This window comes from Cebidichthys violaceus, unplaced genomic scaffold (assembly GCF_023349555.1).
Source record: "Cebidichthys violaceus isolate CVI_PGR_0920_01 unplaced genomic scaffold, fCebVio1.0.p SCAF_12, whole genome shotgun sequence".
NCBI classification, from domain to species: domain Eukaryota; kingdom Metazoa; phylum Chordata; class Actinopteri; order Perciformes; family Stichaeidae; genus Cebidichthys; species Cebidichthys violaceus.
The window spans coordinates 6301524-6373612 of record NW_027176285.1 but is presented as its reverse complement, the minus strand read 5'-3'; the positions used below and the strand labels follow the sequence as shown (position 1 = coordinate 6373612).

At 41.0% G+C, this 72089-nt stretch overlaps 2 protein-coding genes across 6 annotated transcripts in view; both read right to left on the bottom strand.

Annotated features, from left to right (window-relative positions):
* Window positions 1-22464, bottom strand: part of nrg1 (neuregulin 1) — a 44313-nt gene extending 21849 nt beyond the window's left edge. For 2 of the 5 annotated variants that reach the window (XM_068706017.1, XM_068706018.1), the window contains exons 1-2: window positions 21065-22460; window positions 6628-6766 (exon numbers count right to left, since the gene is read on the bottom strand). In XM_068706017.1, coding sequence (XP_068562118.1) covers window positions 6628-6766; window positions 21065-21755 — 830 coding nt within the window. In that variant the 5' untranslated portion in view covers window positions 21756-22460. Of the gene's footprint in view, window positions 1-6627; window positions 6767-21064 lie in introns of all 5 variants that reach the window. The other 3 variants (XM_068706015.1, XM_068706019.1, XM_068706020.1) reach the window with 3 other exon arrangements.
* Window positions 22465-44860: 22396 nt separating this feature from the next.
* Window positions 44861-66687, bottom strand: slc38a9 (solute carrier family 38 member 9). The gene is made up of 16 exons (XM_068706014.1): window positions 66615-66687; window positions 66321-66408; window positions 65121-65264; window positions 61654-61783; window positions 59499-59617; window positions 59307-59370; window positions 59047-59140; window positions 54441-54611; window positions 53414-53473; window positions 52289-52495; window positions 51082-51189; window positions 50673-50779; window positions 50260-50373; window positions 49197-49345; window positions 48842-48931; window positions 44861-45957 (listed from the first exon to the last, which is right to left on the bottom strand). Exons 3-16 carry the CDS (start codon window positions 65216-65218, stop codon window positions 45792-45794), a joined length of 1677 nt encoding a protein of 558 aa, XP_068562115.1. The 5' UTR covers window positions 65219-65264; window positions 66321-66408; window positions 66615-66687; the 3' UTR covers window positions 44861-45791.
* Window positions 66688-72089: the final 5402 nt, after the last annotated feature.

The following is a 72089-nucleotide window of genomic DNA, read 5'->3' as shown; positions in this document are numbered from 1 at the left end:
GAGTGTGCTTGAGACTTTAGACCCATTTAGAGGGCTTCCCTTGAGCTCACAGAAACAGAATTACAGCAGGTATAATGCCTAGCTTATCATCAGATTTGTATCCCTGAATATAAGGGAAACATGGATTTCTCCACCAATTTTTGGAGAAAACATGACGGGTGAAACACCAGCAATGACATGTGGGATTGATTACAGCTGTGATCACATACGTTTTGGGTCTGAGACTTTCTTAAGCACAGCTTGTTCACATCGGTGCCCAGTGAATCCAGCCAAGCACCTGGTTGATGGGTAGAAAGGAAAGAGATAAACAGTACTGACATATAAGACATGAGAACACGTGCACAAACACAAAGACATCCAGTGTACATTCACAAAACATGGTTGGATCCACGATACAACCCTATTGCCAAACAACAATGCTGTTTTGCAGTTTTTTAATGTCCAATTCCAATGGTTTTAAAATGATTACCTTTTACAATATGTGTGCATGATTTGTTTAAGGAAAGTATTAATGTGACTAGTATAGCTTCCTGATTTTTAGCTCCCTCTGTTGGGTCAGAAAGGGTTTGCTATTTGGGCTTCCTTTTTTCCCTTGCAGATGGTGCAAGTGTAAAAGTGGAAGGTAAAGGAAAAATGTTGGTAATGCCAAATAAACAATTTTTATTTGGTTAAGGTTAGGCAACTAACGTGCTTAAGGTTAGAAAAATATTGTTGCTACATTGACTAAAATGCCAAATGTCAATTGCAGTTCTGTGACAAGTCAAAAACTCCTGGCTTACTGCTGAAGTCAGATGTGCTATACAGATGTGCTACACACTGATCAACCACCTGGTCGCCATAGCCTTACTGTACTTTCCACCTTTGCTAAAGGGTATACTACTTCCTGCATTGGCACTGAATTATATTTTAATTACTATTGGAGCTAAATCATGAGGTACAGTATTATAAATACCAATACAAATGTAATTTCGGGTTGACTGAGATAGCTACCCTATTTGTTTTACTCAATGTAATTTTATGAATCTCAATTGAAAAAAACATGAAATGGTTATTCTATCATTCAAGATTAAGTTTGTTGTCTTTTCAACACAACGCCATTCCATTCCCACTTTTGCTTTGACTTCCTCCTTATCCAGTGAGGCTTTTCAAACGGATAGAGGAGGTGTGCTGACCACCCCACACATTATAGAATTTGAGGGAGAGTCCTGTAAGATTCTCTGGTCCAGATTCAGAAGGCTAGGATAGGGTCAGATCAGTCTCAGTATTAACAAATGGATATAGAAGGATTAACAAATGTATTTTGTGATTCGTATATAAATGACTCTCCACAAAAAGATTTCTAATGCACACAAAACTAGTTATTATTATAAATAAATGTAAACAAATACAAAAAGAATATTCACAAATATATTCCTGATGCACACACAAATATTTCTTGTTTTAAATTAATGTAAATAAAATTCACATGTATTTAAAAGTATTTGAAAATGTCATCAAAAACATATTTAGATGTTGGACTGTTGAACCTGCATTTACCAACTGCTTGTCATTTGCATGTTTTCACTGCATTTATGTGTGGGTTTTTTGAGACTCCCATGATGTCGCACGATTCACAAATGCACTTTTTTCAACAGGGAATTATCTGTAGCCAGTCAGATGTGTCATGCGTGCCCCCATGAGGGGGCAATTATATCTTGCGTCATACTCAGGTAAGGAAACAACCAAGCATGGGCAGATAAGTCTGTAAGGATCCCCAAAACAAATATCAGATTGAAGGTTACATCCAGAATTTTGAAGGAAAGACCATCATCTGGCAAACAAAATCTTTTTTAAATCTTTTTTTATTGAACAAATGTACAATTTCACAAACTGACAATATGAAACAGCAAAATATATACATTCAAACTAACGTGCCAGGGGGGCAACTGCAAAATATAAGAAAAGGAAAAAGAAAAATAGAAAAATGTAAATTAATAAAATATAATAATAATAAAAAGAAAAGGAAAAGGGGATATGTAAGACACAAATTCTCATTTTCATACACAATGCATGCCGTTACAGTTTTTATGGCCTTTTTGTTGGCACAGCATTTAATAGTTTTTATGTACAGTTTAAACTATTTGTAACAAAGACTAAAAATAGGAATTTGGCTTGTAAACTTAAATTGTTATATTTAGAATTTTGCAAGAATTATCAATAGATTCATGATTTATGCCTTTTCCGTTAGCAAAGGTACTCCAATTCATAAAGACATAAGGCTTTAAGACAACTTCATTCTGAAAAAGAGAGCGAATAGCTCGGTTATCATTCTTACAGGATGGTGAAAAACTATTTTTTTCCACAAGGAGTGCCGACAGTCAGCTTGACATAAAAAAAAACCTTACACAAAGTTGAAATGTAAAATGAAATCATCCTCATCAGATTGTTCACCAAAGAGATGTTTTTTTTGTTTTTAAATAATTCAAAAATTTAAATTTTTTAATACCATCATTATTTTGGATTTAATATCGTCATGGTGACAAATTGTGCTTGTATATCCATTTCCAAAACCTTTTTGTAAATTGATAACTACAGATTCTCTTATAAAGTGTATACAATGTTTCCTCAAAAAAGGAAACAGCAATTGGTCAATATTTTTGGCAGTTTTGTTCTCAAGAATAGAGAGGATGAATGTAACAAATGTAACCAAAGATTACATTTATTTTCATTTTTTTTGTCATTGGACTAAAACTAACAAGACATTTGTCTTTTTCTTTGATTACAAGGATATCTAAATACTTTACTTATTTCTTGCCAGGTGTATCATTAATATAGTTTATTTCTCTACTTTTTAAGGCAAAAAACACATTTGTACTAATTTGTACTAAGAGTCCTGTAGCTTTTGAGAAATTTGCAAGTCTATCTTCCAAATAATCAAGTAAGTGGTTAAGTGGCTTAGAATTGAATCCATAAATATTGAGTACAATCAAAATTATGTTGGGAACCAAACTAACAAAGTGATCATGAATGTCACAGTGGGAATGTCAAATGGCTGAACAGGTTCTGTTCCATGGGACAGCCAAATGTCACAAATGACACATTGTTTCAACACAGGGTGCATAGGTCAAATCAAAGCAAACAATGTTTTCTGCTTCCGCTTTCCTACCTGAGTATGATGTAAAAGTATAGCCTCGTGGAGGCGCTCTTGTAATTGGTTGAAAATGGAGGAGACATCTGATTGGCTAGAGATGATACCAATCATCTCTGTTGAAAAAATGCATTTGTGAATCGAGCAACATCAGGGGAGTCTCAAAAAACCCACGCACAGATGCAGAGAAGTTCACACACTACCAGCAGTTTATAAATGCAGGTTCACTGGTTTGTACAAATGAAACAGCATCCCAAAATGCTAAATAAACTATTTGTTGATTTCTATTACATTTATTTGAAAAATACATATGTGTGTGTGCATCAGAAATATGTTTGAGCATCTTATTATTATATATGTGGATTTTGTTTGTATTTATTTATAATGATAATTTTTTGTGTGCATTCAAATATTTTGTGGAGAGAGTTATTTATATATGAACCACAAAATACATTTTAGAATCCTTCTGTGTGCATTAATTTATACTGAGACCGATTTGACCCCATAGGACAGAGTTGGATCTTTTTAGGAGAAGGGAAGGTGTGTGCTATTATTCTCCATTATCACAGAGTATTATTACACTGGGAATCATGACCCCAAGACCCTCTCCATGTTTTGCATGCTTACTAATTTAGCTTTCTAATTATGGCTCTCACCTATATGTCAGTGGGCTTCTCAACAGGTTTGTCTTCATCTACACCTCAGCAGTCCTCAAAGATTGCAGTGGCAGACACTCGCAATACCCATGCTCCTTTGGTATTTGGTATTACCTTTTTGAATTAGTTTAATTTAGGAAATTTCGTCAAAGACTTGTGTTACAGACCACAGTGCAGATAGATGCTGTCCCACAAATGTATTTTTTCAGGAGAGCTGAGGAGTAAAGGAAGACAATCCTCTTGAGAATGCCCACCAGCACTTTTGAGAGCCATGCAAAACAGAAGCTTGTATCAAGCATAGAGATGGGCTCTCGACCATACAATGGCACCCATTCCCTGTGTAGGACTGCCGTCTATGGTAATGGAGAACCGCATCACCACAACCTCCATTCTCTTAAGAAGATCCACCGCTGTCCTATGAACCCAATGAAACTTTCCCTCAAATTCATTGAGATTTTTTTGACTCACTGGAGTCAATGGGCCTGATGCAAGAACCACTTGTACAAGCACATGTGTTCTTAAGTGTCATGTATGAGGGAATTTGTGACTTTCAGCAATTTTTTCGAGGTACAAGCCAAAATATTAAAATCACACTCAGCCTTTCTCCACAGGGTACAAAAACACTTGTTTGAAAATTCTCTCAATGAATTTGGAGTTTAAATATGATACAGTAATCAACTAAAATAAAATACATAACTAGGACAAACTGAATATACAATTTGTATTCTATTTACCATATCATATGGCTTGCCAATTTACTGAAAGTTTATAGATTTTTAATTTTTTTTTATTTTATGGGCATAAATCTGCACATAAACTTCTGCAATCGGGTATATGTTAGGAAAGTTCTCTCACTTCAACAGCTAATTCAGGACTTTCATGCGGGTCACTGTCTAATATCAGGGATTCCAACTTTTCAGTTGTTCAGAATGAGATTCAGTATTGGTGAAGTCAGTTCTATCACAATGCCTCCGCAAGGGTCATGTAATCACTCCTTAACCTGATCCCCCAAGGAATAAAAACGCTCAGCAGTCAATATTATAATTTTAAAGCATTTGTAGGTGAAAAGCCAAGTCACTAATCATGGTCAATTATACATAAGTGTAGTTGATCAGCATACTTGTCAACTTTCAGACATCATGGCCTGAATGATGCTGATTAATTGGAGTTCACTCTCTCCAAGAATCGTCACCTGAATGTGGTGGAGGGGTTTGTGTGTCCCTGTCACCCTGAGAACTGTATTGTTTGGGTCAATAGCTGCTGGTAGAGTCTCCCTAGTCAAAGTGGTCCCAGGGGAGGGGCCAGACTAAGAGCAATTCACAGACCCCATATAAATCGGCAAAAAAGTAGCTGCAGCACCTAGCACAGAAAAGTGAAACACCGGCACCTTGGAAAGGGGCTCGCCAGCGAGCATCTGGTGGCCAGGCCCTGAACCATGGAGCTATACCAGGCACAGCCCAAAAAGACAACATGGAGCAACCGCCCTTTGGGCCCAACGCTTCTTGGGTTGGGTGTAATGGGTGGCAGGCAACAGTGGAGCACTAAGCGTGTCACCTCTCTGGTGGGAAAGGAATTGGAGCTGGTGTGGGAGTTGGAGATATAGATGTAGTTGGGCTCACCTCTATGCATAGCATTGGTTCTGGAACCAAACTCCTGTAAAGGGGCTGGAGTTGCATTTTCTGGAGTTGCCGAGGTTGAAAGTTCCGGGTAAGGTGTGGGGATACTTGTGAGCCCCAAGCTGAGCGCCACACCCCAGGGAATGCAAGTCACTGAGAGACAGTCTCTGACTGTTGTTTGTGCTCATGCACCAAAAGCAGCTTAGTTTCCTTCGCAGCTTAGTCTTCCTGGAGTCTCTAGGTGGTGTCTGGAAAAGGATACTCACCGTCTGGGCACTTGAGCGCCCATGTGGAGAATGAAGGAGAAACCTTCAGGAGAGTGATTGGGAAGAACGGCCTGAAACCACCCACCCACCCATCCATTCATCCATCCATCTATCCACCCACCCATCCATCCACCCATCCATCAATCTTCTTCCACTTATGCGGTGCTGGGTTGCAAGGGCAGCAGGCTTAGGAGGGTATTCCAGATGTCCCTCTAAACAGCGAGGCTTTCCAACTCTTCCTGGGGAACCCCAAGGGCTTGCCAGGCAGAAGGAGGTATGTAATCCCTCCATATCTGGGTTCTGGGTTTACCCCGGGCCTCTTACCAGTTGGATGTTCCAGAAACACTCTAAAGGGATGTGTCGAAGAGGCATCTTGATCAGATGCCTAAACCACATAATCTGGCCCCTTTCGACACAAAAGAGCAGCGGCTCGACTCCAAGTACCCTCCAGAGGTCTCAGCTCCTCAACCTTCTCTAAGGCTGAGCCCTGCCACCCAACGAGGGAAGCTCGTTTGTGAGTTTGTGAGAATAAAATGTATTCTACAAAGGCTTAGAGCCCATTGGTGTAAAGACGTAGAGATAGCCAATTGTGTGTTGTATGCATTCAATCACACAATACAGCAGTGGTCGATGCAGACACAGCTAGTGGAGATCTGCACACTGAGTGCACCTTTCTATTTAGTGTCTATCTTACGATTTTAACAATATATGTTTGGACTGTTTGGATAATGTCTGTGTGCTAGCCACTGATTAAAGTCTTATCTGATGACATATAACAATCACAAAATCCCTGATCACTACTCAGAAGTTATAGACCTATAATTAATTCATTGGTTTTATGCATGGAATAAAGATTATGTTGGCATTACTGAGCATGTAGTGGATATCATAAATCACAGTAACTGCTTAATAGCATATTCAGTCGGATGAATGAAAGTCAGTATTGTAACCTACTGTCATACCTGCAAAGAAACTTTGTGCTGCCTGGCAAGATTTCAAGGGTGAAGCACTCCCCTCCATTAACACAGTAGTTCCTCTGTCTGTCACTGCAGCGTGTCACATGACTGGAGGTCTTGGCTGTAGTGGTGGTACTGGTGGCAGCTGCAGAAGATACCCGCAATTAGTGCAGCAAGAAAACGAGACTCAGTATGACTCCAAATGAAAAAAAACAAAATGCCCAAAGAAACATTGCAAAACACTACGTCACTACACTCTACATTCATATGTTCAGTATGTTCCAAACACTCACATTTGTCATCAGCATGGGCTTTGTTTATTTCTCTTTCAAGATTATATCCAAGAACACATGTGAAATGAAAGCCATTCAGCAATACTTTGGTGAAAATAATATTTGGTGCATGAGCAGTAGTATTGCATTATGCTGCAGAAGTAGGTAAACATTTTTAAACTTTTTACTGTTATGGGAGTCCAACTCAAACTGTTAAATCCAACCTGACTACAGCTGCCATCCTCCACGAAGAAGCAGGCTATGTGATGAATAAGTGATGATGATGATGATGATGAGTGAAGTCAGAATATATACAGTATATATATATATATATATATATATATATATATATATATATAAAAATATATATTATGATATAAAATATAACACACACATATATATATATATATATGTACATGTGTTATATATATATATATATATATATATATATATATATATATATATATATATATATATATATATATATATATATATATATATATATATATATATACACACACAATATAACACACACACTGTATGTGTGTTGGTGTGTTCTATGTATATATTCATATTTGCTAAAATTGGATCATTTATAGATACCTAATACTTTCTGACGTTATAAATGACTTTACTATAAACGGCACTATGCTCTACTGTCCCATCATTGACCAATAGCTTTTTGGGAAAATATTACACCAAAATTGCAGTTGGGAGTAGTACTTTTTCCAGCCCTTAGTAGGGTTTGCAGGTTTTATTATTAAGTAGCCTGAGAGGTGATACTAGTAGGAAAGTCTGCAAAGCGCTGGACACATCACTTGTTGCTGTTCATTAAGAGCATTTCTTTGAGCACACAGTAATGGCTGAGGGCAACTCAGATGAGTGTATCAATGTTTTTTAGAGAAATTATTCAACATTCACACCTACAGGCAATTTAGAGTTTCCAGTTCACCTAACCTGCAGTAGACTGGGGAATAGACAGTCAGCGCACTGAGATCTGTCATGTAGGTGATATCAGCAACATCTGACACTCATGTCATGAGGTGAGGCAACAGAGTTTTATATATTTCCCTTGAATTGAACCTATTTCCTGATAAATAATTATCACAGATCAAGGGCAATATTACAGGCGGCAACCTCCTGTTCTGACGAGTGAAGCCAATGTGGAAGTGTCTTAAAACTTGCAATCTCTCTATTGGTCATCAGGTGGTGACTGCTCTGGTAGCAAAAATAAGTCAGATTGCATATAGAAGTCTATGAGAAAATGATTCTACTTCTCACTTGATTTATTACCTCAGTAAACATGGTCAACACTAGTTTATGGTCTCAATCGCTAGTTTCAAGTCTTCTTCAATACAGCATGATGTTCGTAAATTCTGGTCCATTTAGAGTCAAATAGACCATAAAGCAGGGTATGCTTTAGAGCGGGCTTACTGTGATTAACAGGTTGCTGCCGCTACCAGAGCTGTATACGGCATCTCTACATCACTCCTCTGCATTCCAAATATGTTAACTTCTGTTCACTGGTTGCAAAAAACCCAAGAAGGCGACGGCCGTAATCCAAGATGGCGACAGCCAAATCGAGGAACTCGAGGCTTCAAAACGGCAGTCCACAAACCAATGGGTAACATAACAATGACTACATCTGCTTCTTATAAACAGTCCATGCTTGTGCCCCTCTTTTGAAATGCAATGAAATGCACTCACTTTCATGAGTGCATTTCAGATAAACCACGTGATTAGTGAAAATCTATCTATAAAATCTCAAAGAAAAAGGGAAGTAAGCCTCAAGGAGGTGACTGGGTACAGTGAGTATGATATTAAGATATTATATTAGCGTTACACAGCACATTTTAGCATTGTAACCAGCAGGTAACTAATAATACAATGAATGATATAAGAAAAAAAGGTTGGCAGCTGAGTAGAGATGCACATTGATCAGGATCTAAGACATATGCAGCACAAAGAAGGTTAAATTAGAACCTGCATTCCATTCCACACTTTATTGAACATGAACTCTTTATGACAGCATTTCAATATATGCTGGAGCTTCAATGAATAAATAAAGATGTGAATAGAGTTTGGTGTGTCAGCTTTACTTAAAAAATGTAATGCATTTATTTGTCTTTATATAATTTTTGACACTTCAGAATAAATAGTTTAGAAAGGGAAATTGGCATATATCTGCTAACCGTTATCATAGGCCATTCTCAGAATAGCTGGTTTTAATTCATTCTTCCTGACCGTCAGATGGCAGTACTTTAGCTCCCAATATCTCCATCTTGCATATGTGCAGTTTGAGTCATTATACCAGTCCCCTGTGACATTGCGATGACGTAGGGAGCACGACCCAGTACAAAACACTCACGTCATCACATAATCTGTTCCTTCTATCTCCTCACAATTGATACTGATAGCAGGTTAATTTGGCTCATCTCTTGTAGCTTCGTAACCTGAGGGTTGGTGCTTGGTTTTTTCCCCCACCAGAGGCTGCGACAATCTGTTATATTTTTAAAGTTTACTTATCTGTTGTTTTTTTGGGATGGACAGCGGTGATTTCGGTTCATGCTGAACTACTGCTAGACAGGCGAGTAGCCCGGCACCTCTTGGGATTGACCCACTTCATGACATGTCATGAGCAGTGACCTGCCTGTCTGGGAAATTAACACCTCAGGGCAGGCATATCCGGCCCTTGTATGAACTGTAGTTTTATGCCACTGTCAATAAGAATGGCTAGACTTGCTATAGGTGGCAATACTGGGCTGTCGCCTGCTAGTGTGGCTGCAGACCCAACCACATCAAAGAAGCTCAGGTCAGTCTCACCTCATCCACCAAAAAAAGTAGGGAAGGTTGACGCTTTGGTTCTCAAGGTTGGCAGTCTTAGATTAAAGAGCTCCTGCTCCATCTCCAGCCTTATAATAAGGAACCAGCTCCCCGCAGCCACAGCCCTCTGACTTTTCAGTCCCTCTTTCTAAGCCCTATATTAAATTGTTCTCCCATCACACTATTGTATCTGTAATTATTTTTCTCACCATATCCTGGCTTTGTCTCAATCTTGTGTGGACTCCCCTGCCCAGACCCTTAGTGATGCGTCCCTGCAGGCTTTTGCTTTAATGTCTAGAGAGCTTGAAAGGTTGATGTCAACGGTGACATTGGCATGCCAATGGTCTGGCTAGCGCAGTCCTTTCTGTCTGAGGGGTGTCATCGTATCCTCCGTTCACTTCCAGTGCTGGGCATGCTGACAGCTGTGTCCCTGGTCATCTCTCTGTGTCTTCTTTCTTTACGTGCCCTTCAAATCTGGGTCAACAGGCTTTACTAGGATTCCAGTTGGCACCGGGGAAGGAACTTCAGGGAGTTTGTATTTTGATGCCAGACATTGAAGCCTTAGAAGAGAAAACCCCCTTGGTATATCTTAGGGTCAATCCCATCCCACCGAGAGGTTGTGGAGACAAACGCCTCTCTATTGGGCTGGGGTGCAGTATATATAAAACATACTAATATATCTGGCACTGCAATGTTTTCTCCCAGGACTGAACGGCTGGGATGTTCACATCCGGACAGATAGCACCTCGATAGTATATCACATCAATCATCAGGGAGGTACCATTTCCAGGCAGGGTATGCACGTGTCACAACAGCTCCTTACATGGGCATTTCCCCACTTCCTGAAGCCATTCATCTCCCAAGGTCACAGTTGCACATTGCAGCAGATTTGCTGTCCTGAGTGGGGTCACACTATCTGGTTAGTCAAGTAGACTGGAGACTCCATCCAGATGTAGTTGGATTGATTTGGAGCCAGCATGGCAGATCGGAGGTGGATGTCTTTGCCTAAGAGACATCAACACATTATCCCCTCTGTTACTTCCTAATAGAGAGGACCACTCCTCTGGGCCAGGATGTCTCAGCTCATTCTTGGCCAGCCTTGCTCTATGTATGCCTTCCCTCCAATTGTATGTCCAATTAATTTTGGTGATGCTGGACAGAGTCCAACAGGGGGGCCACAAACTACTGCTAATAACCCCAAACTGGCCGGGGAGGCCATGGTTTCCAGTGCTTCTGAAACTGCTCAGTGGAGAGCCATGGTACCTCCCAAGGAGACCAGACCTTCACTCTCAGCTAGAGGGACGCATATGGCATCCAAATCCGAATCACCTTTAGCTGTGTGTTTGGCCATTGGAAGCCAGGACCCACTCTTGCGTTTCCTGCAGTCATTGTTGGATGGCGTTAGATTTGAATGGACCTTGAAAGTATAGCTGCGAGTTCAGCCAGGCATGTGCGAGACAGTAGGGTCACACTATCTGGTTAGTCAGTTCTTAAAGGGCGCACAGAGATTTAGACCATCAAGTCACTTTAGCGCCATCATGGGACTTGAATTTGTGTCAGGATATTTGTGTCTGTCCCAATTTCAACTGTGAGGACAAAAATAATAGAGATGGTTGTCTGCTAAGACAGCATTTCTGCTTGCTATCACATCAGCAAAGTGAGTGGGGAACTCCACGCCCAATCAGTGATGTGCATGTGTTGCTACCTAGATGATTCAGGGGTTACACTCCTACCGAATCCATCCTTCCTGCCAAAGAGAGTGCCTCCCTCACATGTAAACCAAGCCATCAGTTGGCAGCATTCAGTCCACCAGCTTCATCTGAGGGGGCAGAGGAGCCATTAGAGCTATTGTGCCTGGTGCGGGCACTCAAGACATATGTGAAGGCCACTGACAATGTCAGCATAGTGCGGTAAGCCTTTCTCGTAACCTTGCTGGTATATGCCATCCAGTGCTAAAGCACTGCCATCTCGTGGTCAGGAAGAATGAAATGGCATGAGAGTTATAAATGTAACTACGGTTCTATGAATTCTAGATGACCGCCAGAGTTGTCTGTCACTTGGAATCTTGGCCAGAAGATTCTGTGGGAACAGATTACATGATCACATGAGGGTTTTTGTCCTAGGTCGTGCGTTCTATGTCATCACATGATCACCGGTGACTTTGGTGGTATAATGACTCAAGTCTGCAAAGAGAGACCCATTACCATTTGTTTGGTAGCAGGCCACCCACTCTTGCTCAAGGACCTCAGTCAGCCAAGCGCCCTCGAACTGAGGCTCCAGTAGTGCATAGTGTGACTCGCAATGGTGGCCCCTCATCCAACACTATTGCAGTAAGCTCAAGGGGGGTGAGAGATTTGTATCACAGGAGCCTTGTGTGTCAACTAGTAGGTTTCGGGCTACTGGCACCCTGCCATAGAGTCGTGCGGGGGTCAGGTAGGGAGTAGAGGCTGCCCATCCTCCTCTGAGACAGACAAGGAGATCAATGTTCTCAGCCTAGAACGCTCAGAAGAGGATGAAGTGTTACCTTTGGGGCAGCAGGAGACAGTCTTGGAGGAGAGTGAGCAGAAGTCACGTCTCCTTCGGGTCGATCAGGGGCCTGTCTCCCACTTTGGTGATGAGGATGGGGGTTGGCCTACGCGTTGCTCAGTGCCTCTTCTTTCGGACTTTGAAGAGGTGGTCCTGTTTCAGGGACAATCAGGTGTTGGTCGCTGGTTTGGGCTCTGTAAACGCTTGGCATCGGTTGACAGTCAAGAGAGGATAGGCTGTGGGCCTCTGATGGATCAGGGTTTGGCAGCCTTAGAGTCCCCTAAGTTAGTTAGTTGTTCAAGCAAGCACTACAGAATGATGGATGCTCTGTTAATTATGATGCATGGCGCTATGGCGTCCAGACCCAGATGGCTAACCAGGTGGCCATATAGGAAATCTGGTGCTGCTTCAGCAGGTCAGTGGCCGACCAGTTCACGTCCGGGGAAAATTATCACCGCCCACTGTTCTTTTCCATGGGGAGGGATACCCCCCCAGGGAATCAATGCTATTGGCCTCAGGGGCTGCTGTATGCCTTTCCCCCATTCAGTCTCCTGAGTTGGAAGAGGAGGCGGGGCTGATTCTGGTGGAGATGAACTGGTCTCACATGACATGGTTCTCGGGGGTGACACCTCTACCTGGTCATGTCCATCTACATTTGCAAGGTTTTATTGCTTAAATGTGGCTGCTGTAATCTCTTTTGGGGAACGTATGCTGGGTGCCAGTGCTCAATATGCGTCATATTCACCGTGCCCCTGTGCCCGTGGAACCATATCAACCCGGCCGGGGAGATGTCTTATGCTCATGTCTGTTGGCCTGTAGGTCAGCTGAGCGGCTATCCATCCACACCATCCTCGGTGTCTTGCAGGGTTGGCCATGCTTTAGGATACGCAGCATCTGTGGTGTCACTAGCCGATGAATGTGTGTTTGTTTTTATATAGTGTATATTAGGGGTTTGTTTGAGCACTCTGGTGTTTGGGACGTCTAATTCGAATACCAGTGTCTGGAATTTTGGGAAGTACTTGAGGAGCTGTATCTGCTCTGTCTCCTTGGTCTTCTCGCAAGGGGTCTTACAAAGTCCCATACATATGGAATATGTAACTGTGTGGAGATATAGTCTCGATTCAATATTGAACACTAGGTATTGTAACCTTGACCATCTCTCCACTGGCAAGGTCGCTCTGAGGCCGTTCAAATCAATGTCAATCAGTGAATCCATACACACCTTGGCTTATTAATAAGCCCAAGCATGGGCCATGTAGTAGTGTGTGTTAAAGAAATATCCATGTCAACCATGTGGTCAGTTCCCGTACATATGGAATATGTAACTGTGTGGAGAGATAGTCTCTTCACTCAGAGAACCAAGGTTACAATGTAGCCCAGCGTTACACTGCTCAAAGCAGAGCAGCCGTTTCCACCCTCATCATGCCTAATGAAGTACAGAGATTCATGCAAATTTCTCTGTTTTTGCTTATAGATCAGAAACATTAAACCAGTGGGCAGTGACACAGGGCTGGAGCTTAGCCACCAGGCCACTTCACTTCATTGCTGTCCAGGCTTTTTGGGCAGAGCTGGATTGTAGGCTATTTGCAGGGCAATCAGTTTACTGCAGCGGATGGCGTTTCTGTCAAGTGTGGTCAAGGACAAACCATGATGCACTGCATCAGCAGAAATATCTCTCTTTGTGTTTAACTGGAATCACAGCCGTCACAGTGAAAGAGAAAAAAGATTCAGACTAAATAATCTAAATGTGAAACAAATACTGTATTATATGTACCCATTTTGTGAACACCGCAACATAATCCAACCTAAACTAAATAAAATCGGTCAGTTGTAGGATTTTAATTTCTAAAAATCTTTTGGCCTTCTATGCTCGGTTGCCAATTCAACAAAAGCTTGGACAAATGTCATTAATTCACAATACCCAGCAATCATTCTCTCACCAGCATGACCTTTTCACAGCATTAGCTACACTGTTTTCTGTTCTGCTCCTTTAACTTAGTGGTAAACTAATCTGGATGCGTAATGATAATGTTGATATCTCATTACTTTCTGCACATGGACTCACTTCAGCTCAGAACTGTTTGCAAGATTTGTATCTGTAGAAAAATACCAATAATCCTACATTGGACAGGTAGAATATACAGGTAGGGAAAAGGGGGGAACCCCCCCCCCCCCCATGCTAATATTACCCATAGGATAATTAACAGAACGACCCTATCTATTATATTGAATCTTCTTTCAGTCTGCACTTGGAATTCAGTATACTGTAGCACTTAAATTTTGCTAATTGGCGATGTTTATTTAAGGCCCTACAAAAGTTTTATGTGATTAAATCATCATCTTTCAAATGTTCTAATGACAAATCTTGGCAAATCTTTTGCTTCAGGCCACTCAATGTTAGGGGGAACTCAATATAATTGAACACTAGTCATTTATATTTTCATTAATATTGTGTGGATGGAAGTGCAAAATCTGGAATGATGGAAACTACCACTAGAGGAAGAGGAGCTCAACAGTGCCGAATGTTCTCCTTTTGCAGTGGCCCTCTTCAACCACTCAATCCAATTTGTTTTTGAAATGTATTAGACAGTATGATGTCTTCATGCCTAGAAAATGCCCAAGTTCAAGACCCTCCCAGCTGTGAGGATATTATTTATTGGCCAGGAAAACAGAAAGCGTTATCATCTGTGAAGTCCTGTAATAAGTGAAAACAAAATGTAGGCGTGGTCGTTTTAACTGATATATTTGAAATTCAAAATAATCCATGAAATATTTAGTTTGTTTTAGTTACTGTATTTTATTCCAGATACTTGCAACTTGCAATTTCATTTTTTAACATTAACTTGGGGCATTTGACTCTCTCCGATATAGATAGAGGTGAATACTCTTTAGGCAACCAGAATATCCTAAATTATATAAACTCCATAATTCAATTAATTACACAGGGTATGTGATTGCTGCTAAATCACTTCTTCCTGGGCAACAAACTACCAAGTATGGCGCACAGAAGTTAGAAGCCATATGCAGACACACAGGCACACTGGCTGACAGGTAGAGTACACTGACTTTGCTGGGCGGTCATGACAGGTAGAAAGGCTTACATACAGCAACATAAATATTAGGAAACCAATTCCTGTTGGGTAAAGTTGACTAGCAGGCTAGCAACCTTCGTGTTTGAAAAGTGAAGCCAATGCTGAAGTGTCTTAAACTTGCATTCTATCTAATAGCCAGCAAGGGGTGACTCCTCTGGTTGCAAAAAAAAGTCTGATTGTATAGAAGTCTATGAGAAAATGAGCCTACTTCTCACTTGATTTATTACCTCAGTAAACATTGTAAAGTTTATGGTCTCAACCACTAGTTTCAAGTCTTCTTCAATACAGCATGATGTCCATTTGGTAAATGATGGTCCATTTAGAGTCAAATAGATCATAGAGCAGGGGATGCTTTAGGACACCACAGTGTTGTCCGGTCTGGGAGTTGTCTGTGTTTTCTTCTTTGAACTTAAACCCGTTCACAGTGTGTTGTCAGTTAATGAAGGTTAGTTGTCACATTTTGGTCAAGTAAAATTGTCTTATTCAGCACTCGAATGTACTTGCTCCACCCTCTCATGTCACTTAATCTTGCAAAAAGCCAAGATTGCGACGGCCAAAACGTCAAAGTCAAGCCGCCAAAATCGTAGTCCACAAACCAATGGCTGATGTCAGGGTGACACCGTGCACATCTTATATACAGCCCCTTGTACAGGTGGATGAACAGGTAACAGGAATCAGATAACAGGAACGGGTAGATGGCTACAGCTGTTGCAACAAAGACAACATTGATAATCAGGATGAGGAACAGTGATTGTGAGCAGGTATACTGTAGTTACAGTTGCGGTGATAAGGGCCAGGTGTGATTTATGTAACAATAAGGGACACGTGCTAATCTGGCAGGGAAGTCTGAGGAGAAAACAAAATGTTACAAGTAGGAGAATTTAGCTTGGTGTGGAGCTGCAGAATGACTCCTGCACAGTACATTAGAATGCCCTAGAGTACTATGTTGATGAATTATAGATAGGATAAATTACAAAAAATGCTGAATGCATAGGTTATAAAAAAAAGAACAATTTCCACAATCCAGTTGATCCTATCCAGTAGCTGGCACTATGATCAACACATACACACCCTCACACACAACTGCCTTGGGGAAGAATCCTGTGTCATAAACTCATGTCCATCCAACAGATGAGGTTCATTCATTAATACATTTCATGTCTTAAGAATCTTGACTTTTCAATTTGGGGGTTTGACAAAACAGCATCATAGTGTGGACAGAGAACCAAAATGTAAAGAAAAAAAAAACACTTGCAATGTGTTTTACCACTACAGAAAATGGAACATTTCTGTAAACCTATAGATCATGGTAAGAACAAGAGATATGGATTGACAACACATTCTCATAAAGACTCATCTCATACTGAGGCTGGGATTGGCCATGATACATTTCAGTATACTTACTCGTATTTTTTGGCCACTTGGTGGCAGAAGAAACAAGCCTTAACAATTTAACATATAATTACCAAATAATTCATGGTGAATGGGTTAGCAAACACGTGCCTGCTGTTGCTGGAAACCAGGCTGATGAGACGCAGCTGTGAAATCTGATCAGTGCCGTAAAAGAGGCTAAAAAAGCTCCGTAGAGCAGAGGGTAACAGCAGAGTTGATCATTCTCTGTGGGTTTATCACTACAAGTGACACCGTTTATGAACATACTGCAGCTTTAAATTATCCATTAATCAGTAGTAATAATAATTTCTGCTTACACTTTTAAACATCAACTTAAAGCAATTTCACTTCACTTCATCACTCTGAGTCCTCAAGCAGAACAGTGTCTTCACAGAGATAAGGGTCAGTGCAGCCTCCTTCTACACCCTTGTGTCAGAAATGAAATGATAAATAATTTGTATTAATTATATATCATTTAATTCTCATTCACCCACACACATACTCTTACATCAATGTCAGTGGAGCTCCCATGCACTGGCCTAAACATTGGAAACAACTGGGGTTCAGTGTCTTGTTTACGAATACTTTACAAATACTTTGAGGATGTCAAGATCGAATCACCAACCCTGCGTGAAGACTCATGAAATTATTAATTATTGAGTTTTTACGTAAACAAATACGATAAGGTTTTTTTTTTACCTTCTCGAGTTGATTTTAGAATTTTTGGGAAATCCTAATAGCGGACAAAACCACATAGCTGTTTTTATAATTTACTTTGAAATATTCATGTTTGGCCAGTGCAGTGGTAGTTGTTTAACAGATCGTTAGCAATAACAGCATTTTGCATGTGAACTAAGCTAACGTTATATATAATTGCTTAACATGAATTTATTTGCACAACCATATCTACTTGAGCCTACATCTACATGTCAATTTGGCCTTTGATTTTCTATGTTGCTTATGTTTGCTCACTGTAATCAATTCTGGCTGTTATTGTTTAATGTTATTGTTAATGCCCATGGCCATTACACATAGCGAGTCAACACATATTATACAATTATCAAATGAAATGCCAATTGCTAATTGTATGCCTTTATAATTAATGATGATAAACCTTTATTAAATGCCAGACAGAAATTCAAAGTTATAGCAGCAACAGCAATTACAATAAAACGCAGGAGAGGTACAGGTATACAGAACCAAACCAAGATAATAAGAATAAAAATAGACATAAAGTAAAACACTAAGCAGCTGGACCTAGATATCTGCACTGGATCTATAAATGAGTGAGTGAGTGAACATGTACAACTATCAATGAATATAAAGTCCATCAAGAAATAGTCTGTCTCACAATAGATAAATATAGATATAAAAATAGTAAAAAGAAGAAAGTAAGGAGACACATTACTGTGTTACCGGATTGCGCAAATCCCAAAAAAGAGAAATAGGGTGCACATCACATGGCCGACAACCACATGAAAGACTTCAGTGAAGTACAGAGGTATCTTTAGTGATATATAGTATATGTAGTGGCTTTTCTTTTGCATGCCTTTGGTAGTATTGTGACATTGGGGTGTTTAGGAGTGACGTAGAGACACCGTATACGGCTCTGGTAGCGATAGCGAAATGTCAATTACAAGGTAGCCCGCCATAAAGCATACCCTGCTTTAAGGTCTATCTTACTCTAAATGGACCATAATTTACGAAATGAACATCATGCTGTATTGAAGAAGACTGAAGAGAGATTGAGACCATAAACTCATGTTTACTGAGGTAATAAATCAAGAGAGAAGTAGAGTCATTTTCTCATAGACTTCTATACAACCAGAGGAGTCGCCCCCTGATGGCCAGTAGAGAAAGTTTTAAGGCACTTCCACATTGGCTTCCCTTTTCAGAACCAGAGGTTGCCACCTTGTACCAACCCAAAAAATGTAATTGAAGAGGACATTGGAGGACTGGAGGAGTGGCTGGAGGGCAATGACCAGCAGAGTGATGAAGGAAGGACTATAGTGAGAACAGAAAGAGGACTGAGGCCCCATCAGAGCTGAAGCTGACCAGAAAAAGAACTGAGCCCTCTTTCAAAATAGTCCAAAATACTAAACCACTACTAGAAAATGATGGTTTAGGTCCGCTTCACGAACATTGCACATGCCCTGCAGTCAATCATAGGATGTAAATTTCTATAAATGGCAGTTTTACATGTGGAAGGGCAGACCAGTTTGATGTATTTCCATCAGAAAGGAGATTTTGGCGCAAGAGTTTCAAGCTATGCACTCAGTGGCCAGGTTGGATTCATCTAGCTCAGTCATTCTCAAACTTTTTTCTGTCATTTCTCCTTTGAAGGAAGAACAGTTTTTACAGCTTTCTTTTATTGACTATGTTTTTAAATGTCTTTTGAATTTTTAGTCTCATACTGTCAGCTGACATTTATTTTCAGACATGAAATACACACTGGTCTCTCTTAATTTCCCACCGCATTCACTGTAAACCCAACAGCAAGATAGGCTGTGCTGAATGTCATTTGTTTTTACATTTCACGCTTTGATTGAGGTCTTCAAATGAAGCTTTGATGTTGAATGTTTAGTTTGTATTTGACCTGTTTCAGAGAGGTGTTGATTCGATTTCTAGGATCATTTTGAAGGATGTTTGCAATGCTGTTTCTAATATTTCGCCCACCCCTTTGACATTAGTGAGTGTTATTGGAAAATTTTGGTGAGAAGATATGTGTATTACATACATGTTCAGTTTAGACAAAGGCTAAAAACACCTTGGTTATTTGTTTTCTCTGTAGATTGTTAAGCCTAGCTTAACACATTGCTGGCTGTCTATAATGGACACACAGAGATATAATTGCTCTTCTCAAGTGACTACAGGTTTGATGGCTGAGTAACACATTTCCAAAAATGTTTGTGATCAAACAGACAGCTCCCCTGTCTACAGAATTTGTAATATAAGTTTTAAGATATGGAGCAAAAATTATGATATGTGTATATATATATATATATATATATATATATTATTTACTAATACGTTTTGGCGAAGTAAAAAATGTATTGTACACTTGATTATTTGTGCACAACAAGCTAAATCCACATATGTATATTTATGTGCACAAATTCACTGTTGAATCCTTTAAATAGATGTTGTCAGTAAAAATCTACATGAACGTATAGTATGTTTACATACTTATAGTATGTTTATAATATAATTATAGTTATAAGCACTCATACATATTCAGAATGTTCTATAACAATAATCATAACACGTTATAGACCATAATATAATGATAAGGTTGAGTATCATAATACTTCATAATTGCTGGTCACTCACTGACATGTGTTGCAATGAATTATAATTCCCTTAGTTGTAAGACATTATAATCTGATGCATTATAAGATGTAGTGGAGTGAGCAAATCTACTTAGTTGCATTACACTATTGTAAGATTAAAGACATTTATAACTGTTTTTCCAACTCTAGGCAATAAAGTTGTGAAGGTTGCCCCCTTAACCCATCATCTATGGTGCTGATTAAGAAGGCAGTATACTCCTTCACTACTTTCATCTTAGATTAGCTAACCCAGAAACAGTGTAACAGCACACGGTGATGTGTCGACAGCAGACAGATAGTATTAGTGGGTTGTTTTTCCCTGCAGCGGAGGGATGGAGGGGGCATCAATTAGCCTCCAGCAGGCTCTGACCTTGAAATGGAGCACAGACCGAAAACAGGAAGTCTCCCTGTACCACAGCCTGCAGTTCCAGTTTGTGTCCCTCATCATTTATTGATTTTCACTTTTCATACGACTGAAAATGTGCACTGAAACATTTTAGGGATCTTATGCTGCCTACTAGCTACCAGCTAAACAATTCTAAATAACACCTTAACAACATCCATTTAGTGAGGAGTGAATGTTAGAAATGATACATTTAACCACTGTAGAAGTAAAGTAGGTTTGAATGGAACTATCATTTCCTGCATGCCTATCTGTGAAGCAATATTTCCGAGGCTTAGTCATGGGCCTCTATGCTACACTCTGCAAGTCACAACGTGTCTGCTTTCAGGCAAAGTCCTGACACTTCCTGGCACAGTTGATAGAACGCAATCATTTACAAACTCAGTGACGAAACAGACAAACACAAAAAACATTTGAACCCTTTTTATAAAAACACCTTGCTTGTCTCGGCAATGATGAAAATCACAGTCCAAGGTTATGCAGGACTCCAGCTTGTATCTTAATGCCCATAAATATATCCTATATCATGATATTAGAGACTAGTTTTGAAACAAAGGGACATCCTGTCTGAAAGAGCTTTGACAGAACTGAGTGTTGGGTACTTACAGATTGTTGGGATGATGATGTCGTTTAATGCCTGTGTTGTCTGGGGATGGGGAGTCTGTTTTTGGACTGTGGGACGTTCAGCGTTGTATTTCAATGTAACAGAGGGATCCGACTGAGTCACTCGTGGAGACTGAGGCATGTATGGCCCTTGAGTAGATTTATCTTCCGTTAAATCGTCAGGACGTCCTGGGGTAATGGCGGTGGTCAAGGAGACAAAAGACGGACTTGAATGAGGAATGGACATAGTTAGTCCCAGTGTGGGGGTAACTGATATGATGATTGGGTCCTGTCCAATGCGTTTAGGATCTAAGTGTGTGGGTGGTTCATACTGAAAGATCTTATCCACGAAGACCCATTTGAGGCCAGCTGTGCAGAGGGCTAAGCTAAGCAGACAGGCCAGGATGGGAAGAATGCAGATTTTCTCAGAGTGCAGGCAATTGTTAATCTGTTCCATCTCTATACACACACAGCAGGTCCCTGGCAAAGCCACTATTCCCAAAGCCCCCAAATGTTCCCCATCACCACCACCACCTCCCTCTGCGCCCTCCTCCCCACTCTCCCGGCCAGCTGCTTCTGTCTCCTCCGGTTTCTCCTCTGGGACTTGTCCAGTATCAACAGTAGACCTTGTAGGGGTGACTGATCCAGGAGGGGGAGCTGGCCCAGCAGAGAAGTCCTCCATTCCCTCAGTCATCCTCTCCAACTGCTGGATGAAGGATCTCTGAGTACCTCAGCTATTAACTCAGAGCATCACACAGTGGCTGTCTGCCACCAGTCTCCTCGAATATGTTTTCCATCATGAGGCTGCAGAGTCAGAGCTGGGATGTCAGAGTACAAATGCTCTTCAGAGTGAGTTGAACCGTTTTAGCAGTCTGGGAGGGATGTAGACAGCCGTCTGCGCAAGAGGGAAAAGAGCTCCTTACTCATGCTCCCTCACAGGAAACGCAATCAGTCTAAAAATAGAACTGTCAAATTGGCTGCAGACAAAAACAAAAAATATTGCCGGAGAATTTGATTCCTTAAATGTTCGGCATGGTCTACGAGAGAGCAGTGGGGGAACAGCAGCACTCACTCACCTGAGCACTTGGGCAGAAGAGGCGGTGTTGACGCGATGGGCCAGCTGCAGTAGCTGTAGTGCAGAGGACAGGACGGCCAGGCACTGCAGTGGCAGGAGGGACATGCTGTCTTGTCTGTGGAGCTCCAAGTAGCTGAAAGGCTGAATCATCAGGGAGCGGCAGGTGCCCTTCCTCTCAGCACAGCCACAGAAACAGATGAGTAAGGGGAAAGAGAGAGAAAGAGAATCATAGAGAGGGGGAGGGCTGCAGTAGCAGAGAAGGGCAGAGAAGACAGGATACTCCCCTTTTTCTTCTCTCACCCCTCCTCTCTCAGTCTTTCTTTTCCAAGTGGTGAGCAGGGCAGCCTTTGGCCTCCTCCTTCTCTGCCTCTCTTCCTGTCTGGTGGCGGTGCTCCGTGCTCTCTTTGCAGGCTGCTCCCAATCCCAGCACAAAGCATCCAGCTAAGCAAGTTCCTACTTGATCCAATTAGAGCGCATGTCAGCGAATCCCAGAGAGGCAAACTGTTGTAGCCACCCCCTCCAGCACCACTCCCCATTGATTATGCTGATACTAAAGGGTGTGTTTTTTGTCAAGGGGAAGGAGCCGGTGAAGCAGACATATGAGCCACCCCAAGAGGATGCAGCCATTGTGTTCTACTCTTCTCAAGTATCTGCGTTCATTAGTGTAATAGCATAATAACACAGATGAAAATGATGATGAAAAAGGATATGTGTGTGTGTGTGTGTGTGTGTGTGTGTGTGTGTGTGTGTGTGTGTGTGTGTGTGTGTGTGTGTGTGTGTGTGTGTGTGTACATCCTTTTTCCATCATCATAATATATATATATATACACACTTATAATTAAATATATCTGCTTCAGTTTCACACTGGTATTGTTCATGCTGGTTCACTTTCACATTGTCATTGCTTACTGGGACTGAGCCAACATTATTAGTAACACCTGTGCTTGACCTACTGTGCCAAGTCAAAATGTCTGCTATGAACCCGGCCTATAGTAATCAAGAACATATGGGTTGCAACTGAACATATGGGCACAGATAAAGGTAGAAATAAGTGTTGTATGTGCCATGGTTTTGTTATAACTCCCAATAGTCAATTATCACTGCTGTGAGGACATTTTGGGAGTGCAAAATCAATACCAGAGAGGGTGCCTTATTGGTAAATTAACTTATTTTGAATATATTCTGAATACCAAGAAATTACTAAAAAGAACTAAAATACAGATCAGGCCCAGTCATCTCAGCTGATGAAACATAACATAAAACATCCAAATATAAACACACAAATTATGCCAGATCACTCAGTCATACTTCAACATTTATTTTGGTGTCCAATTTGTCAGATATACTTAGTAAACTGGGGATATTGATCACAAAAATAACACTTCCTTTAATAGCGTGCAAGTGTGACAGAAAGCCCCCAGACTGCCAATAAACTATTAACTGCCCAACCCCCCACCATGCTGGCTAATAGGCTAGCAGGACAATCCAAAGTCTTCTTGAGGAGCCACGGCTTAAACAAGATGAAGACAGTCACAAAGGTCAGGTCACCGCCACACTGAACATTGACACTGCTGTGACCCTTTCCCATCCGCGGACAGAATTAATACCAGTAATGGTATCTGAGGGAGAGGACTTCCTGTCAGGCCCTGAATTAGGGACCTGCATTGATTATCTTCTCAGCATTTTCATCCTGTATGGGGGCTGAAACAGTGACAGAAGAAATGGATAAATAAGTGAGCAACAGAGATTTAAAAATTATAAATAAATAGATCAACTCACAAAATAAATTAAAAAAATAAAGTTTTTATTAATTAGTATATTTCCAAACTTAGACGGAAGCAGCCCGATACATTCTTTATAATAAACATCAAAAGGGTCTGACCAACCCGCAAAGATGATTTGAGTTGGAAATTTCCGTTCTACTCCTATACTATTTCTATGATGCCACCATTGTTGTTCATCACTGAAACCCAGACTGTTCAGTCAATGAGAGCCAGGAGAGGACATGATGAGTTTGTGTGACACCATCCCTCATTACCATAGAGAGATAAACGTGTGATATTCTTTAAATAACACATTGATCTATAATTTTTGCAAAAAGTAATCATGCTCATTTATCTATTTCCTCTGTTTTGGGAAACTGTGTTTAAGCACTGCTTTGTTTAAGGTAAACCACTTACCACAAGAGCAAACAAAGCACATGCACAAATGGTTTATACATGCTCAAGCAGCTATGAAAAATGAATGGGCCTATGGGGTGAGCTTCAAAAAAAAGGGAGGCGTATTCAAATAACAAAAATACTAAATTTCCTCTTTCAAACTTTATAAATTGAAGAGAGGTATTTTAGATGCAGTCTCAACTATTTCCTCTAATGTATTTGTTTTAGTTGTAAAAATCTTGGATAAAGAACATTTCTACAACAGATGTGTAAAACTAGACCATGGCTTTCCTTGAAACACCTGCTGAAAAGGGTAAATTGACTGTACTTTTCTAGTCTTCCGACCACTCAAAGCACTTTATGTTTGGAGCTTACGGCAAAAAAAAAATAGTCTCCGATGAGATTTCCCATTTAAAGTTTGTAGGATTGTAGTGCCAAGAAACTTGAATTGTCACATTTTAAATCCAGTTTAACAAACTCAGTTGAATGTTTGGAGTGGTGTCCAGTCCCATGGACACCACTCCGAAAACCTTGCGTAATTCGTCGGAGGACTGGAAGGAAGCACAGGCAGGAGTACGACGATCCCATTCCGCCGTTCCCCACAGGCGAGCTCTCCCCATTCCCGAGCGGACCGAAGCAGGTGGCGGCGACGCCGCCGCGTTGGTCTGAGCTGTGGCTGCCGTGAGTTGCTGTACCTGGTCAATCAAAGTGGTGAGAATCTGGTTCTGATTCGCTAACCTCGGCGGTGTTGGTGACCATCATGGTCTCTGTTCGCTGCATCGCCTCTTCGATCGCCTCGAACCGGGCCCATGTTGTGGTGTCATCTGCTGGATCCATGTTACGGCCAGATCGTACTGCAATGGGTGTAGTAAGGACCCAGAAGCAGTACGACAGACACCAGGGATAGTTTGAATCTAAGCTTTATTTTCTTCGGAACACACAACAGGTAGAATATTCACAGGGAAAAAACGGCAGGCTCTTGTGGTCGGGGACAGAAGGCTGAGTGAATTACCGGGGCAGAGGAAAGGTGGGGTAGCCCAAAACAGACAGGGTCGGTAACAGGGAATCACTTCAAGGGTAAACGCTGGAAGGTCTTGCATGAAAGCGGAGAACGATCTGGCAGTGAGTGTGTGAGACTGGGGTCTAAATAGTGGATGCAGCAGGGTGAGCAGGTGAGAGTGATGAGCTGATGAGGTGGGCGTGACTGGCAGGTGCACTGAATAAACTGATTAGGTGAGTGAGAGATGGAAAAACAGGATAGTAGTGGCAGAGCTGTGACAGTCAGTTTTAAAAGCATGTCACTTATTTCCCAAAGTCACTTTTGCTCATTTGAATCTCTACTCATTTTTTTTAGAAGCAGCATATTAGTAGTATAGTGTTGTAGAGACAAGATTTGAATAGTCACAAAGAAATGCACACAGAATATAAAAGACTGAATGACTGATTACATGATTACATCCAAAAAAAACAAAGAAATCACAAATAAATCACATTCATATTCAAAAAAAGATGTTTAACTGTTTAGTTACACTGATGAGTTTAATGATTAAAATCAATCATTGAATATGTGAATGTAAAAAAAAACAATCAAGTGAATGCACTTTATAGGCAAGTCATGGAAAAAGAAAGATTTGCTTTAATCGTCAATGTCAATTTGCTACTTTTCTAGTCATTTCCTAGATTTTGGCAGTTTAAAATTTGTCTTGCTACTCTAGATCACGTTTATGCTAGTTCCTGCAGTTGTCTGTATTCTTTCCTCTCCTCAAAATAGAGATGTATTTCTTTGCCACCTTGCCCTTACCTTGTCAATAAGAATTGATCTTTGATCATGTTTTGACAACTGTGGTTTACATTTTACACACACTTTACACACTGGCTCCAGATATGTTAATGTCAGTGAACCATTAACAGCAAATGCACCTGAGATTGGTCTTATGTTTCTCATTATTTTGTGTAATATTTGGCAATCCTTACAAAATCATATTGTCCTTTTTCCGACTTGCCCAGAATATTCAAACTATTTCATTTTTGTTTTTTTGTAGGCCTACAGCAAACATCAATTTGAATCAATAACATCCCTCTGCAGGTGCGTAAGGCCGGAGAAACTCTCATGGTGGCCGGTGGGGTTGCAGCCATGGTTCTGGGTTTCGTGTATATGTTGAGCGGCGGCAGAAAAGAAAACAAGAACACAGAGTGATTGAAGTCCTGTGTCGCCTGTTCGGTCACAGATCACTCACAGAAAACGTTGCCTAATTTACATCTGTGATTTAGACAGATATTTGATGGATTTCTATCTTGCCTACTCTACTTACATTACATTACATTACATTACATTACAGTCATTTAGCAGACGCTTTTATCCAAAGCGACTTACAATAAGTGCATTCAACATTGGTAATCAAAAGAACTACTAGTCACCAGAAGTCATAAGTACATTTCCTTTTCCAAACAAGCATCTAAGAGCATGAAGCAGAGCATAACTCAGAGCCAAAGTACAGGGCAGAAACAAGAAAAACAGTTAGTGCTCTAAGTAATACGAATACAATAAGTGCAACAAGCTAGTATGAAAACAATAAGCGCTAAGTGGAAGGCTCAGGGTAGCACTTCCTGAAGAGGTGGGTTTTCAGCCTGCGCCGAAAGATGGGCAGTGACTCCGCTGTCCTGACGTCAGTGGGAAGTTCATTCCACCACTGTGGGGCCAGGACAGAAAACAGCCGTAACCAGGTCGATCGACCGCCAGGACCTCTGAGCGACGGGGCAACCAATCGCCCGGAGGCAGCAGAGCGAAGTGGTCGGTCGGGGGTGTAAGGCTTGACCATGGCCTGGAGATAGGAAGGAGCTGTTCCTTTCACTGCCCTGTAGGCTAGCACCTGAGTCTTAAACTGGATGCAAGCTCTTACAGGTAGCCAGTGTAGAGAACGGAGAAAGGAAGTTGTGTAGAAGAACTTGGGGCGATTGAACACCAGGCGAGCTGCGGCTTTCTGGACAAGCTCCAGAGGTTTGTTGGCCGTCGCCGGGGCTCCGGCAAGTAGAGAGTTGCAGTAGTCCAGGCGGGAGATGACAAGAGCCTGGATGAGAACCTGCGCCGTCTCGTCAGTCAAGAAGGGACGAATCCTCCTGATGTTGTAGAGCAGGAATCTGCAGGAGCGTGTAACGGATGAAATGTTTGCTGAGAATGACAGTTGGTCATCCAGGGTCACACCCAGGTTCCTCGCAGTCCGAGTTGGCGTCACCACGGTATCATCAATGGTGATGGACAGGTCCCGGTGCGGGCAACCCTTCCCCGGGAGGAACAGTAGCTCAGTTTTGTCTAGGTTGAGCTTGAAGTGGTGTGTCGTCATCCACTTCGAGATGTCAGCCAAACACGCAGCGATGCGCGTCTCCACTTGGGTGTTACCGGGGGGAAATGACAAGACCAGCTGGGTGTCATCGGCATAACAATGGTAGGAGAAGTCATGCGAGCGAATAACAGAACCCAGAGATGTTGTGTAGAGCGAGAAGAGAAGGGGGCCCAGGACTGAACCTTGCGGAACCCCCGTAGTCAGCATGCATGGTTCCGACACGGCCCCCCTCCAGGTCACCTGTTAGGATCAACCCGTCAGGTAGGATGCAAACAGGGAGAGTGCAGAGCCTGAGACGCCCATCCCCTCGAGGGATGAGAGGAGGATTTGATGGTTCACAGTGTCAAACGCCGCAGACAAGTCCAGGAGAATCAGGACAGAGGAGAGAGAGTTAGCTCTCGCGGCGTGAAGCGACTCTGTCACCGCAAGGAGGGCCGTCTTTGTTGAGTGACCCACTTTGAACCCGGACTGGTGGGGGTCCAAAAGGCTGTTTTGGTGGAGATAGGAAGACAGTTGGTTAAAGACAGCACGTTCAAGTGTTTTGGATAGAAAGGGTAGAAGAGAAACCGGTCTGAAGTTCTTGACATCAGAGGGGTCAAGTGATGGTTTCTTCAGAAGGGGGGTGACTCTGGCGGTCTTGAAGGCCATGGGAAAGCATCCTGAAACAAGAGATGTGTTGATGAGGTGGGTGAGGAAAGGAAGGAGTTCAGTCGCAATAGACTGAAGAAGAGGGGAAGGGATCGGGTCAAGGGAGCACGTGGTGGGGCGGTTAGATGTAACAAGGTTGAGGACCTTGTTAGGGGAGAGAGGAGCCAGAAAGGGTAAGATGGGACATAAGAGAGAGGGGCTGAGAGAAGGAGGATCTGATATCGTTTACCTTCTTGTCAAAGAAGTTGGACGAAATCATCAGGGAGAAGGGAGGAAGTAGGAGGAGGGGGTGGGGGTTGGAGGAGTGAAGTGAAAGTTTCAAAGAGTTTTTTAGGATTGGAAGCAGAGGTTAGGATTTTAGAGCGGAAGAATGCAGCTTTAGCAGTAGATAGAGAGGAGGAAAAAGTGGAAAGAAAAGCTTGGAAGTTAAGAAGGTCCTCCGGGAGTTTGCCTTTTCTCCATTTACGCTCAGCCTCTCTTAGGCTCCGTCTATCAGTACGCACTGAGTCCGACAGCCACGGGGCAGGTGGAGTTGGGCATGCAGGCCTGGAGGTGAAGGGACAGAGTTTGTCCAAAGAAGAAGTAAGGGTGGAGAGGAGAAGATCAGTAGCAGTATCAGGGGATATGAGAGAGAAGGATTCAGGGTCAGGGAGAGCAGAGGTGACAGAAGAGGAAAGATCAGCAGGGGAGAGGGAGCGGAGATGACTCCGGGTAGAAACCATGTGGGTAGGTGGAGGAAGTGAAGGAGCAGAGGATAGGGAGAGGGAGTAGGACATGAAATAGTGGTCAGAGAGCTGGAGGGGAGTGACAGAGAGGTTAGCAGTAGAACAGTGCCTAGTGAAGATAAGATCCAGCTGGTTGCCGGCCTTGTGGGTAGGAGGAGAAGAAGAGTGGTAAAGGTCAAAGGAGGAGAGGAATGAAAGAAGAGGTTCAAGCTTGTCGGTCTGGATGTTGAAGTCACCGAGCAGGATGAGCGCCGAGCCATCGTCATGGAGGTGCGAGACTAATGTGTCGAGCTCCTCCAGGAACTCACCAAGAGGCCCTGGTGGGCGATACACAACAGCAATGGTGAGCTTGACTGGATAAGTGACAGTAACAGCATGAAATTCGAAAGAGGACAGGGAGAACTGAGGAACAGAGACAAGAGAGTATTTACATTTTGGGGAAATTAGCAGGCCAGTACCACCACCCCGCCTCACATGTGTCCCTCATGCCTTCTTTAGTTGAACAGTACGAAGCTTGTTGGTTCCTGTATTATTCAGACTTTTTAACATTTCTACAGACAGCAAATATGAGCACAACAAAAAATATTTAACCCAATTAGGCTGCCAAGAAGAAATGTGTTTAAATGTTAAAAGATTTTGATTAAAAATGTTTAAAGATTTTGAAGATGAATGTTGATATTTTTTGGATTGTGAAGGACGTGAAAGGTTGCGGGGGGGGTCCTTTCTATTTATAAAAACAAAAATTGTTTGCTGTCTGAAGAAATAATATTACTTACTTGAGTTGAACCTATTGACAAGAAGAATATTTTACATAATCAAAATCAGAGAATATGATATTGTGGCTGTACTAAAGAGAAAGCTGTGTAATGTACTACAGTTTTCTATTTAGTGTAAAAGCACCTCAATAAACTGGGGATCCTGGGCTAAGAGGAGACCAAACTAACACTCCTGCAGTTTTCATATGACATTTAATTGTGTGTAAGTGTTTTGAATAAAGAATCATTTGTGTGATTCTTGATGATGTCCTTAGTGTCCCCTCAAACGGGGTCGTAGTTCTTGAAACTATATGGTCCCTGTCAGTGTAACGGGTGTAGTAAGGACCCAGGAGCAGTACGACAGAGGCTGCAGGAGGCCGGCTGGAGCCTGTGGAGAAGGTTTATGTTGATTGCACACTGGGCAGGCGTTGATGAATTCCCTGGTGTTCTCGTTGAGCGAGACCCACCAGAAGCGCTGCCGCAGGACGTCCTGGGTCCTCTGGATGCTGCACTGGGAAACGATATATCCCAGGAATGAAACCGTGGGAACGGGAAACTTGCACTTCTCCGTCTTCACAAACAGGGAGTTCTCCAGTAGGCGTTGAAGCAGGAAGAGTAGAGGAACCCGCCTCCTCCACGTTTTCATCCCAGAAACCTGTCACCCAATCAAACACCTCCTCCAGGTTTTCATCTCCGTCACTCGTCACACAGTCAAACACATGACTGATAAAGGGAGGGACGAGTGAGGGAGATGGAGGAGGGAGCGAGGGTGGAGAGGTGGAGGGGGCAGGAAGAGTAGAGGAACCCGCCTCATCCATGTTTTCATCCCAGAAACCTGTCACCCAATCAAACACCTCCACGTTTTCATCTCCGTCACTTGTCACACAGTCAAACACATGACTGATAAAAGGAGGGAGGGTGGAGGGAGGGACGAGTGAGGGAGATGGAGGAGGGAGCGAGGGTGGAGAGGTGGAGGGGGCAGGAAGAGTAGAGGAACCCGCCTCCTCCACGTTTTCATCTCAGTCACCCGTCACACAGTCAAACACATGACTGATAAAAGGAGGGAGGGTGGAGGGAGACATGGGTGAGGGAGATGGAAGAGGGAGGGTTGGGGAAGAGTAGAAACCACTACAGGTGTCTTATATTGTGTTAATCAAAGAAAACGCAAAGAAAAAGAATCAACAAACAACAAACAACTACTAAAAGACTGAGCATGCAATCAGTGAAGTCAAATCTCAAAAATCTGACAAAACGAGACCATCTGGAGGGAGGGGTGGGTGAGTGAGGTAGAAAATGGTAGGTGGGTGGAGAGGGGGAAGGGGCAGGAAAAGTAGAAGAACCCGCCTCCTCCACGTTTTCATCCCAGAAACCTGTCACATTGTCAAACACATGACTGATAAAAGGAGGGAGGGTGGTGGGAGGGACGGGTGAGGGAGATGGAGGAGGGAGGGAGGGTGGAGAGGTGGAGGGGGCAGGAAGAGTAGAGGGACCCGCCTCCTCCACATTTTCATCCCAGAAATCCGTCACACAATCACACACCTCCACGTTTTCATCTCCGTCACCAGTCACACAGTCAAACACATGACTGATAAAAGGAGGGAGGGTGGAGGGAGGGATGGGTGTGGGAGATGGAGGGAGGGAGGGTAGAGAGGTGGAGGGGGCAGGAGGAGCTACACCAGCTGTTTCCTCGTTTACCTCCCTGTCACGCTGCTTCCTTTTAAATATCCTTTTATAAAAAGGAGGGACGGGTGGAGAGGTGGAGGGGGCAGTAGGAGCTACACCAGCTGTTCCCTCGTTTACCTCCCTGTCACGCTGCTTCCTTTTAAATATCCTTTTATAAAAAGGAGGGATGGGTGGAGAGGTGGAGGGGGCAGGAAGAGCTAAACCAGCTGTTTCCTCCTTTACCTCTCTGTCACGCCTGTTTCTCCTAAATATCCTCTTAAAAAAAGGAGGGCGGGTGGAGGGAGGGGTGGGTGAGGAACCCACCTCCTCCACGTTTTTATCTTTGTTGTCACTCATCATACAGTCATCTAGAGTTTCAAAAGCGTAGGCGCACATTTCCTGGTTGTCACAGGTAATCATGAAGTCTGTCATTGTCTGATTCTTATTCGCTTGGCAAAACCTCTATCAAATCCCTGTGTGTAATCAAAGCCAATACTCCTGATGACATCAAAGCCATGTTCCATCTCCATGGATACGACTACAGGCCAACATAAACAAACAACGTTTCTCCACGTTAAGTTGCTGTGAATTCATGGTTTTGTACACAGTTTAATTGTGTTTCTAACGCTGTTAAGCCCGACGGACCCAAATTTGGGTCCGCTGTAGCATTTACTGTCCAAAAAAGTCCATTTATGCATGTATTTATGAATAAAAAAAATAGAAAAAAAAATTTTAAAAAAAAAATCAAAATCTGGGTAAAACAAACAATCTAAGACATTCTTACACACTCCAAACACCATTCTACACAAATAGTGTACGCAAATAAAAGATTTATCACAAAATCATGTATTTCTAGCCATAACTCGCTCCAGGCTCTCTAAATGATGCCAAACTGCTGCATATGATAGATTGAACACTATTAGTCATAAAAGAAGTGAAATATATAATTATATACTATATCAAATTACAATGGAACAGCTGGAACCAAATGACATTTTGGTTGACCTCGGCTGAAATCTTTGCACTCAGACCTCTCTAGCTCTTGAATGCTTCACTTTATCAAAGAAAACATTGTGCAGAGAGACTCTCAACCCATTGGGCTATGATCTGGGAGAGGTTTGAGCTTTCAACTACAACATTAAAAAAAAATATCTTATCAAAATTGGATTAATTTTAAATCGGAGATAAAGAATTTCAATTTGTGCTATGTTCCATCTTAATGTTCTCTTAACCAGTAACATATATACTGATATTTACAAATCAGAACAAATTTCACAAGGGTCAGCTTTCTAAAATATAAAAACTATTAAAATACACCTTATATTTAGACGAAAATCACTCTCTTTACTATGGGTTGCAAAAATCGAGGAGAGGCCTACAAATAGGCTTAGGGCTTAACGGGTTTAACTGGTTTATTTGCAATTTAAAGAGGTAGATTCTCCCTCAGCTTCACGTATGATCATCTCATTACTTTTATTTAGCTTAAGCTTTTATCCAAAAGGAACTACAATAAGTTTATGCAGCCATGTGGTCACATCCCAAAAAGTGCAAGAATCATGAAAGTTCATCAACTTCATTAAATATGCTCATTTACTTCAAGTGCTACATTTAGAGACAATATAAGATCAAGAAAGTTTATTTTTTGTTTTTATTTTATTTTATAAGCCAAAGTGCAGTCAGAATGGATATGTTTCAGTCTGTTTAAAATTTCTGCTGTCCTGATGTCAATGTGGAGTTCATTCCATCTTTGTGGAGCCACGATAGCAAACAGTGATGATTTTGTTGAGTGGCCCCCCTAGTAGTGAAGGAATACCACAGCAGCAGAACGTAGAGGACGGGCTATGGTTTCACCATGTCTTGGATGTAGGATGGGCCTCACACATTCACAGCACAGCGGGCGGCTACCAGTATTTTGAATCCAAATTGGCAGTGCAGGGTGTGGATGAGCGGTGTAGTGTGAAAGAACTGGCTGCATTCTGGATTAGCTTCAGAAGTCGGATGTCACATGTAGCCACACCAGCCAGGAGCAAATTGCAGAAGTCTAGGCGCAAGATGATTAGAGCCTGGACCAGAACCAGCTCAGCCTCCTGGGTGAGGAATGGATGTATCTTCCTGATGTTGTGGAGAATTAATCTGAGGGAGTTTGCTGTTGTTGAGATGTTGACAGTGAAGGACAGCTGGTCATCCACTGTCAAACCCAGCTCCTTTGCAGTCTGAGTCGGGGAGACCACAGAGTTATCAATAATAGTGGAAAGGTCATGACTGGAAGAGCAGATCAGTCTGGATCAGGCTGAGCTTCAGGCAGTGCGCAGACATCCACTGATAGATGTCGGCAAGACAAGCAGAGATTCACTTGAGTTTCAGAAAGGGGAAAAAGACAGAATCAGTGTCATCTGCATAGCTGTGGTAAGAAAAGCCATGTGAGTGGATAACAAAGCCAAGTTGGTGTAGAGAGAAAATAGGAGGGGACCCAGAACTGAACCCTGAGGAATCCCCGTTGTAAGGCAACATGGTTCAGACACAGATTCTCTCTAAGTTACCCTGTGAGTGTTGTCCTTGAGGTGATGTGAACAGGGAGAGTGCAAAACCTCAGACTTACAGTTCTTGGAGGATGGAGAGAAGGATTTGGTGGTTCACCATGACAAATGTTGATGTCCAGGATGATGAAGAGGGAAGCTGCTCTAGCAGTGTAGTCAAGAATGTTGTTCTGCAATATCTGTTGATATGCAGAGAGTTGGTTGAAAACAGCATGTTCAGGTGTTTTAGAAAGAAATGTAAGAAGACAGATCTGTAATTATTTACATCAGAAGGGTTGAGTGTGGGCTTCATTAAAAGAGGGTTCATCCTAGCTGTGTTTAGAGTTTGTAGAGAAAGCAACCATTGCACATCACCCTTCCACAGCTTGTTAAGATGGGTTATTATATTGCACGTTGCCCAACTACAGCTTATTAAATTGTAATATTGTTACAGGAATAAATGCTTTCATTACAACTGAGGTGAGCGTCACTGATCTTTAATCATTTAAAAAAGTACTTCACACTCAAACATGTATTATGGAGCTGTAAACTAAATGATATGACTGTACTGTGATAAAACACATCAATGCTGGTGTTAAACTGTTCAGATACCCCGACCAGTTAAATAGACAGAACCTTTTTAGGATATCAAGGTCTATAATTATCGTCATTTAAATCCACCCAAATGCACAAATGATTACTAATGGGATTGAATGTCTTTAAGCCAATTAGTATTCCACATTATCTAAAGTGGTGTTACAGTTGGCTATACTGGACCCATAAGCTGACACAGAGATGTTAGAGTAGGTGAAGGAATGGGTTTAATAGGTTATGGTTGGCGTGGGAAAGGGAGGCAGATGATAGCTGGAAGACAGGCTGGCTGAGGAATGGACTGGTGACTCGTAGAGCAGGAGGAGAACGCAGGAAGGGAGGTGAGGCGGCGTGAGTGGCGACGATGGAGATCTTGAGACACAGGAAAAAGAGTTTAATCGTAATTTAAAAAATCGAAGGCACAAGAAAATACTCTAGTCGAAAAAAGAGACACAGAGCGGCCAAGGTTCTAGCTACCACTGAGCTGACGAAACAATCTGGCGATGAGAGGGAAGGAAGCCGGGGTACTTGAGCTGCATGAGCTTGATTGTCTGATTGCAGGCAGGTGCAGAGACGAGGTGCAGAGATGAGCCCAGGTGCCGGGTGATGGAAGCCGCCATGCCACCCACCCACACAAAGAGAACAGAGGGGAGACACCAGGAAAGGGCTGTTTTTTGTTGAAATAATGCCTTTTAATAGTGTATATTAGTTATTATTAAATTAGTTGTGTTTTTCTCTTGTTCAGATTCATTTAGAGTATGAATAAATCCACCATTTCAATATTGTGTTTGAAACATAATTTGGTTCTGAAAAAGTTAATATTTACATTTCTTACCAGATTTATGAATCATCATTTAATGAAATGTAAATAAAAAAAATTTTGTTAACACCCTCTACCACTCACCCTCACATATCCAAAGCAGTTGTGTTCTAATTATTTGACAAACTAGTGATATTCTGCATATGGTCACAGCTCCATGTTAAGAGCCTCAGCAAGGTGTTTGAAAATGCACATGGTGGGACCATGGTGGGACTCACTCACCTGACTAGGAGTAATGGATGGAATTCCATGCCGTCAAGTAACCTTATGTCATCAGCAGGGGTTTGTGAGATGTATATATAGAGTAGAATGTTTTAAAGGTTTCATTAATGACAGAGGGGATTCCTGTGAGTTTAACTGAGAGGCTCCTTATTTGTTTTATTACTTTAATCTAGTGAGACAAAAAATGTCCTGCCTTCTCACCATGCTCATAAAGAAATGTGCGCAATCTTAAAAGTAACTTCTCAGTCTCTTGTGTCGACAGCAAATTGAAAGTCATCTGTAGATCTGTAGCTTCTGTAGATTTTGACATTGACAGTCTGCTGTCCAATTCTATTACACTCTCCATAAACTGTTCCTGTTTTGTTTTCTCAATTTATTTTGCCTTGCATTGTAAGATATAATTTTTCCTTGGACTTCCGTCTGTTCTGCACAACGCCCCCGAATTTGGGGGCTCGAGGGCTCAGACGAGTAGCATATACCGTCAAAAAAAAATTCACTTATCCAGATCACAGATTCCAGAGATACCGTCAGAATGTCTCTCCGTGAAACCATTACAAAGCTGTGAACAAAGAAGCTCCAGAAGCACAAACAGTTTTATCAATCAAAATCATAAAAGCTCCTTACTTTATCGATGTTGTCCGGTGAATCCCCATTTAATGCCTTCAAACATATGTTCTACGTATATCCTGTGCGTCTCTGAAATGTTCCCGTGTAGAAAAAAGGGTCTGTCTAACTAGGGGACTTGGGGAAAGGGTTTTGACTTTCGGCAAATTGTTTTTTATGCTTCAGGAGGGGCGCTACGTTTTTTATTCTGACTGGCTAACGATTCTGTCAATCAAACCTACGAGGTGTCCCTTCAATAGTATGGACTCTGACGCGTCAAAGGAGGGCTCATCGACTGAAATCGATCAATCATAGGCTGAATTATGAGACATAGAAACTGGAAGTCAGACGAGAAAATCCCATGGACAGAAACAGTCTCAGATAGGATCCAGGCTCTCAAAATGATGCCAAACTGCTGTATTTGGATAGATTGAACACTATTAGTGATAAAACAAGTGCAATATATAATTATATAGTATATAAAATTACAATGGAACAGCTGGAACAGCTGGTTCCAAAATGACAATTGTGCTTGACCTCACCTGACCTCTCTGTACTAAAACCTCTCTAACTTTGTTCTGCTTCACTTTATCAAAGTCAAAGTCATCCAGAGAGACATGTTGTGCTATGATTTGGGATAGTTTTTAGACTGTCAGCTGCATCATTTCAAAGAAATAATAACAATAAAAGTGCTTTTTTTTCAGGCGAACCTGAAACTTTGCAATTTGTGCTGTGTCTTTATTTAGTCTTAACCAGTAACATATACACTGATATTTACACATCTGAACAAATCTCACAAGTGTTACCTTTATTATAACACCAAAACTATTAAAATAAACCTTGTAGTTAGATAAATACACTCTTTTTAGTATGGGTAGGCAATTTTCGAGCAGAGGCCTAAAAATAGGGCTAGAGTCCAAGAGGTTTTAATAAATGTCTCCCAAAAAAGAGATGGAGATATGAGGTCAGAGTCATAGATATAGATATAAGGAAATCAATCACTTTCGAAAATTGTTTCACAGAATCTATCATCATTTAACAGTGTGCAATTCAATCTCTAGGAGGGCATGTTTTTGTAAAAGTGTGAAAGAGAGGCCGAGTAATTTGAAACAAGGCAGGCAGGTAGACACAGAGAGACATACAGCCATGCAGAAAACAACAAAAGAAAAACATACCTTTTAAAGTACTGTATGTGGAGAGAGGAAGAGGCATTTAATATGTGGAGAGAAGAGGCAGAATTAAAGGAAAGGAAGAAAAACCTACAGATCAATGTAAGAGTGGCTCACTTTATCCTTCTTTACCAGAGGAACAACTAAGTCAAAGTGGTAATCCATTCATGGTGGACCTTCTTCTGGACTCCGCTCCGCCTCCACCCTACGCTACAGTCCATGCAGGTGCCGCACCGCCACCACTAAAGCCATCAATACCTAAGGCCAAGAAAAAAAAAAAGTGCGACTTTGCATGAAGCAATCCTCACAAGGGCAAGCAGCAGCCAAACACAAACAACTTTGTCTGCAATTAGTAAAAGAACTGGAAGAACTAGGAGGCACACACAGGGTGGCAGAACTCACTTCAGAACTGTCCATGCCTATGTTGGAGGCTCCAGGACAGAAAGGTCCGGTTCTGGTCTTCAGGCTGATGTCGAGGAAGCAATGGCTCATGTAACCAATCCAAAGTACAATATAAAACAATTAGGTACACAGCTGGAGCAGTTTGTGAAGAAGTGCAGACCAACAATGACTAAATTAAGAAGATTGATGGGTAAGATGCTCAAACATGACTATCACAAGATATCTGGTTACTTCAACAGACCAGGTACTGAGACCGACTAATGTTAATTACAGTCACCAAGACAATGCGCTTGACAAAGATGGAATGACAAGTGGAGGCATGCAGAACAGCCTTCCTGGCCCATATGAGTCCTGCAATGCTTTCAACTGACTACTTTGACCAACACGGAGGCATAGAAAGAGGAGAGATGGAAGTACAGCCTCTGACAGCCAGACTTCATCTCAAAGAGCATTTCCTCAACTGAATGAAACCCAAAATAGCCTCAAATGTCAAGAGGAGCTGCATCACTGGAAAATAACATCAACCCTCAATATGAAGATCGGTGATTCAATCCCCGGCTCCTCTAGTCCATGTCAATGTGTCCTTGGGCAAGACACTTAACCCCATTAATAAACTTACCCTATAAAATTTGCTCCCATCGGTGAGCGAATGGGTGTGAATGCTTAGATAGTCCTGATGGGCATGTGGGACCTTGCATATAGTGACATGTAGTGTAAAAGCGCTTTGAGTGGTCGGAAAACTAGAAAGGCACCATACAGTCCAGTACAAGTCTATTGACCATTTACCAGCATCATAAGCAAGACCAAGGCAAGAGAAACACCAGACAAAGAATACTTGAAGATGCACAGTTGACCATGTATCAGTCAATATCCGCTGCTGGCAGAGGAAGAGGCAGAGGGAGAGGCAGAAGATGAGGAGGATGAGGCCGAGCAAGTGGAACTGGAGATGGCTCGTAAAATCCATTTTTCTGTTATTACTGTGGACTGATGGGATATTGGCCACGAAAACCCAGAGAATTAAGGAAAAGACAAAACACACCCAATGGCAGAGTGAGAGACGAGAACGGCGGAGCGGACCTCAGAGGCGGACCAATCCACCACACAAGCCATGCAGAGTAAGTCACCACTTTCATTTTAATATGACAAATGAATGATGGCCATAAGACATATTGAAGCTCAAATTCAAACATACAAGCATACGTATGCTATGTACAATGATGGTCATGAGGGGTTTAGAAATTTGCCAGAATTGACCTTATACATAGCAGGACATAATGTCACATTTCTAGTAGACTCAGTATTAGAATATCAGCATTACCCAAACCACCAAAGAAAAGTATTCTGTGCTGTAAAACAGTTGGGGTTGGTGGAATTCCCATTGTTGAACCGTATACCTGACCCTTATCATGTATACTGGACAGAACCAAGACCAAGCACATTCAATTTTGTTTTCAGAATATTGTCTTGTCAATTTGAGTTCAGGTTCAGGTTCTTCCTTCCCAGGTTGGCTGGATGTCCTCTCAGCCTGTGGAGATGTTTCGGCTCACAGTGGGCCTTCGAGTCTGCAGACGGACATAACTGCCTGCTCCCCCCACCTCCCTTGGCCTGCTGACGAATGGGGTGAATTTGTTGAAAATGTATTTCTAAAATACCAGGATTAACTAAAACATGGTTTTAGTGTGCATTCAAATGTCTGTTTATCTCTGTGGACGTAAGGTTGCAAATATGAAGATACCGATGAGGCAGGATGATTAATATAAAAGGATAGGCCTATTTAAGGCTTGATCTACAGTTTATGACTATTAATTTATCAGCATGAGCATTTAAGTTATATAAACTGAAAATGACCAAAATAGAGTAACTTAAGTGTGGATTGCATCTCAAGGAATTAGTCTATTGGAGAGAGGTCACCAGAAGGTCCAAAACCCACATGTCAAAGCACTCTTCCTTTTACTAAACATATGTTAGCTCAGCATAACATATCAATTAAGGTGCATTTTAATTTGCATCAAAACTCGGTTTCCTTAAGTCTTTTATTCACAACTGCATGTGTTTCAGTGTCTTTTCTGCTTCTCAGAAATGTAGATACTTGTAAAACGAGAAACGTAGGGTCATAAAACCTTGCAGGCTGAGTCCTTACGGGGATCTTATACTTCATAAATAGGTTTGAGTGTCAAGATTGACCCCCAATTGTTGTGTCTTACCTGCTATGAATCTATACAGGCACGTGGTAAATTGAGAGTCCAATACATTAGTTGGACCTGGGTGTTCCAGTAATGTGCAAGTCCAGTATAGTCCCATTCAATTTGAGAGATCTATGGCCAATATCCCCAAAATTCTGCAAATAACACCAAAACAATCTAGATTGATCAATAGTGCTCCATGTAAGAGGGAAAATATGTATTTTTGATTTTGAGCTGAACTGTCCCTGTAATATAATGCTGTAAAATGTTTACTCCAAACATTAATGTGTGTGCACATAAGCTGTTGCATGTACGTATCCAGCCATACATACAGTTATACATTTGCTTTTCTCTGCAGCAACCATAAATGTCACATTACCGCCATCTACCGGAGAGCGCTGGGACGTCCCTGCACTTTTATGTGACATGCAGCGGTGCGGCAAAACCATCTTAAAATTCACAGATTCACAAATACATGTTAAAAGGCTAAATTAACGATTGCCAAATACATAAAAGGATTGTGAATGTTATTAAGCCATGCAAATTGGGTTGTTTTAGTAAATAATATGACAATATATTTGTATTTGATACAGGTACAATTCACTCTGCATTTATTTGTGCATTGTGTTTTATGAGACATAAGTCCCATGACATTTTTGTGTATTTTGTGTTAAACAGTCTCAAAAGAATCCATCCATTTAAGTGGAGATTCACAAATCTATTTCCTATGAAAAATGCTTGTTGATGTACAAATGATGATATATTTAGAGAGTTGTTAATTATAGGCACAGATATAGATTTAGTTTTACTGATACAGATACAAATCACTCTGCAATTATTTGTGCATTGTGTTTTACAAATTATGTAACTTGACATTTGTGAATACTTGAGACTGTTTTAACATCTGTTAAATGAAGCTCTAGCGCAAGTTCAGACAGGAAGACTATCCCCTCATGCTAGGCTTAAAGGCCTTTCTCCATACGGCTCTCCCACTAGCAGCACGTACACTATACCGGCTGTCACTGTCAGAGGTGTCATAGACTCAATCAGCTGTTAGTCAGCCGGGTCGCCCTCAGCCAATAGCGCTCAGGCACACCCTCTTCGTCAGCCTATCAGCATGCTGCTGTCTACTTTTAAAGGTGCTGCATCCCCGCTGCCAGCGTCTGCTGCTGTTTCATGCGACCCTCCTCCTCCCCAGCACCATCCGTCTTCGCCGATTCAGCACTCCATCATCATCATCTCCAGCCAATTCAAGCCGATCCTCCAGCCACCACCACCAGTGTCTGGACTCCTCGGGGGGATTGATATTGTTGCCGCTCAGGGCAATCACAACTCGATCACAAATCTCCTCGGCGAGTTCAAGCGCCAAATAATTTCTGCGTAACTAATTAATGCATCATTCCGTCATAATAAAATGTTAACTACTAATCAGTCACTTGTCTCTCCTGATTGAAATGCTGTTAGATTTAGATTAATATTAGTTTAGGTTAGAGGAAAGAGCACAGATCCAACAGCCGGTTGTGGGTTGGTCGGTGTGTCTTAACCTTCTTTCTGTTCATTTTGGCTGGCCAATCAGTGTTTTGTTGGTAGATTTGAGTTGAGATTCTCTGTTCGGCCTCTTTTGTAACGAATCACTCTCGGGGGGGTATCAAATTATATCAATAGTGGATGTACTGGAGCTGCACTCTGAGGTGTTAAAAGATGAACTTGGCAAACTGCATGGTGTCAAAGCAAACAATTTTGGTGAATCACAAGATCTGCCCAAAGTTTTGCAAAAGCTGGTTGCTGCCATTTGCCATGAAAGCGCGGGTGGATGGTGAACTGGACCGACTGGAGAGGGCCAACGTCATCACACCAGTTAAACTTAGTGAGTGGGCAGCACCTGTGCCTGTTGAAAAAACAGGACAACCTAATCCGTTTGTGTGGAGATTACAAACTAACAGCAAATCAGGCTGCCACTACAGAGACGTACCCTTTGCCTCGGACTGATGAGCTGATGGCTACAGTATGTAGAACAGTGTTCTTAAAGATTGAGCCGTAACTTCTTGAAGATGAGTGAAAGAAGCTGTTGACCATCAACACAGAGAGTTAATTGTCTACAATTTAGTGTGGGTTCAGCACAATCCTCTATAGAATTATGGAGAACCTCATGAAGATCTGCTCGTCATAGCTAAGACTGAAGAGGAACACGTACAGAAAGTATAGAAAAATGCAGCAGGAGAGCAGATTGGGAGTCCAAGAGTGAGTTTAGACAAAAAACTGATTGAATACTTGGAACATGTGTTGAACAGCCAAACCAAAGTCAAAGCAATCAAAGAAGCACCAGTGCTGAAAAAAGTGTGAAAGAGCTGAGAGCTTTACTGGGTCTATTGAATTACTATGAAGATTCAAGCCCAACAAAGCACTGTTCTTGCTCTGCTCTACATGGGTATGGAAAATGTTTGATAAGTACAAGGAGTTGCTGATGATGACAAGGGAATAGATCGCGGTACACTTCGATCAAGACCTACCCCTCACTTTAGCTTGTACACCAGAGATATTAGCTTTTGCAACAATCGGAATCAGAATCAGCTTTGTTGGCCATGCATACATAAAATATACATATAAACAAGAAAAAAATAAAAACAAGGACATTAAAGACAACAAAGTAGAACAGAGAAACTAAGCATGCACATTTAACATTTAACTACTGTGTACAATATAAATATAAATATATATCGAAGAATATATATGAACATAAGAGCAACAACAATGACAATGGACAATGGATTTGGGATATTAGTGCAGAATGGTGGTAATATTGCAAATGGCGGTGCAGTTTGTCTGATTAAGTGTTCATCAGAGTGACGGCCAGTGGAAAGAAGCTGTTCCTGGTTCTGGTGGTTTTGGCGCACAGTGCTCTGTAGCGCCAACCAAGGAGTTGGAACAGGTTGTGTCCAGGGTGTGATGGGTCTGCAGTGATCTTTCCTGCCCGTTTCCTGACTCTGGAGGTGTACAAGTCCAGGATGGAGGGCAGGCTGGAACCAATGATTCTCTCTGCAGACCTGACAATCCGTTGTAGTCTGTTCCTGTCCTGTTTAGTGGCCGATCCAAACCACACAGTGATGGAAGAACAGACTGGATGATAACCGAGTAAAACAGAATCAGCAGCTCCTGAGGCAGTTTTACTCGGCTATCATCCAAGAAACAAGAAATTCTTCATATAATGATCATTTTATTTGTATAGTGCATTAAAGGTTATGGACTACCTAATTTCACTGTGCTTATATCAAGTATGCGAGTGTGTGCATGGCTCTGAGCACCCTGCCTGTTTGTATATGATATTCAACTCCTGAGTTGAATATCATATACATATAATAAAATGTCTTGATTGATTGATGTTGATTGAGACTTTCGACATGTTTGGTTGTGGACTAGATGTTTGTCTTCATGCTATTGTGTCACATGTAAATAGGATTGTAGGCTTGGCCTGTTGTATGTGAACTTTGAGTCAGGAGGGTTTTTCTGAGCATCTGTATTTTAATATGTGCGTGTTCATCATGCATGTGAATGTGGCAGTGTGTAGTGTCGGCAGACCTCTTACATTTAAGCTTCATTTATCTCTAGAAAAAAAGAAAAAATATTATTGGCTGAGATACGTGTGACTATTGTTGACCTGTTGTTTCAGAACTATGGAAAGATGTATTTATTTGTATCCTTAGGGCCTGAGTGTGTGGATAAGTAAATGGACTGTATATCTCTTTTCTAGTCTTCCGACCTCTCAAAGCTCTTTAACACTACACGTCATCATTCACCCCCATTCATACACTGATGACAGGGGCTACCATACAAGGCGACACCTGGCCATTAGGACTAACTAACATTCATACACCACAGACACAATTTACGGGAGTAATTTGGGGTTAAGTGTCTTGATTGAACCGCCGATCCTCTGATTGAAGGACGACCCTGCTCTACCACTGAGCCACAGCCGCCCCGGTACGGTGCTGTCCATAGTACTGAAATGGAGCGGAGGCGCCCTTTATCTTGGTACCTGGCCTTGGTGCCGGACTAAAAAAAGTGTTTGCTAGGGCTGTACCTAATAGCTGAATGCTTCATTTATAGCTTTGACATTCAAATTCTAAAAACATTAAATGCTGTCCAGATATATCGATTTGCATGTCTATTCATGTGTTTAAATCTAGCATTTCTGCACTGTCAAGATATTAACATTAATATAGTTTTTGTAGAATTAGTAGAAAAGTGTTGTAACAATGACGGGATACAAAAGTCTGCAATTCATCTGTAGAAACCGTATTAGGAAACGAGAGATATGTGTTTTTTATGATCAATGGCAACTAAAGACAGCTAGTATGAGAATTTGGGTAAAATAGCTCCCATGACAAAGGACCACTGGCTGGTAATTGTTGTAAAAGCATTTGTTTTATTATATTATTTTTAGGGACATCTTATGCTCTTTTTAGTGACAGTAGAGAGATGAGCTGAAACAAGAGGTGGGGAGTGAAATGTACTAGGCCTTTAACCCCTTGGCTAACCAGACGCACCAATTACTGAAGAAATCTTAATTGACAAACTGACACATATCTTGAGGATAAAAGATATGTGTAATTGGAGATGGAACTACAAATGGGTCCACCAAGAGAACTGCCTTAAATTATGGGAATATTTAGGGCTGTTCGAAATAGCTGAAATCTTCATTTATAACGTTGACATTCAAATTCTAAAAACGAACAGTCGAATGCTGCCCAGATATATTTATTTGCATGCATTTACATGTCTATTCATGTGTTTAAATCTAGTATTTCTGCACTGTCAAGATATTAACATTAATATTAATATCATACTTTTTGTAGAAATAGACTCCAGTGGGGCTGCGTCAGATTGTTTCCCACTTGTGTGATCCAAACACCTCCAAAAACTTCAAAGCGTTGTAAAGTCCAAAAAGTCAACATTTATTAATAAAAAGTCGATGTAATCATTTTTTCAAAATCACATTTTTATGTAACAAAATATTTTGCTTCAATCCATATGTGTTGACCTTTCAGCAACATTTCCACTGCTTTCAGAGAGCAGTTTGCTCTCCTACTTGTACATCAGTATTATAGGTCTATTTCCATAAATATGCACCCAACCACCTTTAAATTATGTCTTCCCTTTTCATATTTCTTGGCATGTATGTTTTTAGATTTGCATTCTTTATATTTGCACCATTTCCAACTTTGTACAGCAACTGTTGCACAGTAATTTCCCTTGGGATAAATAAAGTTCTACCATGTCTCATCTTACAATTTGATTAAAAACAGGAAGAGTTTGTCCTATTGTTTATTTTCACACATATATTCCCTTTGTCTATCCTATCATTAGTTAAATATAACACATTAGACACAGTATCTAGAAAACAACCATCATGCAAAAATTTCAAGTAAATAAACACTGCTCATAAAAATTTTAAGATTTTTCAAAAAATATGCAGACAACATGGCCGCTTCAAAACATATAAACAGTTATCATAATCACAAAGTTAGTAATACGATTTCCCAGTGTCAGCGCAACTCAACTGTGATCATAAAATCCAGTTGTAAAGCCTAATGTGTAACAAATTTAAACCTGCAATAAAAAACTATTTGTGAACGCAACATTGGCATCATCTTTAAAGTTTATATGATGAACTTGTTTGCAAACAGTTCCTTATTTCCACATCCCGAACACAGAGCACCATGACCGTTCATTTGGAGCGGTGTCTGTCTTCCTGATTATGCACTCCATTAGTCTACATTCTATATTTCCCATCTGAGATCTCAATCACATCTTTTAATCTTGCTTCTAAACAGTTAAGAGTGTCTGTGTCTGACATCTTCTCTACACGAAGAACTGAGCCAGCAGGTTGGCCACGCCCAGCAGAATCAGGAAACTGTGGAAGAGGGCCGAGGGCCAGCGGAGAACCCCCTGCCTTCTCAGGGAGATCATGTGGACTAAGGCAGGAAATACAAACACTAAAGCCAAGCCACATGTTGCTCCAGAAAACCTGCACAGGGAGACAGAGTTGACATCAGTACAGAGCATTTAGCTTAGCTTCACAGCAGGTAAACTGATGACTTTGCATCCTTATGACAATTCTAAAAAAATAAAAAAATCCCACCATGTAAGGTAGAATTAATTTTATTCAGCAGCAATGAGGCTGTAACAGCAGCAAGATTGTGAAGTGACCATATTTGGACTGTGGAGGAGTGACGTAGACACACCGTACGGCTCTGGTAGCATCAGCGACCTGTCAATCACAGTAAGCCCGCCCTAAAGCATACCCTGCTTTATGGTCTGTTTGACTCTAAATGGACATCATGCTGTATGATGAAGACTTGAAACTAGATATTGAGACCATAAACTCATGTTTACAATGTTTACTGAGGTAATAAATCAAGAGAGAAGTAGAGTCATTTTCTCATAGACTTCTATACAACCAGAGGAGTCGCCCCCTGATGGCCAGTAGAGAGAAAGCAGTTTTAAGGCACTTCTTTATTGGCTTCACTTTTCAGGCCCAGAGGTTGCTGCCTGGGTACCGCCTAGCCCTACATCAAACATCCCCCAATTCACAGATGTGGAGCATAAATAGTACTGCTTTGAGAAATGGTATATTAAGTGTTGCAACAAAGAAAGGATACAAAGTTAGTTGCTACTCTCTGTAATTCATCTGTAGAAACCGTATTAGGAAACAAGCGATATGTGTTTTTTATGATCAATGGCAAGTAAAGACAGCTAGTACGAGAATTTGGGTAAAATAGCTCCCATGACAAAGGACCACTGGCTGGTAATTGTTGTAAAAGCATTTGTTTTATTATATTATTTTTAGGGACATTTGATGCTCTTTTTAGTGACAGTAGAGAGATGAGCTGCAACAAGAGATGGGGAGTGAAATGTACTAAAGGAGATGGAACTACAAATGGGTCCACCAAGAGAACTGCCTTAAATTATGGGAATATCTAGTGTTTGACCAAATACCATTTTTGGGGCTTCGAAGCTTCAGTGAGTAATAGTCCACGATATTCAAGCTTCAAACAGATTGGGCGAGGCGTGTACTAGAGGCTGTATGTTAGAGAAATGGTGTCACCAAATGGTCGACACATGTAATTCTTGCAGAGAGGGAGAGAACCTCCTTAGCGAGTGGGCTCTATGGCTTCGGTCTCGGTGCCCGCTCCATCCCCGGCTGCTTCTGGGTTCTCACCGGGCTCCGTTCCTCACCTTTCCCGACCGGAGTGGTTTTCCCGGGACACTTTCCAGGTCCTTCCTGATACAATGTGGTCTCCACTTCGAGATGCAAGCGACTACCTTCCCCAACAACGACGCCAGAGTCGTCAACATCATCTCCCGTCTCTCAGGCAGGCCGAGGCCTGGGTCTTCAACCTCTCCCTGTGCCTCATCGCCCGTGGTCCGAGATCTCCCTTGACTTCATCACAGGGTTAACCACCTCGGAAAGTAACCGTCCTCACAGTAGTGGACAGATTCTCAAAGATGGTTTATTTCATTCCTTTACCCAAGCTGCCTTCACCAGGGCCCACAGTTCATCTTCCAATTGTGGAAGGCCTTCAGCTCTCTCCTCAGCGCCACGGTCAGTCTCTCTTCCAAATACCACCCATTCCAATATTGATTTGGACATTGATTACAATGGCAAGGGTCGACGCTTTGAAGCATTCGGGTCAGCCTTAGAAATATTGTTTTACAGTGTAAGTGCATTTCCTAAGCAGTGTTTACAATTTAATAAAGATAATCTCTTGCCACAATGTGCTCCCCAACTGTGATGTACTGTCAGATTTGTGATGGAATGGAGAGTCTGAAGAAGCAGTTCGCAATGTGTTAGCAGTGCGTTTGGTCGATACCTAATGGAATGGACAGTGTGGCTATCAGGGACTACCTGAACACACATTGCTGTACCTCTCAGCCTATGCTACAGACAGCTTGTGAATCTTATTTTATTTCTGGCAAGATTGTATGACTTGAAGCTTTGAGCCGTTTCCCTGCATTCATCACTCCTTGTTGTTGAGTTTGAATGAAGTGTTTTTTACGACGCCTCACAGCCCTAGACAGTCAGACTCACACACTGATGTCACAGCCTTCAGGAGCAATTTGGAGTTCAGTAGGACCCTTCAACATGCTGACTGGGGGAGCCTGGAATTAAACTACTTAGTGGAGTCTACCTCTAGAGCCACAGCCCCCCCCCCCCCCCCCCCATAAACGTCATTGACCCAATGACCCATTGACCCATAAGTTAGCTGTGTAATGACCCATACACAGCTAACTTATGTTGTTGCTGTGTATGGGTCATGTCATTTGTCAGGGTTAGTCCCCCTCTAGTGAAAACGGCTGCATAATGATTGCATATTGTGTTGTTCGGCCTGAAAAAAAAGCATGCCTTCCTAACTCTAGGTTTAAAGTCTTAGGCCGGGAGGAATCAAACAAATCAAGTTGCATCATGGGAAATGCAGGATCCAGTGTTTATACATTGCCCCATACTATGGACTTAAAGTCTAAAAAAAGTTCTCAAATTCTTCATTTAGGGAGAGATAATTTAATACATTTCATCATTAAAAATTATTTTATTTATTGTCAATTTATACATTTGTTTGTCTATCTTATTCATATCATCATGACCCATCTTGGCCTCTATATCTATAGAAGCACAATGCTGAAATGCTGCAGAGCTTTTTTAAAAGGAGTATTTAAGACATGCTCAGTTAGATTTGACTACATCCATCTACACGCAAAAATATTTCATGTCATATCATGATCAACATACAAATGTCAGACACCAGTTTATTCAAGAACATAAAAACTATCTTTTGGACTAATTATATTTAATTAATTAATTATTCGCTGTCATACAGTGTATGTAAATAGGGAAACATGTTCAAACATACCTTATGATGGATCCAATATTGGGATAAAACTTGGCCATCAGCACACCAGATCCAACAATTAAGATGTTCAGTGCCAGAACGTGGAAGAAACTAAAGAGAGACAATGTGAAAACCTCTGACATTCTGGAAGATTGGAAACAAGAGCCTGAAAATACTGTTAGCCAAATTTCACATATTTGGCTTTTGTTCCGTTTTGTTATTTCCATCCAGCTTGTTTGATGTAAATCTGTTATATTTTACAACACTTTAAGATAAAGACATTGTTGTAAAAAACAGCAGTTATCATCAGTCTGCTGTGCAGGTCCGCTTCCATGGACATGACAAGAACTTTAATGATAATGTCCTTTAATGCTACCTGGGGTAATTGTTGCCAAAGACCTGGCCCATGACCTGGACCCGCACCAAGTATCCCAGCAGGGGGTAGACTGTGATCATCTGGAACAACAGGAAAGTCCGAGCCACAAACACCATGACATCACTGCTGGGGAAGTTATCTAAGAAATTCTGTAGGAGAGAAGAAAGCAGTGGAGAGTTTGCAATGTGGGGTTTGTTTAACAAAGCTGTACGGAAGCTACAGTCACGGTAAATAACAATATGACTTTAAAGCGATTTTTAAATGTTAATTTCATGCTCATATTTCTTAGAAACTAATGTGCACATCTCTGGTAAACACAACATTTAAAGTGATGCTTTTGTTTGATTTTTTGTGGAGAAACTCAGTTCTCTTTTTTTTATAGGCAATATGCAGCACATACTGATTGAGTATATAGTATGCAGCAGAGGCTGCGTGTACCAAATATTTTCCATCACTGATGGATTTTCTTTTAATAATGACCGAAGACTTTGAAGGCTGTCCATCATTTTGAAGGACTGGAAGGTCAGAGAGCGGCATTCTGAATCAAGTGCTTGCAGGATTGGGTAATCCCACATTAGGAGAGTCTGGTAAATCCAGTCTTCATACATGTCATCATTTACCCATTCATACACTGATGACAGGGGCTACCATGCATTATCTGACACTATCTGACATTCACACCCATTCACCGCACAGCCTACGAAAGTAAGGGGTTAAGTGTCTTGCCCAAGGACACATCGACATGGACTAGCTGAGCCGGGGATCGAACCACCAATCCTCTGATAGAAGGACGACCCTACTCTACCACTGAGCCATAACTGACCCATTGAAGTTTTTCAGGCACAACTAAATGTATGAAATACAGGAAAAAGAAAGAGCATTGCTTATCCTTCTCAAACAGAAGTAAAATGGTGAAATAGTGGCACTATTGGATCCCAATCTGCAGCAAACATTAAATACTTGCTCTTGGCCAGGGACAAACTACATTTCAATTTTATATGGCAAAAACCATAATAATAAAAAAAACAACAAAAATGAAAGAAATTGGAAGAGTAAATCTCACCGGTTCAATGCAGTCTTTGAAGAGAGGAGGTGAGGGAAAGGCAGCAAAGATCAACACTCCCACGTACAGATAGGTCAGCCCCACTAGAAGATAGGCCACAGACAGGTCCCGCACCTGAAAACGCCAAAACACATCCACCTTAGGCTGGGCATCACTTTACTTACTTTGTTTTCTCAGGTCAATAAAACATGTTGTGACTAAATGTGGTTGCTATTTGAATTGAAGACTCTTTCCTTCCCATTTCTGGATGGACGTTACAGGCACTGACGAGGACTCGCATAATTCACTCAAAAATAACAAGAAACAACTTCCAAACAAAAACAAAGTCAGCAGAGACCACATTAGAACGCAGATGTTAATAATAATGCATATGTTTGTGAAGCTGGGCAGAAGCATGGGTGGACAGGGCTCACATTGTTCTCTTGGTGTTTGTTGCTCTTCATTAATGTGATGATACAGTTGTGAATGAAGAAGGCCAGAGTGAGGACACCAGTGAACTGAGGGAAGAGCAGTCTGAACTCTGAAAGACAGAAATTATACATTTGCTACTGTACAGAAACAGAACTTTCAGATTATGAGATCCGCTGTATGCAAAAATATATATTTTGGCCCTAGGGTGGCACCAGAGGAAAGCTCACGGAGTGCCCAGAATGGAATGGTTTTATGCTCTGGGAAGCACCCATGAGCAGAGTACATTTAATGTCAATCTACTGAATTATTATGAAAGTCATTAAGAGCGCAAGATGGTGGAGCTAGGGAGAAGGTAAGGATCTTGTTTACTATGAGGGAACCATTAAGAAAACTGATAATATCAAGGTTTACCTGGAACATAGAACTGGGTCGTGTCAAACCAGTGGAACTCCAGGTGGAAGCCGAGGTGGACAGCTTTGATAGTGACCAGCACAATCAGGTAGACCACTGATATGGTACCTAGACAAGATGGAATGATGCAACAATGGATGGATGAATGGTGCAGCACAAAGCACAATCAGAAGGAAAGTGCCTGCCCTTTTCTAAACAGTTTCCAACAACAACTTCTCAAATGGTTCTGTGTAACAAACTATCTGGCGGCTCAGGTTACCACAATCAGCCTTATTCAGATATATTCACATAATTTCTAATATGATATGATAACTATGACAGAATTCTCCAATCAGTGAGACCAATCACAACATGAGAAATACAAGATGATTATTCATAGATCAGTGTTGTATGCTTCTAAAGCTTCACACAAAATGCTTTTGAGGTATTACAGCAATGTGCAGTAACTGTTACTGTCAGGGAACGGGAACTGATAATTGTCAACATGCACAGAATCACATCATCACAAAACTTGCAAAAAAAGGACAATCCACAGATTTTATTCTGAGCTAAGAATGAATTCTCAGTCTGTGATATTTAAATGTGAGGGATATTGCTGCTTTGATATGGACTGTATGTATGAGGATGTGAGGCAGTGTGTCAGACAGCTCCTCCAGGCTCGACAGGTTAGGCTCAGAGCGCATGATACCACGGTAACTGACCCAGAGTTTAAGTAATCTCCTTTTGTGAAATTGAAAACTCAAGAGTTTCCCTCAACTCAACAAACCTGCTTACTGGAACAGAGCTCCGCACATATTACTTGATTACTATTTATCCTCAACATGTGTGTGTGTGTGGCACACACACACACACACACACACACACACACACACACACACACACACACACACACACACACACACACACACACACACACACACACACACACACACACACACACACACACACACACACTAGGTTTCTTTAAACAGAAGTGAAGCGTGTTTCAGTCATGAATCCAACACACTGGCAACTACCTAGCTGCCGAACAATGAATGCAGCTTTCATCTTTATCTAGGGTTCAAAGACAATCAAAGAACTAAAGAAGCCCACTGTGTTCCCCACTTCACTGCTGTGTTGACTTTCAAAACACCAAAGAAGTTGGAAAGAAATTCTGGTGTCACAATGAGAGCTTTTCTTCATATCATTGATCTTGCTCTTAGCTTACCCAAGAACGTGAACCTGGCGAAGAAGGAGGCTGAGCGGAAACAGAGCAGCGGCAGCAGCAGGGTGATGAGGTAGAGGGGCACGGTGTTGGTTTTGCTCCACCAGTGATCAAAAGAGACATCAGAAGTTTCATTTCCACTGTTACCAAGGTAAAGTGTGCCGATGGTGGAGTTCCCTCCAGGGTCAGTGTTTGGAAATGGACAGATGACTGGTTAAAAAAAAAAAAATTTTAACCAACTGAAATAGGGTTTTTTCTAAGATGAAGTGTGCAGAGCACAACAAGCATACACAAGTGCATTCACCTACATAATACAATTGAAAAAATTACATAACAATAACATTTTTAGTCACCTTATATTTTGAGTGATAATACTTTAACTACTACTACCATAATAAAGAAAGGGTGACATAAAACAATGAAAGCTTACTGTAAACCCCACAGTCAAACAACTTAATCAGCTTCACCCTCGTCTCTAAAACAGATGCCTGTGTGCATGCGAGTAAATGCACCAAAGCATGTTCAGCGATGTCAGGTTCCTGTTCTGACTGTAACAATATTATTCTAAATATTACTAAATATTTGTTCTAATTTTTGATGAAGAGTTAAGTGGCAAGACTGGAAACAGGGAGCGAGAGGGGAGAGAGCTGCATGATATGCAACAAAGGTCTCACGGTTAGAATCGGCTGGGGACATTGTGGTTACGTGGCATGCACAGTAACCATTCCTGGCAACCCATAAGGTTGAGTCCCTCTCCGGGTTATCTATTGTGATTAGATGCATAGGCTGCAAAACTGTACAGTAGAATTTAGTTTTCTGAGGTATCCTGTCCCTTTCTGTATTTGCTTAGAATCCCATGTGAGCCAACGTCTGCCAACAGACAATTTAGCAAGACTAAAGGCCCCCCTACGCTGTGATTCAGTGCTGTCTCCGACCAAAGTTGACAGTTGTAAGAGGAAACGTAGTCCTTAGTCTAAAACAATGGTCCTAGATCTGTGCTCAATTTAGAGCTTTGAGGACCAAAGACATTCTTTGTGTCATTGAGATTTTTCTCACAATTTGACTCCTGCTAAAACCCACATGTACAACAAAGTCAGAGCTGAACGTTGTATATTGTAAGTGACTTGCCTTTATCTGAGTCGTTGGTTCCAAACTCGGAATCCGACATGTTGACATGGTGAACATAGTCTGGAGACAGAAAAGGAAACTGTCAGATCAAAGCCAAAGCTCTAGCACATTTTATTGGAACAACCATCTCTGCAGAAAATAACCATGATCTATGAGCAGCTGTTCTAAAGCTATTCCAGTATCACAGTGTTTTATTAGACAGTTATAACTTGTACATTTGTTTAGCGACGGTATCAGGTAATCTGGCGGGAGTGAGTGTGTGTGAGCTAAAAGGTTCAGCCAGGAGCACTCTGGCACCTACAGTTTATGTTCATGTTAATAATCACAGGACATTATTGTAAATGATGATGATAATAGTGTAATATTTTCCGTGATGGTTATCATGCCATGAAAAATCATACCCTTACAACCAAAAATATAAGTTACAAGTCAAAAGTGGTTTGGACTCTTAATATTGATGTGTAGTCACATTATATTTACAGAACAGACAAATAACCTATGATTTAGTGATTCTGACTGCATCAACTAGAATGCTAATACTTAATGCTCTGCTATATATCAGCTCAATACACAATCACATTCTCAAGATTTTTGCAAATATCCAGTTGTTCAGTCATTGTGACTAGCCTTGCTAGGTATATGTTTAAATAGGGACTATTTTTTATCATATCAAGCCTCAGCTCGCTGTTTTGGAGAACATATATGTACCACTGTGATCATGGCTTAATGTTGCTAAGATGTAACTAAACATTTGAAGCCATAATGTGCTATTAAACATGACAGTGAACTCAGTGGTGCGCACATGGCAAGGCAGACTAAAGGGCAACACACATCAGCCATGTTGCACAGCGTCAGGTCATCTGAATTACAAAACAAACGCATTGTGCAGATAGAAGTAGCGAGGTAGAGTAGCCAGAGAGTGAAAAGTGTTTGGAGGCATGCTGTAAAATACGGAATTGTCTTTGATTAAATAATCAACTAAACAGAACTACATAATTACATGATACGTCTTTGCATTGTGACTTACTGTAGATGAACTGTCCACTGTTGTAGAGGAAATTGGACATGAGGACCCAGTAAACCACCATGGCTCCAATAAGTGACACCATCGAGAAGACCAAGCTGGACCACTGGCCAAACTTGCCAAAGTAGTACCTGCAAACATCAGGGAATTCCCAGTCGGATGCATCCACGTAGGCTGGAGAGGACACACAGAATGAATAGATACATGTGGGATTCTTTCAGTCATGTCACAGACAATATCAGTATATGATGATGTTCTTAATGGTCAGGACTACAGGCATGCAGACATAAAATCTTAAAGGAGCAGTGTGTAGTGTCTTTCGGGGGATCTATTGGCAATACTATAATATTCATAACTATATCTCAATTTGTGTATAATCGCCTGAAACAAAGTATTGTTGCCAAGCTGACAGGGGAAAAACAAATGCGCAAACTTAAATGATCTAGGAGATCTCCAAGCCTCTCTGACAAGGATATTTAGTTTTACAGAAATTGGATGTGGATTTTACAGTGAAAAGAAATTACTTCTGCAACCTGCAGCTTCTCCCACTTTGCTTATTTGTAAAACACACGTTTACCGTTTATATTTGCGGTGAAGGGAGGAAGGAATTTCAGCTACGATTAAGTACAATCCTAATCCTGTGATGTGTGCATGCTGCTGTGAAGTGTGAAAGGTTGGCAAGTGCATGCTAAAGTGCATGCTAATAAAATAATAATTACCATTAGTAACACATAAACTAGACCTGCAAGCACCAGTTCAAGCACCCAACACTCATTTTACTTTAAAAAAAAAATCTGCTTAATTTTTGGAACATGGTAACAGCTAAAGGGATCATGGTTACATTTTGAAATAGACAAGAGGCTGATGGCGGCACACTGAACCAACCAAAGCATAATGTACGAGTATTTATATCATCTCCAAACTGGAACACGTGGTATTATGTGCAGAAGCAGGTTATTGTAAAGAGGACTACTAACGCTACAGAGCAATGTTTTTGTGAGTGGGAGGTAACATGCCGAGGAATAAAGCAGTGCCCCAAGAAAAGCAGGGGAGTCTAAATAAATGTAGGTTTAAAACTAATTAGAAAAAACTGCTTTGTAAATGTTTCAACTCTGTATTAGACCTCAATGATACACTTATGAAGAATCACTGAATGTTAACAGAAACTTCATTAGAAAATTTCACATGGCCCCTTTAATTTGAATCAGTACATCACACAATGGAGGCACTTACCTTTCCTGAGACACAGTGGGAATAATGTGCTAAATACTTTCTCTCATGATGTCAACATTGTTGCCAGCTCTCACGCTCTGACTCTGTCTCATGCAGTCACATTGCCTGAACAAATTTCCTTGATAAAGCTATGAAGGTTACCTCCACACTCAGCACAAACAATACAAAATAATAATAATATTAAAGCGCCCACGGCTCAACGAGGGCTAATAATATAGTGTGAGTTAGTCGTTACTTTCACAGTCGTTATTGTACCAGTTAGCTGACAACGGTTGCGTAGTTCCTGAGATGCATCGATCGTTCAGCAGCCGATCAAAACCGGAGGGTTTTCAGCTGGTCCCAGTCCTGGTAACCATGTCTCATATTTCCAATTTTATGATAGTAAAAAAAAAAAAAACGGTACACAAAATACCCGGTGGCAATGGGGGTCCCCCCCTATAAGTGTCTTTAATGAAGGGGTACTTGTTTTGCTGCTATTCAACGATAAGGAACTCTGTGAGCAGAGGAGACAGACAGCTCCCTATTGTAGCTGATCCCAACCGCAGGATCAGCACCTTGGAGAGCGGCGATTAAAAACACTGACCCGTGCATCACTACCCCCTAGTGCTCCTGAGTTATGTTGAAGTCTTTTACAGACTTCAACGGAGGGGGGGGGGGGGGGTCCGTACGGATCGTGGATCAACCGTGGTCTGTTACACAACGAACAGACAGTAACGTCCCAGCCTCCCACACACATAACCCACAAAAGAAACATTTAAGACATTTGATATTCTCATGCATGTTGCTCAGAGTAATCACAGTGACCGGGTCGACTGCCGACAGTACGGAATTAGAAGCTAACTTTGACAGAGGTTGCTTTGACTAGCATTAGGATGCGTTCAAGCTCTACTCAGCAAAATGAGTACAGAGCAAAAGTAAATTATAACAATATCATACATCTTGTAAAACTGAATTTTCGGTGAGGAACTTGACTAAATACAATTGTTTGAAGGATATGTTTTCACAGCAATACAAATAGATATTAGCAATTAAAACAGGTCATAATTCCTCTCTAACACTAGTTCTAAGAAACTTGTAACATAGAATTAGAACTACTCATAAAAAATAGTAATCAAAGAAAATACAAACAAAAGACAATCATGTGAATTCCTAATAAAGTGAATTGTGTTTTTATGTAATACTTGGTACAGTCTGAACAACCTAGAGCTCAACGCTCTAAAGACAGTGGAGATGGCAGCAATCTGCCGTCCCTCCTGTGGTGGAGTGAGACCTCTGCTCGCAGGAGGCCGCGGACCTCTCGCTCTTTCATTGTTGTTTGAGCAACGAAGTCACGCTAAGAAAAATCAGCTGGATCCGGCTTACAATCAAAAAGTATTTATAACTCACAAATGCTAAAAGACAATTACAAACTGAATTACACTGTCGACAGTAAGGAATCGCGAAACCAAGTTCAAACACTCTCCCCCCCCTACCGGCCGACAACCGGCAGTTTACAGTAAAGAAGATCGCCAAGAACTGAATAACATCTCTCCGAACAATGTTTTTATACCCAAAAGTCAGTAGTTTACTTTCAAAAGTCCATTATCAGCTTTGTGATTGGCTGAAATCCGATTGTCTCCTCCTGTCCTCTGACAATGCTCTCCATTGGTCTAAGTGATCCGCATAATGTCTGAATAGTGTCCTCTGGTCCGACCTGTCCTCCTTCTCATAAAACAGCATGTACCCGACCCCCAAGCTTCCTCAGGGCTGTCTTTATCAACATCTCTGCTTGATCAATACATCTCCTTCCCCCACTGTTTACACCTCACATTCCTGAAGTCAGCTCACCAAACTCATCACATTACCATACAGTTGTTTTCGGATCTGAAAAGCCTGTCTCAAAGGTCTCTCTCTTTCCCTCAAAACATTCAGTAACTGTATTTTATAGTTTGATACACAGAATGATTATACTTTTATGATTTAACACTTTTCCAAACAAACATGTTATAACATTATATCCACCACTAGGTGTGCTTATTAAACACACTAACATTGCTTTTTAACTTTAAATTCTTCATACTCCAAGACTTGTTCGCTTCAAGGAACCTGAAGCGAGCAAGAAAGAGTGAAGCCGACCCCTCTCACCCTGGACATGAACTGTTCGTGCCCCTTCCAATCTGGCAGGAGGCTGCGGTCCCTCAGGACCAAGACCTCACGACACATGAACAGTTTCTTCCCATTGGCAGTCGGACCCCCACTGACTTTGTCATCCCCAGGACAATTTCCTACTGGTCACTCCCCTGCACATCCCTTCCCCGTTTCTTCATTTAAACACACTTGACATTACACTTTATCATACTTGTGTACACTAGTACTGTTATCTGTTTGTTGTGCACTTTATTTTATATTCTATTGTAAATTTTAATATGTTTCTATTTCTTGCACTGTGTTGATTGTTGTTGATTGTTTAATGTTTTAATGTTATGCACCACCCGCCATGACAGATTCCTCTTATGTGCAACATACATAAATGGCAATAAATGGTTTCTGATTCTGATACCCAAGTAAAAGGATAACATTTTTAATTATTTCCAGTTTACACTAGGGATGATTATCTTAATTGTTTTTTCTGACTCATAAGCGACCCTCGTTAACCAATAATTAAGGTTAACCTACAGGATCAGTACCTTGCATGCAGAGGTGCTGTGGTTTAGGTGTCCAACAAGCAACTGCAGCTATAACCCGATGCACAAACAGTTTAAATCCATTATTTATCGACTGCTTCAGTGTATGAACAAAACAGGAAACTGTCCCCAATTTCACCAGTCCAGAGTTAGCAGCCACGTTGTTGCCAGCGTACTGCAGGCCTGGCTTAACATTAGCAAGTGCCTGGCCGAGAGAGAGTGAGAGAGATAGAGCGTGCGTGACAATGAGTATGACTCAGCAGTAACGTTATAGCTGTGAGTAAACGTTGCAGTGCAGTGTGTTTGTCAGTGAATAAATGCTAAGCCTCCTGAAGACCAACGTTAACTTCCGTGTCTTACTCGTCACCTGCAGCTGATTCAAATTAAGGAGGTTTGCCTCGTTAGCAACAACTGAATCAGGTTAATTTCAGGTGGGCTGACCTTTAAGGAAGACCAGCTATTCTCTGGCAAGAATTTTGATTAACTTTTTAAAATTTGATTTTATTATTACTTTAACCATTAAACTGCTAGCATTAATCTGTGAAATTTCCTGTTGAAGGTTGGCAGTTAAACGGTTAATTATTAACATCCCTCGCGCAAAAAATAGTCCAAAGCTTTGCAGTCAATTACAGTTCTTGGAAAGAAGCATCAGCAAAAATTGGAATCATACCCATTTATTACTTGTTTAAATGTTCTGGTTTTGTTGGACTTACGTATTGCCTTGGGTGATTTGAGGACGATGTAACAACAGTAGAGCATCAGCAGGCCTGTGAAGATGAGGATGAGGATCCCCAGAGTGAAACCAGCCTATAAGGACAAAGACACCACTGACTGTTCATATTTTAGCATGATTTAATGAGCATACGTACAGCAAATCAGCAATTCAAGAATAACTGAGGTCAATACAGAGCTCGTCATTTCAGTGGCTTTGAACGAGCGAAGCACTCGAAGAGTGTGGAATGAAGCAAATCACCTGCTTTATACCCCAAGGTATGCTGAGTATGGATGTGCCCATCATTGTGTTCCATATAGCAAATCTGTGAGGAGAGAAAATCAAAGTAGTAATCACAGCAGTTAAAGACATTCACAAGTACGAAGAGAACATTTAGCACAGGTGGATTTCCTGACCAATCACACTGCAGACTGTTTCGCTGATAGGGCTTACATGGTGATGATACTGGGGTTTTTAGAGGAGGGGTCGCTGCCTGTCACCTTGAAAGCTGTCCCCAGTGGGCTGTAGATGTAGAGCTCTTCTGGCCCAGGGATCACATGGTTTGGTGGACTCTGAGGAAAAAATAGCCAGATACTAAAGATGAAGTCCGCACAGGGACCGAAACACAAGTCTTTGTGAAAAATGAGCTCATCAAACCAGAAGAACTGTTTACTGTTGAACGCTTGCTAACACGACCACTTATCCATTTGACCGCATTCCTTGCAAGGTACAGGGCTCTGATGTTCATTGTTTTTGTTTGATAAATGAAAGAAGAGGTAGAAAAGGTTGATGACATTTTACCATTTACTAGATGGTAAATAATCTGTAAACATTGGTGAAGATGGAGCCATGTCTGACAATGGAATGTGTTGTCAAATGCATGTGCATCACCACTGGTCATGTTTCCTATGCGTTAACATCTATTGACATTAGTTGCTCTGTAAATAAAACCAACACATTGAAACTTACTGTTGCCCCAGCAATGTTGTCCACCATTTTGAGAGATATTACTGTAGCTATGTTCCAAATGACATATCTTTACTTCATACTTTTAGTACATACTGCAGCTGCCCTTACAAAGTATGTACTGTTGCATGTAGTATGCATTCAATAGGGACATAGTACTTCCTCTTAACATGGCACCTTGAACTTTGACCTTCTTCCCCATATATCTGCAGCAAAAAGGATTGTTTGTCAGAATAGCCAGAAAAGCATGCTGACTAGCACACTGCAAAATGCGACTGGATATACAGCATTAGATATAATATGTATTGGGACATACTAAATCGGTTTCTGCCGTACTAAATTGTATGATAGTGTGGGTGCTGGAACGGTGGATCTCTCTGAACAGGTCTTCGATTAAAGCTGGCAAACAGACTGCACCTCCATCTGAGCTACTAGAGACTGGGTTGTAGATTACTGTCAACATTTCTTGACGTGTGCATTGTCGTAAAGTAACGGTGAGTAGCATTTAGGGAAAATGCGCAGATTTAGAATTGGCAGATATAGAATATGATACTAATAAGTATGTTTTTCTTTAGTGTATAAAGAGCCGGCCACCATGTTTCTACAGTAGCCCAGAACGTATAAACCAAAACACTAAAGACAGGACCATCTGCGTTTCCACTTTTTCGTGTCGAACACCATAGATCTCTTACACACTTACACGCAGGAGAAGTTTTAAGTGATTGCAATCTGCAACCTCACCACTACATGACACCAAATTCTACACACTGCACCTTATCTGTACATGACAGGCTGTTGTCACATACAGACTGAAAATAGCAGGCTTTTGCTTCCAGTTGATCCTCATTATAAAGTCATATAATTTTTAATGGGAGAGACAATAACCGCGATCAACGGCTTTTCCCCACATGCTTCTACATGGTTTAGTCGGAGCTAACATCTTTTCAGCTACTACTACTACTGTAGAAGGAAAGCACTACTGTGCTTCCCTTCCCCGGGGAAATAAATAGATGCAGGATTGGTTACATCCATGTTGTCGCTCCCCCACATCAGAGGAAAAAAAATCGGCATGAAGTTGAACCTCTCTCAACTCCTCCTGCTCTTGGAGACTTGAATCGCAGGAGGAGATGTCAGGATACTATTTGGATTATATTCACAATAAATGGCAGCGTGTTGCGCCACTATTGTGTGAACAGGGGATGATCATTTTGCAAGCAAATGCGGTGATTAAAAACAAACTTATGTTCATAAGTCCATGCTTATGGACCTTTGGCTACTAGATTTTAACTGTCGAGGAGTTTTGATGACTTCTCTTTATAAGGATGCCAGAACAAAGCTGGATTTCACCATTGTTGTGCGATGTGTGACTATTTGGTCGCAGTTATGGCTCTGTACTACATTTGAGATAAATAATGTGATGTACATGGTATACATAAAACATAACAGAACAAAAATGTGGTAAATACCAAAATAATAAACATACAGTGATTGCAACAAAGGCCAATACATGGTGTGTGTCTAGGTCATTTGGACCATTGCCACCATGTGTCGCGTGTGAGTAAGGGTCCTTAGAGCTTTAGTGCGACGGTCATGATGATCTGTACGTAGCTGTGACAACTAACTAGGTCGTGATTGGACCTACCAGCAGTCTGTCAGAAGAGCCTGTCAGTCTGCTGTAGTAATGGACTCTGCTGTTGAGGATGGCAGCCTCAGCAGAGACCCTCTCCTGCGGGTCATCGCCTACAATATTCCTGGGCTCAACGTGGAAAGGCCTAGAAGAAGCAGACAAAAAGTCATGTAATTTCTAACAGTATTCAATCTATGACACAATCTTCATAATAATTAAATGTTTAAAGGATATCATGCTCATTTCCACGTTCGTACTTGTATTTGGGTTCATAGTAGAACATGTTTACATGCTTTGATGTTCAAAAAACTCTTCGTCTCTCATACTGTCTGTTTGAATATACCTGTATTCACAACCATATGGAAATCCTGATGGCTTTTTAGGCAAATTTTACGCACCGTGTGTATTTCTACAAGGATTGAGCATTTTGATACTTTCACAGTTCTATACAGCACTTTGACCTGTTTTATAATACAAATACTTTTTATAATACGAGACTTTTAAGTCATGCAAAAATGCCAAACGTTCTGCGATTCCAGCTTCTTCAATGTGAGGATTTGCTGCTCTTCTCTGTTCATTTCATCCTAAAAGCCTTCACATAACGGGGACGTAGCAAATAAACACAAAAATGTCAAATACTCGCCTGAGGATATTTTGCATTAAAGCTAGTCATACTGTTGGCGATGCAAACTAACAACAGCACCATCTTTTCAATAAAAAGGGTTGAAATTGATACACGCAGCCAGATGACCAACTACTGGGATCCTATAGACCCAGAGCAGCATCTGGCATTCTGTCTATATATATTGTATAGCCTAAACTACTGTAAGCTAATTTATTGAGTTTCCTTGTAACGACATGCTCTGAATAAATTTGAGTTCCTCTGGTTAACAGTTATGCAATGTATATGTCTAAGGCTTGTATTTGTGAAACCTCTGTCGGGGTTGAAAAGAGTTTATAAAGTGTAAATAAAGTGTGCCGTCTTGGTTGGGACAGCGGGGCCTCAGTGTTCTTGTACACTGAAGTGTACATTTTGAATATGTCCGTTCTGCACAACGTGTTTGGGTGATGCCTTTATCAGCGGTGTGAAAGCTCAGAAAAATCATCCTTCCTTCAAAAAACAATTACGTCACCACGTAATGTTTGCATTCTGTGTGAAGGTTTTTCATTTATTTGAAAAACAGTTCAAATAAATATGTTGACATGCAAATTAATCGCATGTAAGAAAAATGAACCGTGATGGGCATTTTCACTATTTTCTGACATGTTATAGAAAGACAATTGATCAAAAAATTATTAAAGAAATTGAAAATTCAAACGGTTAAATGCATCCCAAAATATGAATTGTACAGAACAGAATACAGAAATTTGTTTTGAACCTTAAACATGCATTGACTGAAGGAACTTGTACACACAAAAGAAAACATGCACATGTATGTGACTTACTGGAAGGGAGTGTTCGTAATGCATTATTTCTAGAAAGCTAGTCAGTCACTGTGAAATACCTAACTGGATTAAAATTCACACAAACTGTTAATACTAGGTTGGTGCCAAAGACACACGCACACACACACACACACACACACACACACACACACACACACACACACACATACACACACACACACACACACTTGCACAACATCTTAGTATTTGCTTGTCAAGCGAATTCCAGGACTAACATGTAGAAAGCAGCTAGTTTGTTAGATAACAGACACCTTCCAGACATGACGAACATGCACGGTCCAGGTCAGCTCACACAAGCAGGACTTAAACACACACAAGAAATAATGAGAACCTAAAATGCAGGCCAACAAAACATTGCATTAAACAGCCTCTATGTGCTTGATGGGGTCATTCTCTAAAACCACACAAGATTAAAAGACTACAAAAGTGAAATCTTAGTTCACTTTTTACAATGTCAATATATTGTACAAAGTTCATAGACATAGTCCACCTTACAATTTACATGTAGACTAACACATACATATAGACATAGCAAAGCTATTGTACTAACATCTGAATCCACACAACAAAGGCCATGATATGAAATAACACAGAACATAAAAATAAATAAAAGATCCACAATGAGATTCTGGTGCAAGGTAAACTCACTTGGGTATTGTTCTGTCTTTATCATGATAACAATCTAGACACTTACAATATATATATATAAAATGCACTTCAGTACATTGTATGTGGAAGAGCTAGATACAACATTTCTGGGTAACAATAATTTTGTAACAGCAGCCATTATATTATTAATCTGCATAATTTGTATGACTCATTTACTTTTTCCTAAAGCCATTGTTATACTACAGAATGTTTTAAGTTGCATTTCTTATTTACCCATTATTTAATTTAGTACAAAATCATGGCTCTTACACTATTATTTTGAAGTCTCACCTCAAGTCTCAGATTTGGAGAAAAGAAGCTTCCAATAAACCACAAAAAAGTTGGAAAATTGCTGAGATGAGTCAAATCCAATGTTCAGAAGTGTGCTTCAATTGTACCTTATGCTTGCCAAAAGATCCGGTAGGTAAAGAACCACGAACAACTAGAAACCCACCGATACCGGCTGGATCGGGTATCTGTGACAATAGGCCGATCTGGTATCGAAGAGCATTATTTTAATAAATGACAGGATATGATATACATTTATATCTTTGTATTTATTTGTTATATTTTGTTTTACAAAGTTAGCAAAGCAATGTCTGAATCAGGCCTGATGTTTCCTTACACATAAAAGGACGATCCAGAGGCATACAACTTATTAATCAAACACTGGTATCTGATAGGTACTCGGTATCTGCTCAAAGACCAGATATCGGGATCAAGACTGAAAACGCTGGATTGGTGTATCCACAGCAAAAAAAAAAAAAAAAAGAACAGACACAGTCCTCACGGTGCACTGGATGACATGTTCCTTCATAACCATGAACATACAAACAGTAGTTTATTTTGACTGTCACACATGCACCGCACCAAAACAATTCACAAATTCTTTCAATGTGCCTTCATATATATATATATATATATATATATATATATATATATATATATATATATATATATATATATATATATATATATATATATATATATATATATTAATGATAGAACGTCTTCAGTAAGAACCTACAGGCTTGGAGCTGAGAGCCACAGAACGAGAGTCTTAAGAGACAAACACGTTGTTGGTTTGGCTCCGTACAAACCTCTTTTGTTATATTTGAGGTTATGTGGGGTTTCTTTATATCAAGCCCAATGCCCAGAAATCATGAATATGATGAAATATATCCAGTGTGTCTGTTGTCTGGTATGAACTTATTATTAGTGTGCTCCTTCGTGTTATCTATTGAACAACATGAACTTGTGTGCAGCTGTATCTCACAGGAGAGACTTATTTTTCCCGGCATGCGCATACACGCGTGGTGCCGGTAAACACTGCATATTGATTGGTGTAGAGTTTCAGCATAATCTACCTTTTTGTCTTGAAGTCCAGCGAGTCTGTGGAGTCTCGGTTCGAGTAGCACTCTCCAGTCTGCTCTGGGCTCAGCAGAGGCCTGTAGTCGTCCTCCATGATACCTCTGACTTTCAGCTAAAGCCTCTCAATGCTCATCACCTGACTGGGAGCAAATATGTTGTAAAATCTAATCAGTGTCTGTCACAGAACAACCATAACATTTTATTTGTGAAGTGCGGATGTTAACTGCAGTCAAATGTAGTTGACATTATAGCTCTGTGTTGATTCCGATTTGTGAATGTGTTGTTCTACCTTCCAGGTAGCCACTGGTTCCCACTCACTCCAGAATGTTGTCAAAATTATCCTGTAGAGACTTGGTAATCCATCAATGTGAATATTGTGTCTACTGGATTATCTGTCACAGGCAAATTTTAAATCTCTAGAAGCAGTCAAAACCAGATTTGACCATATTAACCCGCTTGCTAACCCGGGGATAGAAATGAGCTGCTGGGTTTTAAGACCCGTTCCTCCATGGAACATTACATGGCCCAAGTTTGCTGTGCGCAGATCTGATTAAAACTAATTCGTTTAGAAATATGCACAATGCAAAATGAGCTGAAACTCGCCCCCAGAGGGGTGCCCAGTTTGCCCAGTTGGTAATCCAGTTTTGGTTAAAAAAATATGCTTGATCAGCAAAAGCAGTTCAGTGCCCGACCATGATTCAAAGTACTGACTCAGCACTAAGCAGATTTCATGTAAAACCCACAGCTGTAGTAACATGGGGGGGGGGGTTTCCGTAGCAGCTGACTCAGCATATACAGATTCGACTAACACGATAACTTTGTCCTCTTCCTCCCGTCACATCGCCAGTCATGCAGTCAGCCGTACAGCTAGTGCCTCACTTCAGCAGTGACGTTAGATAACCTCACCTCACGCGCGGACGTCAAACCAGACGGCACGTGACCACACAGATAAATATTCTGTTGAATTCTTTGACTTAACGCTAGCATACTGTTAGAAACCTGCTGTTAGTGGTAGTGACACAGATGTTTGAAGGTGGAACGTTAGCCTCACCGGAAGGAGACTTTCTATCTGCTTTCTTCCCGATTTTAGTACCCGAAGTAGGTGAATGTTAGCCCCCTCACGCACAAACACACGCACACACACACACACGTTAGCACAGTTAGGTTAACGTTATAGCAGAAGTTCAAATCCGTACCAAAGTCTGCAGTGAAGTGCTCCTTCCTATTGTCTTCAGCTCATCTCAGGTTTGCTGTGTCAGCGAATGTTACAACCAGCAAATTGGTCTAACGTGGATTAAAAATAAAATAAATAAATAAATAAAACACACAGCGGTGGGTGGTAAAGTAAGCTACTGTTCCAAAATAAATTGTCGCAGTATGATAACTAACGTGACCGCTACCGTCCACAGCCCGTATGTAGAGGAAGTGGAATGATAGAAGTTCTACTTCCAACTGATGAGGGACGAGATGTGCTGTCTTCTTGTTATTACCGATGGTTTTCTTCTTCTTCTTCTTCTTCTTCTTCTTCTTCTTCTTCTTCCCCTCCTTCGTTTGGTGTTTCCCTTCTTCTGGGGGTTTGCAGAGAGCGTTAAACTGCACTACCGCCACCTGCTGAACTGAAGTGGAACGCGCGTGAGAGTAATCTCGTCATACAATAATGAATCACACCTTTCCACTACTTGGATATGTGGCTTTCAGTACCGTAACGGAAACACGTGACAAAAACAATTCTCTGGCCAGATCATATGGCCGACCTCTTCACATTAAAATTCAACAGGAGGAAAACATAACTTTGACTGTTTGAGCACCAAGCATATTTAGCTTTGATTAAAAATCTATGAAAAGAAACACGAGGTGCCTAGATTTGTATGCACTCTCTGTATAAATGGAATTGATGTTTGTTCCTTTAAGATTCTGCATCAAAAACAAAATTAGAGAAACACATCTGAAAATATTACACCAAATATATCTAATAAAAATGTTCAGTTCAATGTTTTCAAATATTGATAAGGATAAATTTATATTTCTGCCAGGCTGAACAAGAAAGCATAATTCAAGTATTACGATTACCCATATCGTAATCATAACTTTGAGAGTTACTGTATATATTGTGAAAAACAAAGCATGTAACTATGATTAAAGGTCAAAATAGTATATTTTAAATGCTATGATGACAGTTATGTGTTATATTGTTCACTCTTTTAGGGACATTTCATATTCATAAAAGTAACTTTCTTAATTCATCCCCATCTTTTGCTTTTAATTTAAATTAAAGAAATTAAAGAGTCTCTTGAATTTGTAACAAATAAGAAATGCATGTCAGTGGTCAGTGGCTAAAATATACTTCAAGATGTTTGTCTGAAGAAATCTGTCACCAAATGGTTTAGTTTTGTCATTTGTATCTGTATTATTATTATTATTATTATTATTATTATTACCCTCTGATGCAGCTATTTTTTCCATCTTTACCAAATTAAATGGTATGAACATTTGAAAAAAGAGAAAAAAAATAAATAAAATGTAATTATAATTATCCTAATGTAATTGACAAGTTGTCATGAACACGATGACTGACATAACGCAAGTTCAGTGCCGAACTTTATCTCCACCAAGCGTAAGCCTGAGGAGAGGTTGTGTGTTCGGTCGTGTGTGTGTGTGTGTGTCTCCATGAGTCCGTGTGAGTGTGTGAGTGATTGTTAACGTCTGTATCTGTCCACTAATCTCTCATTCTGCTGCAGCAAACTGCATCATATTCTGGGTGTGTAGTTATGGCTGCATGTTCAAGGACCTCTAGTGGTTACTGTGACTCACACCTGGTCAGAACAAGTTTTATTACAGGTTTTATACTGCCACTGACTGCCTGCTGCTCATCACTCACTACTCTTAAAGGCTCCCGTCTGGTAGGGGCCACTAGTGATGACACAGCTGAAAGCATCTACGACCCCAGTTTGCTATGTATAACAGCTAACAGAACTACCAGCACAAACCTCGCTGCACTTCTCCACCACTTTTTGCACCTAGTTATTTCTTTTTTTATTAAAGCTGAAGGGGTATTTCATGGACACAATTTTCTTTCAAAGTTGGAAGAGATCTGGTTACTTCATTTAAGAGGTGGCGGATAGTAATGTATGGGCCAGGTTTTGAAAAACATCCAGCTTTTTTAGCACATTGCTAGATACTGAGCTATATAACACATACCTAAGTCAAATATGCTTATTTATTTGTTTATGATCTTCAGTTATATGATATCAACTCCTCATTCCTTCTCTTTTAATCATCTCATAACAGTTAGCATTATCTGTAACTAGACTTGACTAACACATTGTTTTCATGTGTTACCCATGTGAACCAATTGCTATTCACTCTTTCCTCTACTGTGTTTTTGTTGCCTTTTCTTCTTTCTTTACAGAAAACATTGAACTCAATTTGAAAAGTTCAAACCCAATTCACTGCTTGATCTTCTCCTATACCTTCTCTTGAAATGTCTCTCCTCCAAATAGCCTGGCATCTGCAAGTAGCAACACAACATTATAATAACAACATAGAGCCAGATGAGACTGTTATGTGCATTAATAATGGTGAAACAGCATGCCCCTGTCCAAATGTTGCCGGTGCCAATATGAATTGGATCATTTTCAGATTCTGTTTGTAATTCGAGGTGGAAGAATTATTCAGATCCTTTTCTCCTCCTCCTTCAGAACGTGACCTTCAGCAGCACTGGGGTTTGCATCCGAGTGCAAGTATCTCGGAGTCTTGTTCACCAGTGAGGGTAAAATGGAGCGTGATATGGACAGGCGGTTCAGGGCGGCATCAGCAGTGATGCGAGCATTGTATCGGGCCGTTGTGGTGAAGAAGCTCTTAGTTTACCAGTCCATCTATGTTCTGACCCTCAAGGTCATGAGCTGTGGGTAGTGACCGAAAGAGTGAGATAACAGGGTGAGGAATTTAGACACCCAGAGGGAGCTCGGAGTAGAGTCGCTGCTCCATCGCGTTGAAAGTGGCCAGCAGAGGTGGTTGGGGCATCTCATCAGGATGCCTGCTGTGTGACTTCCTTTCTAGAGGTTTTCCGGGCACGTCTTGATGGTACCTCAGAATTGTAGTTAAGTACAGTACTTTAGTAAATGTACAGTTACTTTCCACCACTGTAACATATGCTGTATACATGTTGCGATGTGCTACTATTCAGACTTGTTGTACATACAGTATGTGTCCATTAAGGACACAGTGCTGTGTCTGTCATCTTTATGTCATAACTGATAACTCTGTGACATTGTGATGAAGTTATGTTGTTATTCTCCATTTTTTTCTTATTATCAACAACATTTGTTGAGAAGATAGATATAAAATACCAGCAGATGTATGCTTTAAGTGTGACAACACAGCTAGCCTATGTATAAGAGTTATCTCTAAGAGCACCATTACATTATTTCATTAAATGAACCATATTAATAAGTCATCATATAAAAACATATTTTCTGACGTATGCTGTACCCCTTCCCTGCTTCCTTACCTTCTGAATAATTTAACAAAATGATGTAAAGCAGAGTATTTAAAAGTTTAAAATGGTGCTTGATCTTGAAAAAGTAGAAGTAGAAGCTTCCTTTAAATTCACACTTCATTTTTTACACCTCAGCAAAAGAACTGTGCCCTGCCCACCCATGTGTTCAGTATAGTATATTAGTATAGTACTGGCTGGAGTCTTAAAATGAAAACAAAATGAAAGCATTGATAATCCTGTAAAACATTTAATGAACAACATAAAAAGAAAGATGATCAATACAACCAATAAACATACATTTTCTTTTTCCAAAATCAGCACAACGTTTTCTAAACTCAAACAACTTTGACCCTTCAAAGACTATATTGATATTTGCTGTCCTATAACTCTGCTACATGAAAAACATATTTAAACACATAAACATCTGAAGAATTAAGAGTACAAAATGATGTCATAGATTGTCTATAGATCTTTTAGACCTTTGTCACAAAGGCAGTGTATCTGTAAATAGACATGACATTTTTCTTCTCTTAAAAACAGAACCACCTCATGACTGACTGCTTCTTTAGTTTGAATATGGGTGGTTTTTACATTGCCTTCATAAAACTGTTCAATAGCTCAGGGCTACAAACATTCAGCCTGCAGCCTGGTTCTGGTACGTCTGACAGCTGTGGATGCTGGTAATGATGACATTTACAGTTAGACTTTGAGATTTGAGATCAGGTAGGATATCTGCCACCTACTACGCGTTCCATTTCTATTCTTCAGTCGGTAATTCCCTGCTGGCAGATAGTAATTACCGACATTACTCAACAGGGTAAAGAAACACTGTGTGCTCAGGTTTGCAGAGCCTGCTGACATGTTGTCAGACTTCTGTATCATACACCAGAGTTGAAATACTAACTTGCTGCATTTTAACAAATAGAAAGTTGGAATTTCCAAATTTCTAAAATCTTTGGGAGGCAGCACTCATTTAAGAACAGCAGTAGGACATCAATTTTCTCTTTTTTTTCTTCTCTTGATAGTTCCTCTTAGCATGCATTCAGCTGGGGTCCATAAAAGCACCTTTATATAGTATAACATAGCACCATTTTTTCATATAGTTTCCTATTGTACTGGGACCCAACCATTGGCATGCATACACTCTAAAACTTAGTTTTCTTGGTTACCATTTCTCAAACATTACAAGGCAAATAATGAATATTCATACAGTACTTTACATGTAGAGGATGAACTAATACAGTACACATTAAAGAAAGTGCTTGAGTACAAAAGTTCCTTGTTTTTTGTTGTTACCCTACAGGACTATAGGACACACTAATGTATTACATTACACCTATGTAAATATACACCTTTTTATCTTTAAATGATTACCAAACATGGACATATACTATATTTCCCTCTCCAAAATTCTGATGACACAAACCAGAACGTCTTGTTCAGTGTGCACACATTCACATCACTCTACCTGCACAACCACAGATATACACACACACTTTGTCAAGGTGAGTCCCACCTCATTCCTTTGAACACTCACTGTTGTAAAATGATCATTTTCATCATGGTATATCCTCTAGATAGTATAGTAACAATCCTATGAGAACTAGTTTTCTGTTAGCTTTGACCACATGACCTTTTTATCATTTCTCATTTGTTAAAAATAAAAGACACAATTGCAATAAGCAAAGTTACAGTCAACTTGTAAAGGTGCTTTAAGGCGTCAGGGTTGGAAACATTAGATCTTTGTTAACAGTCCAGATCTCCTTTCATCAAGTTGTTCATCAAAGTCCAACATCCTGTTGCCCTCCTGCTGTAGGATGGCTCTCTATCCTCACAGCCCGTAAAAGACCATACCAGCAGTTAATATTTATGGTATTTATCTCTCCAAAGTAAAGACCCCAAATCTGTCTTCCAGCTACTGCTCGTACTTTCCTGAGTGACAAGGAAGAGCAGCTGTGGTGACACTATGTGTGAATACACTGCTTCTTGTGGTGCTCTCATACTCCTGTGTCATTTTAATTTCATGTCATGGTCTTCCACTGATCCCAACTCTGTATGATGCAGTTAAAAGTTAGCCGGTGGACCTTGACTTAAGATTTGTCTTGTGCGTGTCAAAGCACAGGAGTTGAACACACCGCGGGAGCAAATAAGGAATGTTACAAGTTCAATTCTGATCCTTGTTTTCCACTGATTCCACGGATCTTGTCGCCGTTGGATGTCGAGTCGACCACAGCTGCTGTTCTCTCTCAGTGAGGAATCTACAGCTTCTTTACAGCCACCTTTAAAGTCTACAGACGGTGATAGATGGTTGAATTCAAAGAGCCACCTCTTTTCATTATTAAAAAGATCACCTGTTTTCAGACTGATATAGTTTCCATTCATGTCAGTATGCCATGCAAATAAATGGTAACGCTTTACGACACAGGTCCATCATTTCTGATTCATTTCACTCGGACGTTAGGAGGTA

Excerpts from the sequence above, each read along its gene's own strand:
- slc38a9 (XM_068706014.1), bottom strand. The coding sequence starts at position 65,218 with ATGGAGGACGACTACAGGCCTCTGCTGAGCCCAGAGCAGACTGGAGAG. Across the intron at positions 53,474-54,440 it reads CAGTGGACAGTTCATCTACA|ACTATGTTCACCATGTCAAC; the intron begins GTAAGTCACAAT and ends TTCTGTCTCCAG. Across the intron at positions 51,190-52,288 it reads CGCCAGGTTCACGTTCTTGG|GTACCATATCAGTGGTCTAC; the intron begins GTAAGCTAAGAG and ends CATCTTGTCTAG.